The sequence below is a fragment of the Mustelus asterias genome, chromosome 26 (assembly GCF_964213995.1).
Source record: "Mustelus asterias chromosome 26, sMusAst1.hap1.1, whole genome shotgun sequence".
In the NCBI taxonomy this organism is placed as follows: Eukaryota; Metazoa; Chordata; class Chondrichthyes; order Carcharhiniformes; family Triakidae; genus Mustelus; species Mustelus asterias.
This window is the reverse complement of record NC_135826.1, coordinates 6,123,516-6,195,604: the sequence shown is the minus strand read 5'-3', so window position 1 is coordinate 6,195,604 and position 72,089 is coordinate 6,123,516. Positions and strand designations below refer to the sequence as shown.

Sequence of the window (72,089 nt, the reverse complement as noted above, 5' to 3'; positions counted from 1 at the left end):
CCACTTTTTGAATGAGTTGCAGATGGCCTTTCTTGATGAATATTTGTTTCTCATGGAATGTATGATTGTTGGACATTTTGAACTGTACATTTTATATATTTCCTACTGCTCATTTACAGCCATACCTTTCAGTCTATTTACCCAATTTTGCTTGACCAATTATTCCCTAATACCTATGTAATTGGTTTTAAGATTCTTGTTTGTGCTTTTGAAAATGTCTCTTTCAAACTTAACCTGGAAATCAAAGATATTATGATCACTATTTCCCAGTTCTCATGGTTACCTTGGAGACCACATGACCGTCTCAGCCAAGGTTTCAGCAAATCTCTGGCATCATGTGTCTCCCTGACCAATGAGATGGCAGTGCTTGCGATTTGGAGCTAGAGAGCAGGCTTTGGGGCCTGGATAGTAGGTTGCGATAGATAGCGTGCTGTTGTCTTGTTGTAAATCATTCTTGTAAATATTCTTTTCTTCTTGTACTAAATAGTTACTTCAGCTCTTTGGCGTCATGGCAAAAATCCCAAAAATGGTCAACTCTTCTGAGACATTTGATTTGATTTATTATTGTCACATGTATCAGTGTACAGTGAAAAGTATTGCTTCTTGCACACTTTACAGACAAAGCATACCGTTCATAGAGGAGGAAAGGAGAGGGTGCAGAATGTAGTGTTACAGTCATAGCTAGGGTGTAGAGAAAGATCAACTTAATGCAAGGTAGGTCCATTCAGAAGTCTGATGGCAGCAGGGAAGAAACTGTTCTTGAGTCGGTTGGTAAGTGCCCTCAGATTTTTGTATCCTTTTCCCAACAGAAGAAGGTGGAAGAGAGAATGTCCGGGATGTGTGGGGTCCTTAATTATACTGGCTGCTTTTCCGAGGCAGCGGGCAGTGTTGACAGAGTCAATGGATGAGAGGCTGGTTTGCGTGATGGAGTGGGCTTCGTTCACGACCTGTCAAAGCTGCCCCAGGAAGTTTCAAGGGATATTAGGTGAGTTGGCATGGATGGTTTAAGGGCAAAGGGTGGTGGGTGGGGAGGATGGATTGGCATGAGTTGGCACTAAGCAGGGGTATGGGGTGGGTATGTGGGAAGTAGGGATAGGTAGAGGGGCACTTAGTTTCCCTATGGGTAATGAGGGTCACGGGGGTAGAGGGACTTGGGATGGCGTAGGTAAGCACACATGGGACATAGGGAGTTTGTAGGGTTGAGGGCTGGAGGGATCTTTTTGTTTTTTTAAACTTATGCAAACAGTTCTGTAGCACAGAGGGGTCTTGCGCCCAGCCTGCCTCAACACCTGGCCGAAAATCCGATACATGGGTGAGCATTTTTAAAGGTCCGGTCGGCCGAGCTGTGTAATCTTCTGACCCGGGGGTGAAAATCTGGGACTAACCCGTGACTGTGCCGGGTTTGTGTTAACCATTTTGGTTGGATAGGCTGACAACATGCATCCAATGAGAACTGCCATTTGGGTGAGGTACCAGATGATGGCTGGTCCTTGTGAACCTACAGGAGAGATTGTGCACAGAATATTGGGTTAAATTGAGGGTGCTACTTCCTGAGTGGAACATTTCAACACCAGAAGCACCAGCAGAGGGCAGCAACTTCAGAAAATTAAGGAGAGAAAGAATAACAGACATTGCAAAGAGTTTTGCAATTGAAAACCTCTCCCTGTCAAATTCCATCTAAGAACCAACACTGTTAGCTTTATGTCTACCGGCTGCTTTTAAAGTAATGAGTCCCAGAAAAAAAAGTCGTTATGAGGAGGTCTGTACTGGGTAATAATGCTTTACAACAAGTAACCTGATGGAACATAACCTCAATTAACACTGGTGGACCCGGGATAAACAAAGTGCTTGTGGGTTTGTAGTGCTCTGTGGTTAGGACATGCGAACTGTATTCACCTGCTCCATAGTGTAACAATGTGCATGAAGCAAAATTTGTACGGTGTATTTTAGAATACACTATGCACCCTATAATGTATCAAACATTCTATAGCCTCTGCATACATATACTTGAGAGCATATTTGATAATGTACTGAATACTATAGGATATTCTATATATTCTCTAATGAATCACTTGTTCCATGTTATTGCATATGCTATATATACATTCTGCACCCTCTCCTTTCCCTTTATGAACGGTATGCTTTGTCTGTATAGCGCAAGAAACAACACTTTTCACTGTATACTAATACCCGTGACAATAAATCAAATCAAGCCATTGTATGACTTAAGAAGAACTCTTTTATAGTTTTAAGTGTTACGATCCCAGTTGATGCTATAACTGGATGGGAAGATCCCAGAATGGAATCAAAGGACCGTGGTTTTATTTTTTAAATCAAACATAGAGGAATGGAGTCACAGAACCGCTAATTAATTTTAACAACAAGAAATCTCTCTTCATATTTCTAGTTTCCTTAAGTAGCTGTCCTTTATATTTCTGACACTGGCTTTCTTAACAATTACTCTGTAGCAAAGCTGTTCCCTCTCTAACTGCCTATCACCAACTGCTGCAGCTTCGAGCTAAAAACTAAAGCTATTTTTTCTTACAATGCCCCTTACTTGTTAGGCAACAATATTTATTCTTCACATCGTAGCTCTCTCCATCACAGTTAGAAAGCAATCAACCCCCCACACCTACAAACACCTTTGTCTAGCAATAATCTAACTGGAGGTCCCTTCCAGGCACAAAAACATTAAATTAAACCCACCTAAAACTATACCTTATTTCTATTGTTTACAAATATAGATCCCTTAAGACTATCTTTGTTTTCCTAACACAAGTAATCAATAATATAACTTACAGAATAAAGAGTACGATCTGTCATGTATCAAAAAGCCCGTAAAACCCTATGCACGCTAATAATTTGCTATTTATTTACATTGTACCATGTATCTTATAGTGTGCTGCATACTCACTCTCTATTGAAGAAGGTGGGAAGGAGGAAACCAAGAAACTTAATGGCATCTGCAAACTTGAATGTAGAATTCTCAACTTCTTCACCAAGTCCAAAGATGTGCAGGTTAGGTGGATTGACCATGCTAAATTGTCCCTTAATGTCCCAAGATATGTAGGTTAGGGAGATTGATAGGGTAAATATGTGGGGTTAAGGAGATAAGGCCTGGGTGGGATGTTCTGTCAGCAAGTTGGTGCAGACTTGATGGGCCGAATGGCGTCCTTCTGCACTGTAAGGACTCTATAATTCGAAGTCATTGAATAAATATGGTGAGAGGCTGAAGTCCCAGTAGAAACCCCCAAGGACCCCACTTGTCACATCCCACTAACTGGAATACATTCGCTTTATCCCGACTGCCTTCTATGTTCCAACCGATTATAAACTCGTGTCCTAATGTTACCTCCAATTCTGTGGCCTCATTTTTGCTAATGATCTTTTGTGTGGAACATTTTCAAATGCCTTACAGAAGTCCCTTTAGATAAACATCCATAGGTGCTGTCCTGTCAGTTTAATACCTGTTGCAGGGAAGCTACTGGAATTTATCAAGTCAGATTGTATTTGTGAAGGGTAGGTCAGATCTGACCTAATCAGGCCATTAACATTACTGTTTGTGGGACCTTGTTGTGCACAAATTAAAAGTTTAAGTTTAGTTATTAGTGTCACAAGTAGGCTTACATTAACACTGCAAAGAAGTTACTGTGAAAATCCCCGACTCGCCATACTCCGGCACCTGTTTGGATACACTGAGGGAGAATTTAGCATGGCCAGTCCACCTAACAGCACGTCTTTCGGACTGTGGGAGGAAACTGGAGCACCCAGAGGAAACCCACGCAGACATGGGGAGAATGTGCAGACTCCGCACACCCAAGCCAGGTATCAAACCCAGGTTCCTAGCGCTATGAGGCAGCAGTGCTAACCACTGTGCCACCGTGCCGCCCCTGTTGTGTTTCCTACACTACAACAGTACTTCAAAAGCACTTAGTTAGCTGTAGAGTACTATGGAACGTCCTGAGGTTGTGAAAGATGCTATATAAATGCAAGTATTTATTTATTTAGTGTTTAATTTTATATCTATGTCCCCTCATTCTAGATTTGACACTGGAAAAAGTCTACTGCAATGTGCCTAACCAGCATATCTTTTGGACTGTGGGAGGAAACTGGAGCACCCAGAGGAAACCCACACAGACACAGGGAGAACGTGCAGACTCCACATAGACAGTGACCAAGCTGGGAATTGAACCCAGGTCCCTGGTGCTGTGAGGCAGCAGTGCGAATGCCGCCGTGCTGGTAGGAAAATGCAATTAAGTGTGACAGATTGACATTGCTACTTTACATTATAAATGTGGACATGGGAATTCATAATGGAAACATGAATATAAGAACAGAATGAATGGCTTTCAAATGACCTGAACTGTGTCTGCATGCAAACTTCAATATCATGTACAATTTCATCCATTTTATATTATTTTGTTTGGTTTAAATTAATATTTCAATTTTTCCAAACTTCTGAAATTGTATGAGAATCTTTTATGTAGAACCTTATGTAAATGTTCAATTAATTAAATTCTGATTTAATTACTGGAAGCAACTGAGTTACTCTTTATTATGAGATAAAACCAGGATAATACGTGCCGCCATTTCAGCTCAGCATCTTGCTCTATGCCCACACATCCGTACCAGGCCTGTTGCAACGCTCCAGTGATGCCCAATGCAAACTGGAATAATCACAGAATCCCTACAGTGCAGAAAGAGGCCATCTGGTCTATCAAGTCTGCACTGACTATCCTAAAGACTATCCACCCAAGCCCTCCCCTCTGTCCTATCCCCGTGAACCCACACATTTACCATGGCCAATCCACCTAACCTGCACATCTTTGGAGGACGCCCACGGCAGACACGGGGAGAATGGGAAAACTCCATACAGACAGTGTCCCAAGGCTGGAATTGAACCCAGGTCCCTGGCACTGTGAAGCAGCAGTCCTAATCACTGTGCCACCACGCCGCACACTCTCGAACTAAGCTCCAGTGTGTTGATGACTCCTTTAAAGCATGTGTGAAGATGGGCTTTTCACTAAACAACGCCAAAACCAAGGTCCTCTTCCTCCCAGTTCTCGCAGCAAAACTCCCATTCCAATATCTTTTAATATCACAAGCCTTCATCTTCAAAGCAAATCCTTCTCTATTCCCCCAGTCTCTTTAATTAGTTCTCTTACTTACTATTTTGGACATAATTTTCCTTCCAAGTATAACCTTTTCTGCAATTATTAAGTCCTCACATTCTCATCCATTCTTCTGTCCCCTTTTTTCCGTCAGTCAGTTTGAAATTGGAGGGAACTTTGAACAAAAATAGCCACTATTAGCTGAAGATGGGCTCCGACGCTATGGTTTAGGTAATTAAATGGCAACATTGTGCAAAGATATGTTGAGTTTCCCCAATGGCCTTAGTTGGCAACACAATTAGTAGCTGAGTATACAGGCAGACCCGAGAGGATCCATGGGTTCCCTCACGGGTTTGGGCTCAGTGGGTTAATCTCAGCTGGGTTGGGAATATGTTTAGCAGCGCTGGATTCACAGGGCAATTCTCTTAGTGTTCCTGCTCTTCTCCAGAGTGTGAGAGTTCAGGTGAGGCCAGAATCAGATTCGACTGTGCTGCCCCAGCCTCTGTTTAGATGTCCTGCTGACACTCACTGTCCACACATGGAGAATAGACACTTGGGCAAAAGCAGCCTTCACTCATGGAACTTAAACCCGGCAAGATTCTGTATCCGTGTAAATGCAGAAATGGAAAGAAAGCTTTGTTAAAACAAAGACCTTTCCAGACAATTAAACTCATCAGTGGCTCCCAGAGGGTCAATCGCTACATTTTTCCGTGCACAATTAGAGTGTGGGGATAATTTTACAAAATTACACCCACTAGGTAGTCGGAGTGGTAAATCTTGCTCAAATTCTCAATAAGACTTCTTGCCGGGAACCCTGAAATGATAAAACAAGCTCAGTAGTGCAGCGATACGGCATGTCCTAAATACTTGGAGAAGCTCCACGATGGATTATAAAATCTCACTGTCACTGATCATTAACAGGAGGGGGGCTGATGGAAAATGGTCTTTGGTCCCAGCCTGGACTCAAAGGGCTGAATGGTCTCCTTCTGTGCTGTAACTATTCTATAGTTCTATCTGGGCAAACTAACATTTCTGAAACTCACCTGGTTTTTGTCAGGTCCAATTTTCAGCCGTGGACCCCACAGACTGTAGCAATGTGCACCCTTTAATTCCAGTCACTATTAGTGACAGGTCAATTCGTCCACCTCTTCCAGTATACGCGATCACTCCGCCAATGTGGAGGGCCCAATGTACAAGTACACCAGCTGATATTGTACCAAGCCACAGGAACCAGGAGAGTCCCAGATTCACTCTCCAACTGCTCAGCACTCCTTTATTACAGTACCGAGCGAGTGCTGCATTGTCAGAGATGCCATCTTTTAGATGAGACATTAAACTGAGGCCATTTATGAAGAAGATTGGAATTTTGGAATAGAATAGCATGGAAGGAGGCCATTTGGCCCATCAAGTCTATGCCATCCACTTAGAGTCATAGATGTTTACAGCATGGAAACAGGCCCTTCGGCCCAACTTGTCCATGCCGCCCTTTTTTTATAAAAGCTCTAAGCTAATCCCAATTGCCCGCATTTGGTCCATATCCCTCTATACCCATCGTACCCATGTAACTATCTAAATGCTTTTTAAAAAATAAAATTGTACCCACTTCTACTACTACCTCTGGCAGCTTGTTCCAGACACTCACCACCCTCTGTGTGAAAAACTTGCCCCTCTGGACACTTTTGTATCTCTCCCCTCTCACCTTAAACCTATGCTCTCTAGTTTTAGATTCCCCTACCTTTGGGAAAAGACATTGACTATCTACCTTGTCTATGCCCCTCATTATTTTATAGACCTCTATAAGGTCACCCCTCAGCCTCTTACGCTCCAGAGAAAAAAGTCCCAGTCTATTCAGCCTCTCCTTATAACTCAAGTCCCGGTAGCATCCTAAATCTTTTCTGCAGTCTTTCTAGTTTAATAATATCCTTTCTATAATAGGGTGACCAGAATTGCACACAGTATTCCAAGTGTGGCCTTACCAATGTCTTGTACAACTTTAACAAGACGTCCCAACTCCTGTATTCAATGTTCTGACCGATGAAACCAAGCATGCCGAATGCCTTCTTCACCACTCTGTCCACCTGTGACTCCACTTTCAAGGAACTATGAACATGTACCCCTAGATCTCTTTGTTCTGTAACTCTCCCCAATGCCCTACTATTAACTGAGTAAGTCCTGCCCTGGTTCAATCTATCAAAATGCATCACCTCGCATTTGTCTAAATTAAACTCCATCTGCCATTCGTCAGCCCACTGGCCCAATTGATCAAGATCCCGTTGCAATTGGAGATAACTTTCTTCACTGTCCACCATGCCACCAATCTTGGTGTCATCTGCAAACTTACTAACCATGCCTCATATATTCTCATCCAAATCATTAATATAAATGACAAATAACAGTGGGCCCAGAAGTGATCCCTGAGGCACACCGCTGGTCACAGGCCTCCAGGTTGAAAAACAACTCTCTACAACTACCCTCTGGCTTCTGTCAAGAAGCCAATTTTGTATCCATTTAGATACCTCATCCTGGATCCCGTGAGATTTAACTTTGTGCAACAACCTACCATGCACTTCAAAGTGCAATCCAGTTGATCCCATTTCCCCTGCTCTTTCTCAATATCCCTGCCACTTTTTATCCTTCAAGTATCCCATTCCATTTTCAAGGTTACTATTGAACCTGCCTCCACCACCCACTCAGGTAGTGCATCTCAAATCCCGACCATTCATTGTGGAACAAAGGTCGCCTCTGGTCCTTTTGCCAATCACCTTAAACAATGCCCTCTGGTTATTGACTCTTCAGCCATTGAAAATGCTTTCTTTCTATTTACTGTATGTAAACCACTTATTATTTTATACAGCTCTATCAAATCTCCTCTTAGCCTCCTTTCTGTAAGGAGAACTGCTCCAGCCTCTCCCGTCCATCCACATATTTGTATTTCTCCATCCTTGGAACCATTTTAGTAAATCTCCTCTGTATTCACTCCAAAGGTGCCATGTCTTTACTAAAACGTGGTGCTGAACTGGGCACATTACCCCGATCGGGGCTGAAATAATGCCTGATGTATGTTTACAGTTTCCTGTCTTTTGTACCTCATGCCTTTGCCAGGGGAGGCAATGGCATAATTGTCACTGGACTAATAATCTGGGGAGCTGGGTTCAAATCCCACTATGGCAGATGTTGCAATTTGAATCCAGTAAAAATCTGGAAGGGTGATTGTGAAACCATTATCTTGTTCACTAATGTCCTTTAGGGAAGGAAATCTGGTTGTCCGGCCTACATGTGACTATAGACCCCCAGCAATGTAGTTGACTCTTAACTGCCCTCCGAAATGGCTGAGTGAGCCCCACAGTTCAAGGGCAACTAGGGATAAGTACTGGCCCAGCCAGTAATGTCCACATCCCCATTAATGAATTTTTAAAAATCATAGGCTCTGCTTTGATTTTTTTCATGATAAGCTAGCCACTTACCATTCGCCAGCCTCCTGCATGAGGAATGGCTGTTTGGGTGAGACTGGAGGGTCACCGATACCTCCTCCTGTACGGCCCACACTCCAGCATGAGTCAGGACGGGGCGGAAGGCAAGAAGAGATATTTGTTTGAACTGAACTCACCTACGGCCCACTGGGAGTTCCGTTTGACCGGCCTGCTGTTCTGATCTCTTTGAAAAGTTGGCACTGGGACTGCACCCAACCCCAAAGTGACCAGCGCAACATTCCAGAACCACAGCCCGAATCGTTGCGCCATCTCAGTCTGAAGCAGTTAACGGCTGAGCAAACAAGGAACAATTGTCTTTGCAGCGCGTCCAAGGCTCCTCCTTTTTTTTTGAGAGCATAATTTCCTTCACCCTCGTCTGAAATCAAACTCTGAGTAGCTCAGATATCACATCAATAGAATAATGGTTACAGCTGGACTTCCTGTTAAATATGTGCCCTTTCATCTAATTAACTCATTAAAAGCAACATCATCCCTTTGGCTATAACCAGCTCGTATCTACACGGTAAGGATGAAACTCACAGTGAAGTCTTTCACAGCATAAATCTTTCCTTTCTTTACAGGTTCAAAGCTCTGATTGCCGCACGCTGCCTGCGGCCAAGTTGCCCAAGTGAACAATCTGCCCCCCAGCTTTCACCAGTACCACTCAGACTGCTGAGAAAAACCCCTTACATTTATATAGCGCCATGTCACTACATCTCCCAGAAACATCTACAACACACAGAAAGGGCCCCGATACTCCCAAACAAATGCTGCATCGGCGAGGCAAATGGTCGTTTTATCAGTGGGACTTCAGACTCGAATCTCCCACACTCTGTGCACTGCAGAGGTCACAATTGTGAAGATTATTAAAAGCTCGGAGGGGCTATTCACGCCAGAGTCTGATAGTTACGGAACTCTGTGCGTGCGTACTGGCCCCGAACTGTCAGACTGCAGTTCGCAGGCCAGCTCGATTGCTGGCCAGCCCGGGACCCTCGCAGTGCTGCCTCTCCAACACCGCCCCCCACCCCCATGGCATGATCGCGGCCTGCACAACATTCCCGGGCAGTCCCGACCCCGCCTCCCCATCCCGGAGCACCACAATCTCCAGTTTCCACCCCCCACCCCCGCAGTGACGATTCTCCCCACCCCCAGAGGGCACAGGCTGGCACTACCAGGATGCCCATGCCCAGGGGGCACCACTCCCCCCGCCGCCCAACCCCCTGGGGACCCCAATTGCCCCCCCTTCATTCCGGCAGGTTGCCCCACTAGTTCCCCGCTGGAATGAAATACTCCTGGTAGGGTGAGAGATGCTATCGGGCCTGGAGAATTCCAGGCCAAGCCTGATAGTGACATTTAATTAAGATTAAAAACGGATTTAAATCACTTACCTGGTCTTCCCACCGGTTTCCAGCGCGGTCCCGACTGCGCCTGCTCTCCAGCTGTGGGAGAAGCGCATGTGTCGGGAACGCATGCGCGAATCCCGCAAAATGGCCGACAAGCGATTCTCACAACCTGATGCGCCAAATAAACGTGCGTATCGGGATGGGAGAATCAGGCTCAAAGACTTTGTATACAATGAACAATTTTTGAAGTTTAGTCACTGTTTGTTATGGAAGTTAATACGGGGTCACATTGTTAATTTGTTTTAGGATGGCAATTGTTTGGGGGAAGAAGCCCTGTTTTTCTAGTTAGAAACTTAGAAAATAGGAGCAGGAGGAGGCCATTCGGCCCTTCAAGCCTGCTCCACCATTCATTATGATCATGGCTGATCATCCAACTCAATAGCCTGATCCCGCTTTGCCCCCCCTATATCCTTTGATCCCCTTCACCCCAAGAGCGTTATCTAACTGCTTCTTGAAAACATCCAATGTTTTGGCCTCAACTATTTCCTGTGATAGTGAATTCCACAGGCTGACCGCTCTCTGGGTGAAGATCATCCACCTGCCACAGCAGATCGTCATTCGCACATGGATGCTGGTGTTTTCATGTGTGAAAATTGGCTGCCACAGAGTAACTATTACAACACTGATTACACTTGAAAAGATCCTTCATTGACTTTAAAACACCTTGTCCAAGGTCAGTAAAGGGACTATATAAACAATGCTTGTTACGAGGGGTGTAATTGCAGATGCTTTGGACTCATTATCAGACTGGGAAATGTCATTGGTGATGTTTAGGTCATGAGTCAAATAATCCAGAAATACTTACTTTTGCATTGTCACATTGGTTCTGTTGGTAGGTCTCTTCATTCAGAAGATCATGGATTTAAATTCCAGTCTATGTCTTCAACATTTTAAAAGTTTAAAGTTTATTTATTAGTGTCACAAGTAGGCTTACATTCACACTGCAATTAAGTTATTGTGAAATCCCCTAGTCGCCACATTCCGGCGCCTGTTCGGGTACACTGAGGGAGAATTTAGCATGGCCCAATGCACCTAACCAGCACGTCTTTCAGAAACTGGAGGAAACCCATGCAGACACGGGGAGAATGTGCAAACTCCACACAGATTGTGATCCAATGCCAGGAATCGAACGCGGGTCCCTGGCGCTGTGAGGCAGCAGTGCTAACCACTGTGCCACCGTGCCGTCATCAGGGTTGGCTCTTAGAGTGCAATAATGAAGGAATGCTGCCTTGTCATGCTTTCTTGCGGATGAGAGACTCTGTTTGGCTGGAGGTAAAACACTTATTAATGTGAATTTGCTCAATATTCTAGTCAACATCAGAAACCTTCGCTCCCTAACAGCACTGTGGGTGTACCCATAACACATGGACTGCAGTGGTTCAAGATGGCGGCTCACCACCACCTCCTCAAGGGCAATTAGGAATGGGCAATTAGGCCTCGCCAGCAACACCCACAGCCATCAAAGAATAATTTTTTAAAAGCCGACATCATGTGAAAGAATAAAAAAATAACTTGACGGTTGTGAAATCTCCGCAAATTCTCTCTTACGGATGTGTAAGAGCAGTAATTGTATTTCAGAAGTGATTCAGTGGTTGTGTTATATGAATGCAAGTGTTTTAATGAAGCGAAGCTGCCTTTCCTGATGGTTCATACACTCGAATAATTGTTCTTAGTCTAATGAGATCGTTGAAGAAAAACATAATCCTCTTAGCCATATAGTGATTAAACAATATTCATTTCCTCTCTTTCCCGTCTCCAGGCTATTTTACAGTGGTAAATGATACAATTACAGGAGGTGTAATTAGAGTCTAGTTTTATAATTATTCCCAGTTGATAGCTAAATGGTCAGGAAATTCTGCTCCACATGTGTCTTACAGCACTCTATAAATGTGAGGGTGGCTGATTTAATCCAGGAAAAGACTCACAATCCAACTTTTCTCCAGTAAGACCCTTCGGACTCAAATTCCTGCAATTCTTTGCAAATGTAACCCAATTATTTCACCCACCCACCCCCTCCCCTCCCTTCCCTGCATAGCTGGGATTCTCCCCCAAAAAATTAAGTGCTGGGAAAATGGGAGAATTTTCCGCCTGCTTTTTGGGTATTCTTATCAGAACAAATCTCTGACACTCTGAGCAATATAGAGTGCCTTGGAGTGATTCAGGTCAGTAAGTGGGGGGGGGCAGGGCCACAGCCCACCCGAGAGGCTGGCATTAATGCACTGAGCAGGCCAGTGCGCTAATGCCATACTCCAGTCTGTCAGTGTGGAGATTGGCGCATGCACACTGGCCTCCCGATCGCTGGCCTCCCGATCCCCCCACCAATTGCTAGCCTCCCGACCACCCCCCATCGCTGTCTCCCAGACCCCCCGACTGGGCCAACCCCAAGCCGCCCCCCAGCCCTGATCTACCCACCCCCGATGGCCAGCCCCAATCGCACCTCCCCTCACTCCTGCCCCCACCGACCCCACTTGCAAAGTGGCAGCGGGTCCCCCACACTATCAATCACCCCCCAATAGGCCTCATCCCCAGTATGTCCTGCCCCCTCTGACCTGCCCCTCCAGCACTGCCTGGTGCCCTGTGGGCAGTACCAGTCTGCAGGGCTGGCAGTGTCAGGGTGCCAGGCTGTCACTGCCCAAGGTGTACTCTTGCCCTTGACCTCCTGGGGAGTGCCTCAATGGCCCGTGTCCCCACCAGCGGGGTGAGCATCTGTTCCCCATTAGGGGGGAGCCATTGTAAACCCCTCCAATGGGAACCTCTCTCGGTGGGGAGGGGGGGAGATGCTAGAGGGCCCGGAGAATATCATCCCGGGCCGGCTAATCAGATGGAAATGTCAATTTCCATGATATTTCCATATGATAATCAGCTTCGTGCGGATTTCCGGCACAGAGCTGATTATGTCATTAAAGGAGGCCTGGGAGACTCGTGATTGGCTGGACGCTGGTCGTGAGTCCTGCTAAAGGCCCCCCACTGATGTCTCCCGGCCCATATCTTTGTTGAGGTATTTTAATAAATCATCTAATCCATGTTAATGAGGTTGCATTTGTTGAAACTCTCAAATTATGACAATGTGTGGACCACTTAGGCCAAGAGATCACTTTACTTGATCGTACAATAACTATATTGACTACAGTGACTGTGCATTAACTGTACTAAATGAACACACTGACCAGAAGCTCGCCATACAACAGACCCTGTAAACCAAGCAGCGGATGAGCCTGCACTGATGCATTTGCTTCCTGTAAGTTTACAAACCTTCAGTAACAGAGACAGAAAGGTGCAAGGGAATGGAGCACCGCAGCAAGAGGTGACAACTGCAATTAGAATCCAACCTTCCAACAATCCTGACCAGAGCCACATGCAGCCATCACACAAATTCCTCTGTATTCTTCATACTAAGCTATTGATGCTGTACATATTGTATCATAAATAATTTAACGCAAGTAAGAATGGAGTGCAACTAAAATGAATAAAAACAGAAAATGCACAAAATGTTCAGCAGATCTGGCAGCATCTGTTGTGATGGAAATCAAATGAACATTTCAGGTCAATGATGTCATGGTGATGGAGAAAAACCCCAAAGTATGGATGGACATGTCAGCTGAAACTTTCCGGCACTCATGCCAGTGGGATCTTCCAGTCCTGCATCCCCACTGCGGGTTTCCCAGTGGTGAGGGGTGCATTCAACCAGAAAACCCGTTGACAATGGTGAGATGAGAAGATTCCGCCACCTGCCAATGGCGGGCCACCTCCGCTACCACAAAGCATGCAGCGCAGTGGGTTGCATGGAAAATCCCCCCCCCCCCATTGAACTTTTAAATAAGGTTTGTGTTTTAAAAATGGTCGTACAAGCCAAAGGTCGCTGAGGGTATAAATTCTGAGGCTGTAAATTCAGTCACTGTCTGAACTGCTGCAGTGTGAGTGACACTAAGAGGGAGAGAATGGAATGTCACCTTGTCTCAGACAGACATTCAAAAGGAAGAAGCTATACAAATGTGAACTGTCATCTCCTGTGGAGATAATGGAAACTGATCATTATCTCAGCAGAAATTATATCCTGCAAGTTTGTCCTAGACCAGTTTGTGGATTTTTCCCTTCCAGGAAGATACGAGAGACGACATTACAAAAAAACAGCTGCAAAACTTGGTTAGTGTGGACTAGTGCTGATTGTGTCAGAGTGTGAGATACAGGAACAAGACAGCACAGCATTCCACAACGCCAACACCAACACACACACCAACACCAACACACACACACCAACACACACACACACCAACACACACACACCAACACACACACACACCAACACACACACACACACACGTTGCTGCAAAACCGCAGTTGGAAAGGAAGCAGGGCAACCTCTCAGTTAAATGGCTGGACCCTGGGATCTCGTAACTAACTTCTGAAGTCAGCACTACTGAAATCACAAACCTCAAATGACCACAACATTTCACCATCTACTCACGACAAGTTAAAGACCGAATTGCATTTTTCAAAACTTACTTTTGGACTCACTTCTCATTTCTAACGTGTGTGAATGTATGTCCGTGTGTTTTACTATATTCATTGCACTTAATGGGTAATAAACTCACTCACTCCACAAGTCAAGAAATCCTGGTTAAGCTGGCTTCTTTTAAGAGATAAATACATGGGGACTGGGATGGGGACTTGCGAGGGAAATTATCCATTTGAAATAATCTTGTTGCGACGAACCAAGGGTCCGAATAAAGAAAAGGCACCAGTTCACCCCTCGTCACCCAAGGATTTAACAATCTGGGGGGTATCCCTTAAAACATTTGGGGCTTGTGCCGAGATAGTTCCCACAGAGGGGATGGAGGATAACAAATTTGGGGACCTGGCCTGGGAACAGTCGTAGCAATGACCATTCACCAAAAATAAGAATCCCATGGTTCTCCCTTTTAAATTTGAGATCAATTAATGAAAAGTTCTAAGCTGCAGGGAAACTTTATTGCAAGAATACTAGACCTTCATGGATTGCTTGGCTATGGGGTGCCTACCAAGCTAAGTATTCAGTATTGTCATCCCATCAGCAAAAGGGAAGAGCATGTCAGGCATAGACTAGAATCATAGAATCTCTACAGTACAGAAGGAGGTCATTCGGTCCATCAAGCCTACACTGACAACAATCTCACCCAGGTCCTATCCCTGTAACCCCACCTATTTACCCTGCTAATCCCCCTGGCACTAAAGGACAATTTACCAATCCAGCTAACCCACACTTCTCTGGACTGTGGGAGGAAACCGGAGCACCCAGAGGAAACCCACGCAGACTCCACACAGACAGTGACCTAAGGCAGGAATCGATCCTGGGTCCCTGGTGCTGTGAGGCAGCGGTGCTAACCACTGTGCCACGCTCCAAGATGTTCCACCTCTCACACCTCGCAAAAAAACTACAGCGTTTGTAGTATTTGTGACTTCTCCCAAGGATAACGATTCTATCTCCCTCTAGTAGATGCCCATGGGGAGTTAACAGAGATTAAGAGCTCAGTGTGCATCCATGTCTGTGTTTCAGTATACCTGATGTGGAGATGCCGGCGTTGGACTGGGGTAAGCACAGTAAGAAGTCTCACTACACCAGGTTAAAGTCCAACATGTTTAAACCTGTTGGACTTTAACCTGGTGTTGTGAGACTTCTTTCAGTATACCTGCAGCTCTGTACATTGTGTATATAATTTTATATACATACATACACAGGTATCTAGATAAAGAGGGAGAGAGAGAGAGAGAGGTTTGTATGCACATACATGTCCATTGCTGGCTGTGTTTTCAGCTGCCTTGGCCTTAGGCTCTTCAATTCCCTCTCCAAATACCCCTGCTGTTTAAACTTGCTCATTTAAACTTCCTGTTTGATCATGCATTCGGTCATTTGTCCTGATTTTTCTCTTGATGGTTCTGTATCAGGAGATGTCAGAAGTGTTTTTATAACTATCACTCTTGGTAAAACATTCCAAAGAGTTTAACATGTAAAGTGGGCTATGTATATCAGTGTAAGCAGTTGTTAGTGGCATTAGGTGATTCAATAATACAGTAGGGTTCCTTTAGAACATTTAACATTATAGCATTAGAAGGTTATGGAAAATCAAAGGTGAAAAACACAAGTACTTTGTTATAGTTGTATTTTAATTATTTGGTTTTGGCAAATATCCTCTGATACACAATGATACTATGATCTGGGCGAAATGATGGCACAGTGGTTAGCACTGCTGCCTCATAGTGCCAAGGACCAAATTTAATTCCTGGCTCGGGTCACTGCCTGCGTGGAGTCTGCACATTCTCCCCGTGTCTTGGTCGGTTTCCTCCCACAGTCTGAAAGACGTGCTGGTTAGGTGTATTGGCCGTGCTAAATTCTCCCTCAGTATACCTGAACAGGCACCGGACTATGGCGAATGGGGGATTTTCACAGTAACTCCATTGCAGTGTTAATGTAAGCCTGCTTGTGACACTAATAAATAAACTTCAACTTACTAACATCTCATAATATCAGAATTAATGTACGTCATGATCAAGAGCGATGGAAAGGTTACACCGAGTAACCATCACAAAGCAATAACCTCGAACTACACCGATTTACACAAGATTATTCTTTCTACTTTTACTTCTTGGTGCAAGTGTTTTCTTCCTTCTTGTCCTAGGAGTTCCAACTTGCTGGAGTTCAGGCATTGCCCCCTTCCAGCTTACCCAGCTGACCACTCTTCGATAGGCCAGGGAGTGAGTGCAGAGCAATTGTGGGGGGATTATAGTACAGCATAGCCAACATCCACATACATATTCATTACACCTGGATCTCTTGATAACCCTCGCAAGCAGGAACTCCAACTGATGTCACTCTTTCAGAGCCCATGGAGGTAAACATCAATGCTTCAGTAATTCCCTGGCAGAGATTGTCTAACTCACTACAAACTGTGGATCATGCCTACACAATTTGACTGATCCAGTAAGCATAGTAAACAGTCGGAGCAATAGAGGGGAAATTGGCCTCCACTTTAAAACGCTTCAAAATGAAATGAAGGAAATGATTAGCCTTAAAGGTGGGAAAGGATAGAAGCAAAATCATTCTTTTCACTCTTTCTCAAAGGGGAGGTAAGTGACAGACAATGTTTCTGCTCATTGTGTTAGGGACCAGATCAGAAACTCCAGGGTATATTATGAAGATAGCCTAGACCCCACCATTTTTTTGATTTTGGCACTAGTGCAAGTATAAGGCATTTCACTCCAGGTGTGATTCTATTAACTCACTAGGAAGCTTTTATTAAAACAAACTTTATTTAACACAGTTAAAATATTTTTTTAAATTAGCATAACTTGTACCAATTGAAATACTTAAACATGACAAGGTATAATTCTTAACAGCTAGCTATCTCTATAGTTCCAATTTAAGCAATATCCCCACACAAATAAATCCTTCTTCAGAATCAGCATAAAAACAGATATGCTCACATGGGTGCTACATTCCCAGCCTTTTAACCCCACTGGACACAGATAAATAAAGACACCTGACTCCAATACAGCAGCCTCCAGAGAAAGATCTATCTTCGAACAGCAGTTCTTCAGAGAAAGAGACTTATTTTCTGGCAGATCCCAGTCTCCAAATCCATAGAGAGACAGAGACATGCAGAAGTCTACTTCTCTCTAAAGATCCCAAGCAGCAACTGAGCTTGTGTCTCTCTGTGAGCTGAGCCCTGCCCAGTCACATGATTTCTCTGTCAATCAACCTAATCAAGCCCCACTCTGAAAAACCCCAGGAGAAAACACTAAAATAACAATGCTGCAGTAGCCCAGATTAAAACAAACATTCCAGCAATTAAGATAAATTATGCTTCTGCAGAATCAACATGGGCTGTCAGTTATAGACAAAGCGGCACCGGGTGAATAGAATGGACAGCTAAAACAAATCCTGCACAAGAAACATGACACAAATACATTTCTTAAAGGCACAGTATCGTTACAATTGGTTGAAGCGCTTGCTCTGAAGTTGATTAACGGGTGAATCTGAGAGTCACGTGACGAATCCAGTCAGTGGTGTTTTGCTAAGCCAAGTCAACAAAGTTCATCCCTTTATCTTCAATAGGCCAATAATGAGGTATGAAGCTATTCCATCCTGAAGCAGGAAAAGGACAGGTAGAACTACTCCAGGTTGATTGTTGAGAAGGACTGGGTAAAACAGGAAGTGGTTAAATACTAAGTACAGAGTATACAGTATTACAAGAAAACTATTTCTTTTCCTTAGGATCTCTGAGTTCCACAATCGGTCTCCTGCCTCTCTAATTAATCTTTTGTTCAAGTTCTCCAATATTGTGCTGTTGTCCCTCCTGATGTCTCTGTCCAAACAGAATGTCCCGATCATTGCGAGGAATTCAGAGACTTAAACTGAGCGGTAATCCCCTCAATGGTCTCTTTGGCCGTTAGCCCAGTCGTAGTTCCTGCTGACCTTCGGCTCTGCTTCTGTTGCGCCTGGGTGCTGTAGAACAGATTGGTGGATTTGTTCCTGCATTGGTGTAAATCAACATAACCCTCAAGATCATTCAAACTATTGCAGGAACGTAAAGAGGTTGGTATAGGGGAATGGAGGAGGCTGGAGTCTCGGATCAGCTGCCGTGAAGGCTCACTTAAGGAACTCTGCAATGAGCCGTAAACGGAGATGTATTCGCTCTGGTGCTCCCATCCATGCAGGTTGAGTTTAGATACAAGGGGTTTTCCAACACTGACTATTTTCTTCTCCTCTATGGATTCCTCCATTTCCTTGTACTGGTACTGCAGGCAAACGGAAAAGCTCAGCTCCTTCTACATAACAGAGATAAAGCAAAGAAGATCATTAATTTATGTGATTGTAGTCCCTAATTTCCCTTCCCCTTTGCCCCATCATCTTACTGGGGGTCAGTTTCATCCTGGAGTACAATATAGACAACAACTTGCCATTCTCAGTGTGTCAGGACAGTGTCACTGAGCTAACTATCCTGATAGGGTCCATGCCAGACTCCACACGCACAGGAAGACAGGAATAAGACCAAAAGAGAAAATGCTGGAAAATCTCAGCAGGTCTGGCAGCATCTGTAAGGAGAGAAAAGAGCCGCGTTTCGACTCCAGATGACCCTTTGTCAAAGCTTTGGCAAAGGGCCATCTGGACTGGAAATGTCAGCTTTTTTCTCTCCTTACAGATGCTGTCAGACCTGCTGAGATTTTCCAGCATTTTCTCTTTTGGTTTCAGATCCCAGCATCCGCAGTAATTTGCTTTTATTTAGATAGGAACAAGAGAAGGCCATTTAGTCCTTTGAGCTTATTCCATTGTTCAATCAGATCATGGCTGGTATGCGACTTAACTTCATTTTGCCCATAACCTTCCATACGTTTAGTTAATAAAAAATCTACCAATCTTGGATTTAAAATTAATCACACTGCCATTTGCAGAACAGAGTTCCAAATTTCTACTATCTTTGCACATAGAATTGCTTATTAATTTCACTCCTCAAAGGTCTGGCACTGATCTTTAGGCTTTGTATCCTGTTCCTGAACTCCACAACCAGTGGAAATAGTTTCTCTCTCTCTACCCTATCAATTCCTCAAAATATTTTTTAAACTTTCAGCGTATCACCCCTTCACCTTGAAAATGCAGGGAACCTAATCTTGTTATAATGTAACCAATGATAACATGCTGTGAGGGTCAGCTGACCCAATAGACAATGTAACCAATGGCAAAATGATGCGGTCGTCAGCTGACCCAGTATAACTAGAAAGCAGATGGGGCTTATGTGGCCAGATTGTTGGTGTAATGAAGTTTCTTTATCAAGCCTTTTTCTTTGATTTACTTTATGAAGTTAGTTCTTTTATTGCTTGCAACTGAAGTATCCTTACTGCCAGATGAACAAGCCTGTACTTGTGCAATCTCTCCTCATAATTTAACCCATGGGATTCAGGTAACGTTCTGGTAAATCTATGCTGCAGTCCTTCCAAGAACAATATATTTTTCCCAAGGTGTGGTGAACACAGCACAGAAACGTCCTGCCATTCGTAGGGGCTATGTCCCTGCGAAATCTTGAACAGTGAACATACTTTATAATGGGGAGTGAGTCAGATAGGTCCAGACATTGCCAAATTACTCTCCACCTGTACATCTGAGCAATGCTCTTCCAGATGTGGAAACCTCTCCAGCTCTTTACCTATCTCTCCCGAGCAGTGACAACCCTCAAATTCACACCCCAAATGTGAAAAAGCGTTTCCTTGAATGCAGGTATCATAACAAAATCTCCATTACTACAACATGCAATTAGAGTCTTAACTTTACCCAGCATCTCATTATTCTACAGTGCCAGCCTGTTATTTAGCCGCTTGGCTTTGAGCTTATTCACGCTTCATAAGAATATACTTTTAACCCTTTCACCCAAACACAAATCGATATTTCTGTTTCAACAATCTGCAAAGCATTAATCTATAAAGTAGCTTACCAGCTGACTGCCCACTCACCGAAAATTGTTTTCAAATTTTAAGTTTATTTATTAGTATCACAATATGTTTACATTAACACTGCAATGAAGTTACTGTGAAAAGCCCCTAGTCGCCACACTCCGGCACCTGTTCGGGAGAATTTAACATAGCCGATGCACCTAACCAACACGCCTTTCGGACTGTGGGAGGAAACCGGAGCACCTGGAGGAAACCCACACAGACACAGGGAGAACGTGCAAACTCCACACAGACAGTCACCCAGGCCGGGAATTGAACCCGGGTCCCTGGCACTGTGAGGCAGTAGCGCTAGCCACTGTGCTGACCACTAACTATCTAGGCAGTCAAACTCTTACTTTTAGGCTCTTTCTCTCGTTTGAAATCCCTCGAAGACGATGAACAAGTATTTTAAAATCAACTTCAATGGAAATCTTACCAATTTCTGAAGGTATTTCAGGACCAATACTGTGGATGGATGGCGAATTGGAGCAGCAATGAGCGATTGGGTTTCCAAAACATGTTGCCCAGGTAAACAAATTTGTGAAAGGAGGTTGCGAATGAGAGTTTACTGTTCTCCAGGTGTGGCCTAGCCAGGGCTTTGTATGTCTGTACTATATTTCTTGTATTCTAACACTTCCAGACATAAAGTCCAACACTCCATCAGAGTTTTTGATTAGTTTCTGCACCTGCCCATGACATTTTAATAATTGAAATACATGGATATTTGCATCTTTTTGAGCCTTCACTGGTTCTCGATTTTTCACCATTTGGAAAGTATTCTGTTCTCTCATTTTTAGGTTCAAAGTGGATGCCCTCATCCTTATCTACACTGAAATTCATTTTCCAGAGTTCCGCCCAATCATTTATTTCAAATTATTCGTTCCATCAACACAGTTTACAACACTGGCTATCTTTTGCCATCAAGCACCTATCTATCCTAATCCCATTTTTCAGCACTTGGCCCGCATCCTTGTATGCTAGGGTATTTCAAGTGCTTATCTAAATGTTTCTTAAATGCTATGGGGGTCCCCGCCTCCACGACCCTTTCAGACAATGGGTTCCAGATTCCTGCCATCCTCTCAGTGAAAAGGTTTTTTTCCTCAAATTCCCTCTAAATTTTCTTGCTCCTTACCTTAAATCTATGCCTCCTGATTATTTATCCCTCCAAGGGGAAAAGTTCCTTCCTATCTACGTCTCTCATAATATTTTGCACCCCGATCATCTCCCCCCCTCAGCCTTCTCTGCTCTGAGGGAAAAACCCCAGCCTAGTCAGCCACTCTTCATAGTTGGAATGTTCTAGCCCAAGCAACTATGTGGTTCTTGATGCCATCATATATGTCATTAAAAACATACAATGAATAGTTGAGGTTCCAACATGGACCCCTGCAGAACATCACTCACCACATCCTGCCAGTTGAGTATCTATCTATTATCCCCACCCTCTGTCTCTCCTCAGCCAACTTTCTAATCAATTTGTCTAAGGACTCACAGAGACAGTGAGCAGCAACAGGAACTCTGGTTTACATTATTCCTAACCATAACTCAAGCACAATAAAGTCAATTACAACACACCAACTGAGGTCAGCTAACTCAGCATGTACCACAGAATTTGAAATGTACAACACAGAAAGAGGCCATTCAGCCCATCAAGTCTGTTCACGGTGGCACTGTGGTTAGTACTGTTGCTGCACTGGCGCCAGGGACCCGGGTTCGATTCCCAGCTTGGGCCACTGTTTGTGTGGAGTCTGAACCTTCTCCCCGTGTCTGTGTGGGTTTCCTCCGGATGCTCCAGTGTCCTCCTATAGTCCGAAAGATGTGCTGGTTAGGTACATTGGCCGTGCTAAATTCTTCCTCAGTGTACCCAAACAGGTGCCAGAGTGTTGGGACTAGGGAATTTTCACACTAACTTCATTGCAGTGTTCATGTAAGCCTACTTGTGACATTAATAAATAAATATTTTTTTAAAACTTGAAAACTGTTCCGGATCTATCCAGCCCAATCCCATTTTCCAACTCTTGGTCGGTAGCCTACTGAATCCAAGTATATTTAAGTGCCTCTCTCACACTTTCAGGCAGTGAGTTCCTGACCCCCACCACCCTCTGGGTGAAGAAGGTTCCTCTTGAACTCTCCTCTAATCCTTAGACCCCCATTACTTTAAATCTGATTATTTCAATCTCTACTGATGAAATAAGTTCTTCATATCGACTTCATTTCGTTCGCTCATAATTTTAGACACCGCAATTAAATTAACTTCTCCTCAACTCCCTCTCTCCGAAGAGAACAACACTAACCTATTTTTTTCCTGTGGCTAAAATTCTCCTGTCTGGACACTGTCTTCATAAATCTCCTCTGTATCCTCTCGAGTACAATCCCATCTGTCCTGTAATGCAGCAATCAGAACTATACACAGTACTCAAGCAATCGCCTAACTAATATTTTGTACAGTTCTTGTATTACCTCCCTGTTTTATATCCTATGCCTTAGCTAATAAATGCAACTATCCTGTTTAACCTATCCCGCTATCCTTAAGGAATCTTGGACAAGCACTTGAAGGTCCCTCTGTATTACACTTCTCAATAGTCTACCACTTATTCCCTTGCCTCACACCTTTCAAGGTTGGCTTCCCTTTGCCACTTTTCTGCCTACCTGTCCAGGCCACTTATACTTTCCTTCCTCACGCTCAATCTCGTGACCAAAACAGGCACCTTTCTGATCAATATGACACTGGTGCATTTACTTACTGAGCTATTGGGGAGTGATGAAGTTATTGGTTTTATGGTGAGCTGATGTGTCGGCTTGGTTCAGTGGATAGCGGTTTTGTGTCTGAATCAGAAGCTTATGGTATCAAGGCCTGCTCTCGGATGTAAACTACAGTATAATGCAGGCTGACATGTCAGTTCATTACTGAGGGAGTGCTTCATTGTTGTCCTTTGAATGAGATATTAAACTGGTATTCTGCCAGTGTTCCAAGTGGAAGTTAAACACCCCACAGGACAAGAACATGTCCTGGAAATCACTCCTCCCTCAACCAAAAACAGCTCAGAGGGCGGGATTTTCCAGCTGCGTTTGCTCCAAAACCAGAAAATTCTGCCCGAGGTCAAAGGACCTTTCCATGGTCCACCCCTCGCCCACCATGGTTCCTGAGGTGGGCGGAATGGGAAAATTCACCCCACTGAGTCACTCTTCTCAAACTTTCTTTAAACTATCTTCAACCACCGAAGCCAGACAGGGTTGGCCCCTAGTGCTTCCGGGCATACACCCCATCCATGGCCGTCACTGTTTTGTGCTTGGCATATTCGGTGTAGGTCACCCCAGTCCCTGATTATATTTTCCAGGGAAATCTTTAGGATCCCGAGGATCACTTCGTAGATTAGCCCCGCGATGCGCTTGAGGCCCCCACGGTGAGCCAGGCTGCGGCACCATGGATGTTACCGCAACACTTTACGGTGCCGCTTGGCTCTGGCTTTGCCCAGCTCCTGCCCATCTTTCCCTCTGCCTGACATGATCTGCACTGAACGATACACTCTTCTCATTGCTGTGTGGGAGACGTTGTTACTGACAAAGTAACTTGAATTCACCTAGATAACATACAGCACAAGGTATGTGTTCTGTGTAAAGTATTGTGAGGCATTTTGATGCTGTATAAGACCATAAGATAGAGGAGCAGAATTATGCCATTCGGCCCATCAATTCTGTTCCGCTGCCATTCAATCATGGCTGATAAGTTTCTCAGCCCCATTCTCCTGCCATTTCCCCTTGATCCCTTTATAAGTACAAGATGGTAATTAAGGAGGTGACAATGGATGCTTACCTTTAACTTCTGTAGGCCACTTAGCCTGGTGTAGAGACACTTATCTGGATAGTCAAAGTTCCTGATGGTGAACAGGATGCTGCCTGTTTCCTCAGGACACTCTTTGTTTGTGTGTTTCAGGTCTATGTCCAGGTCCTATGATTCAGAAAGTTAAAGAGGAAAGTCACTTGGAGAACCAGAATTCTGCCGTAAATGGGATCACCCACCAATATAGCACCAACACAGACACACAGCAAACACTCCAATTTGACCGTTATTGTATTTCACCCCTCTCCTGGAAAGGCGGACTCGCTTGCTGAGGTGCATTGAGCCCTCTGCCAGGATTCTTTGTGATCTCAGGTAACACATTCTAGCAGGAGTCAGCGGATAGCAATGAGGGGCAGTAACTCTTTCCTTTGCTTCACCCAGAAGCACCGAACCGACTATAATCTCAAAGTCTTCTCCAACTGAGAGCAGCGACCTCAGCCTAGACCAGGCATCAATCCTGAATGCAGTTATCTGTGTAGTATGGTGCTCATTACCAGAGCTTTAAGCTTATTTTATTAGTGTCACAAGTAAGGCTTACATTAACACTGCAATGGAGTTACTGTGAAATCCCCCAGTCGCCACACTCCGGCGCCTGTTCGGATACACTGAGGGAGAATTTAGTATGGCCAATGCACCATAACCAGCACGTCTTTCAGACTATTAGGCAACTGGGAGAATGGAGAAAGGACAAGCTCGCCAAGAATGACAAGAAGCTAGGATACGTTTTCCGACAGTCACTTGTACTGAGTCATTGGTGCGATGAGATGAACCTGGAATTTACCAAAGAATTCCTGTCCATACCTGAAGATTGGATACATGCTTCACAATTGTGAGTGCAACATTACGAGTCAGGGGATGAACCTTATCATCAGTGTTGAGGAAGGCCCATGCTTGGACAGCCAGCAACCGATATTTATCTTTGGCTTTTGTTGCCTCTTAACCCCCTCTCCAGAGCAGTTGGCCCCAGCCTTCAAAGACACCAATGTAATATAAATGGGGGTCATTGTATAACATCCCTGTGGAAATCCCATTACTGTTGTGGGGTATAGTTCAAGTCCGCAAGTTCAGTATCAGTGCAAGGCTTGGCAGCAATGTTAAAACCTGGAGCTGAACTAACTCCAAAGCAAAGTGGAATGAGTCTCCCACAACCTGAAGTCTGCCTTCCCTTCACTCGGGTGCCAGATGGGGTCCTAATGTTGGATTCGGATTGGAGTTACTTTATTACTGCCACCTCAGTGAGAAACAAACCATTTCACACCAATGTTGTGGTTGTAGCGTGGATGCATTGTTCCATACCTCTGAAAAATCAGTCAGCCTGGCTTCACATTTAGTGATGTCCTTCCGAGTTTGCTCTATCCTGGTATAAATAATCATAATGTTTGAAAACTCAGCTGCAAATCCAAGACGAACTGTGACCCCACATTCAAAATGGACGTACAGGCTCTCTGGAAGAGCTAGAAAGAGCAGACCGATTGGACAGTGAGCATTCTGATCTCATTTAGATGAATTCACATCTTTTAAACCCCCAACATTACCAGCAACTCCCCCGACGTTCATATTCATTGCAGGCACCTCAGAACTATGGAACTTCTCATCTTTCTCACAACTAAGCATCAGAGAGGACAGGTTACCAAAAGAGAAAATGCTGGAAAATCCAGCAGGTCTGGCAGCATCAGCAAGGAGAGAGAAAGGCTGACGTTTCGAGTCCAGGCGACCCCCTGTCAAAGCTGTCGAGCTTTGACAAAGGGCCATCTGGACTCGAAATGTCAACTCTTTTCTCTCCTCGCAGATGTTGCCAGACCTGCTGAGATTTTCCAGCATTTTCTCCTTTGGTTTCAGATTCCAGCATCCACAGTAATTTGCTTTCATAGAGAGTACAGGTTATTGGTGAGAACGTGACCGGTGACAGCACTATTGACAAGATCTTCCACTATTTTGTCAATGGTTGAGAGGAGGTTTGTCAGGCAGTATTTGTTTGGAGTGGATTTGTCCTACCAGGTGGGTAGGACATACCTGGACAATGGTTCCACAATGTCCAGTAGATGTCAGTGTTGCAGCTGTACTGGAACAGCTTGCTTAGCTGCGGGGCCAGTTCTGGAACACAAGTCTACTTCACGACAACCAGAATATTCTTGGGGCCCAGAGCCTTTGCTCTGTGTCATGTGTGCAGCTGTTTCCCGATATTGTGAGGAGGGATTCAAATGGTCATCTTTGATTCTGGGGGCCACGGGAGGAGGCTGAGATGGATCATCCAGTCCACAGTTCTGGCTGAAAATGTTTCAGCCTTGTCTTTTACATTCACTTGCGGGACCCAACCATCGATGAGGATGTTGATGGAACCTTCCCCGCCTCCTATTAACTGCCCATCACCATTGATGACTGGATGTGGCAGGGGTGCAGAGCTGTGATCTGATTTGTTGATTGTGTAGCTCCATACATTGCCCGCTGTTTAGCTTGCATATGTAACCCTATGTTGTAGTTTCACCAAGGTGGACAGCTCATTTTCCTACTGCCATCCTAGCATGCCCTTTAACATGGGGCAGCACGCAGAGCCAGGGACCCGGGTTCAATTCTGGCCTCAGGTCATTGTCTGTGTGGAGTTTGCACATTCTCCCTGTGTCTGCTTGGGTTTCCTCCCACAGTCCAAAGTTGTGTGGGTTAGGTTGATTGGCCATGCTAGATTAACCCTAGTGTCAGGGGGGACTAGCAGAGTAAATATAAAGGGTTATGTGAATAGGATCTGGGTGGGATTGCGGTCAGTGCAGACTCGATGGGCCAAATGGCCTCCTTCTGCACTGTAGGGATTCTATGATTCTAGCTAAAAAAAAACACTCCTCACTGAACCAGGTTGGTTCACTACCTGGTGTGACAGAACATAAGCTCGGGATGGTGATGGAGAGGTGGGGGACATTGAGTGTATGATTGGGTGAGTATGACTATAACAGGCTGTTCTATGGGATACCTCTCCAAATGTTGACACATATTAGCAGGGAAGACTTTGCAGGGTCAACTGGGCTGGGCAGAGTGCCTTGGTGCTGTCCTGTACATAGGTCAATGCCAGTTGGTGCATCTGGTTTTATTCTTTTTACACTTTTTGACAGTAATTTGCTGGGTATTTCTATTTAAGAATCAACCACATTACTGTGAGTCTGGAGTCGCATACAGACCAGAAAGAGTAAAGATAACCGATTTTATTCCCTACAGAATATTAGTGAAGTAGATGGGCTTTTGCAAAAAGAATATCTGGCAGTTTCATGGTCATGATGTGGAGATGCCGGCGTTGGACTGGGGTAAACACAGTAAGAAGTTTAACAACACCAGGTTAAAGTCCAACAGGTTTATTTGGTAGCAAAGGCCACACAAGCTTTCGGAGCTGCAAGCCCCTTCTTCAGGTGAGTGGGAATTCTGTTCACAAACAGGGCATATAAAGACACAAACTCAATTTACATGAATAATGGTTGGAATGCGAATACTTACAACTAATCAAGTCTTTAAGAAACAAAACAACGTGAGTGGAGAGAGCATCAAGACAGGCTAAAAAGATGTGTATTGTCTCCAGACAAGACAGCCAGTGAAACTCTGTGGGGGTTACAAATAGTGTGACATGAACCCAATATCCCGGTTGAGGCCGTCCTCGTGTGTGCGGAACTTGGCTATCAGTTTCTGCTCAGCGACTCTGCGCCGTCGTGTGTCGCGAAGGCCGCCTTGGAGAACGCTTACCCGAATATCAGAGGCCGAATGCCCGTGACCGCTGAAGTGCTCCCCAACAGGAAGAGAACAGTCTTGCCTGGTGATTGTCGAGCGGTGTTCATTCATCCGTTGTTGCAGCGTCTGCATAGTCTCCCCAATGTACCATGCCTCGGGACATTCTTTCTTGCAGCGTATCAGGTAGACAACGTTGGCCGAGTTACGCTGCAAGAAAGGATGTCCCGAGGCATGGTACATTGGGGAAATTATGCAGACGCTGCGACAACGGATGAATGAACACCGCTCGACAATCACCAGGCAAGACTGTTCTCTTCCTGTTGGGGAGCACTTCAAAGGTCACGGGCATTCGGCCTCTGATATTCGGGTAAGCGTTCTCCAAGGCGGCCTTCGCGACACACGACGGCGCAGAGTCGCTGAGCAGAAACTGATAGCCAAGTTCCGCACACACGAGGACGGCCTCAACCGGGATATTGGGTTCATGTCACACTATTTGTAACCCCCACAGAGTTTCACTGACTGTCTTGTCTGGAGACAATACACATCTTTTTAGCCTGTCTTGATGCTCTCTCCACTCACGTTGTTTTGTTTCTTAAAGACTTGATTAGTTGTAAGTATTCGCATTCCAACCATTATTCATGTAAATTGAGTTTGTGTCTTTATATGCTCTGTTTGTGAACAGAATTCCCACTCACCTGAAGAAGGGGCTTGCAGCTCCGAAAGCTTGTGTGGCTTTTGCTACCAAATAAACCTGTTGGACTTTAACCTGGTGTTGTTAAACATCTTACTGAGTTTCATGGTCACCATTGCCGGTCCTAGTTTTTCTTTACAAATGTGTTTAATTAACAGAAGTTAAATTCCCCAACTGCTGTGCTGGGATTTGAAACCTTGTCTCTGGAATATTAGTCCCAGCCTCTGGATCACAGTCTAGTAAAATATCCACTCTGCTGCTGTACCCATCACAGACCCCTGACCAGGCTTTTAAATCCTATTATCACCTCCCCACTACGTTTTTGCCCTTAGGGTAAAAAGGTTTCTCTGATTTTCTTTCTTGCTTGTAACCTTGTTGTCCCCTGGGTTTTGGGAGAACTTCAACGCGGTGAAAAATCTGCTCAGTCAATCCCATTTAATCCCTCCTGAACCTACGGAACATCCTTTCAAAGTTTCCCCGTTTCCCAACAAAACAACAGAATCAACTTCCTGAACCTTTCTGAAAATCCTCATTCCGAGAGTGAACATCGCCATTCCCTTGCAGAGGCCATCTCCTTTCCACGATTCCATTCCTGGATTTGCTAAACCAATGTATGCAATAAGAAAGCTACCCTGTCTAGACTGCAACAACTAATGTTTCAGGGAGTGACTTTTTAAACGGTGCCATGCCAATGTTGTACTGAGCTACACGGAACAGAAAGTTTCCAGTTCCGATTCACGCTCTGTGAAGAGTTGTCCGATTTCAGTTGGGGGGGTGGCAATCACGGCTCCAATTGTTCCAGTTCCTGGATTATAAAGGGAGAAGTCTACCAAGGTTTGGGCCTAGCATGGACAACAGGTGAGGATAGCATCGTGTGTGGCTATGATATACCGGGCGGCACGGTAGCACAGTGGTTAGCACTGCTGCTTCACAGCTCCAGGGTCCTGGGTTCGATTCCCGGCTCAGGTCACTGTCTGTGTGGAGTTTGCACATTCTCCCCGTGTCTGCGCGGGTTTCCTCCGGGTGCTCCGGTTTCCTCCCACAGTCCAAAGATGTGCGGGTTAGGTTGATTGGCCAGGTTAAAAATTGCCCCTTAGAGTCCTGAGATGCGTAGGTTAGAGGGATTAGTGGGTAAATATGCGAGGTAGGGCCTGGGTGGGATTGTGGTCGGTGCAGACTCGATGGGCCGAATGGCTTCCTTCTGCACTGTAGGGTTTCTATGATTTCTATGATTTCTATATCCTTCAATCAGGCTGCTAACACTCGCCGAATCCCACATGAACAGTAGCCACTGGAGCGTGACATGGGAGCATGCAGGCTCTTTAGGTGCTGTTCCCTTGCAAAGATATTCATCAAAATTTATGGACAGAGAAATTGATGCCAAGCTCAGGAAAGTTTGGCATCAATTCCCTCTTTAAATGCGTAGCTCTAAGAACAGAAAGACTTATGACAAGTTGAAGCAGTGAAAGGAGTGAACACTCTCGTACCATGGGCTTTGGCCCACTGCAGGTTCCTGGCTGAATACTCATCCTGATATTTGGGTGGTTTGATGTGATCTCTCAATGACCGTCTCTCTGACAGGCTGCTCCGGATTTCCAAAGCTTGTCTTCCTCTTGTGAGTTCGCACTTCCCCATATCTGAAATCACAAGGGGGAAAGTGACAGCGAAATTATTGCATTTCTTAATTCATTTATTCAGCTTGACGGCCACTTCAGCTGCATGTCTCGGGGAATTCAAACTCTTTCCCCTTCAGCTGGAATGGAGCAGGCGAACACTGAATACGGAGCCTCTCTAATTCCCGCTCAGTCCTGAAGATTCTCATTTTAATACCAGTGCTTTTTGCTGGAGCCACAAATCATGGTCACATGACATACACGGGGCTCCAATGGAGTTTTAATCTGCCCTGGAGTAATCGACTGCAGCAACAACTTGCATTAATGCAGCGCCTTTATGTTGTTAACCATCCCAAGGTATTTCACAGGAGTGTAACAAGCAAAACTGACATCGAGCCAAGCAAGGTGGATAGGTGACAAAGGGATTGATCAAAGAGATAAGTTTTGAGAAGTGTCTTGAAGGAGAAGATTAGAGGCAAGGTCACATCAGACTAACATGGTTGAACTTTATGAGAAGTGCTAGAGTATGGATCAGAAACCCCAAGGTATATTAGGAAGTCAGGCTAGACCCCAATAATTTTGCGGTCTAGCCTGAATGGGCGGCACGGTAGCACAGTGGTTAGCACTGCTGCTTCACAGATCCAGGGACCTGGGTTCGATTCCTGGCTCGGGTCACTGTCTGTGTGGAGTTTGCACATTCTCCTCGTGTCTGCATGGGTTTCCTCCGGGTGCTCCGGTTTCCTCCCACAGTCCAAAGATGTGCGGGTTAGGTTGATTGGCCAGGTTAAAAATTGCCCCTTAGAGTCCTGAGATGCGTAGGTTAGAGGGATTAGTGGGTAAATATGTGGGGGTAGGGCCTGGGTGGGATTGTGGTCGGTGCAGACTCGATGGGCCGAATGGCCTCCTTCTGCACTGTAGGGTTTCTATGATTTCTATGAATTTTCTATTTTGGCATTAATATGAGGATTATAGAATCCCTACCATACAGAAGGAGGATATGATGCTTAACTCCAGGCACGGTACTAGTGACGCATTGAGAAGCTTTTATCAAAACAAACTTTATTTAACAACACGGTTTAACTATAACAAATGAATTAGCTTGTCATTTAATAATTGAACAACAATTAAAGAAGACATGATACAATTCTTAACTGCTAACCTCTCACTATGAGTTCCAATTCAAGCAATATTCCTCTTACAGACTTAAAACCCTTTTTAAAATGCGTCAGCAAAACACACATTTACTTGCTTGTCTTAGGTTAACAGTCCTAGAGCTCTCAAAGAGGCCTTTTCAGAGAGAGATAGAGACAGAGAGCTATATCTTGCTTCCTTCAGAACCAGACAGGAACTCACTTTCAAAATGAAAGAGAAACTGTGTTTTTCCCTGCAAGCTTAGCGCCTCCCATTAGCACGAGTCTGTCTCTGTCAATCAACCTAATCAAAACCCTACGCTGAAACCCCAGGGCAAAACCCAAGTAAACACAAATGCATTAACTCTGTTTAGACAAACACACCATTAGCTAAAATCCTGTAGTCTCAGCAATGCAGCTGCATGTTTTTACAGATAAACTGACTCCTTGCGACAAAACACTGGCTCTTACAAAAAACATAATATAAATAAATTTTGTAAAGGCACAGTATCATCACAGAAGATACCAAGATAGGTTGACAAGGGTACAGAGCTTGATACTGTTAATTTTACCAAGGTTCTTAACAAGGAAACATAACAGCTCAGGGGATACAAGGGTAAAGGGGCAAGTTGGATCCAAAACTGGCTTAGTGGAAGGAAGTAAAGGATAACAGTTGCCTGACACTTTTGTGACTGGAAGGCTGTTTCCAATGAGGATCTACAGGGCTCAGAACAAGGTTATTTGCTTTTTATGGTGAATACCAACAATTTAGATTTAAATGTCGGGGCCATCATTAACAAGATACAAAAAAAGTGAACATGTGATTGAAAAGCTTTAGACTGCTGGGAGGTTTCGGTGGTCTGGTCAGTTGGACTGAAAAGTGACAAATGCAGATCAATGAAGTAATGCATTTGGGGAAGGCGAACAAGACAAGGAAACATACAAATGGCTGGAAACCGAAGAGTGTAGAGGAATGGAAGAACCTTGAAGTACATGTCCAGGGGGAGGCGATGGTCTAGTGGTATTATCGCTAGACTATTAATCCAGAAACTCAGCTAATGTTCTGGGGACCCGGGTTTGAATCCCGCCATGGTAGGTGGTGGAATTTTAATTCCATTTTTAAAAGAAATCTGGAATTAAGAATCTACTGATGACCAGAAGACCATTGTCGATTGTCAGAAAAACCCATCTGGTTCACTAATGTCCTTTAGGGAAGGAAATTTCTTATCTGTTCTGGCCTACATGTGACTCCAGAGCCATAGCAATGTGGTTGACTCTCAACTGCCCTCGGGCAACTGGGGATGGGCAATAAATGCTGGGCAGACAGTGATGATGTGGAGATGCCGGCGTTGGACTGGGGTGAACACAGTAAGAAGCCTCACAACACCAGGTTAAAGTCCAACAGGTTTATTTGGTAGCAAATACCATTGTAGAAACTTGATGTCTGTGTCGATATGCGCGATCTTCTTGGAGATCCTCTCCACTTGGAGCCGGCAGTTTGCGGTGTCGATGGTAGTCATGATGTGGAGATGCCGGCGTTGGACTGGGGTGAACACAATGGTTTTTGCTACCAAATAAACCTGTTGGACTTTAACCTGGTGTTCTGAGACTTCTTACTGCAGACAGTGATGCCCATGGCTCATGAATGAATACTTTTTTAAAAACCCTGAAAATAGCCAATACAAGGTAGTTAAAAAGTAAACTATCCCAGATGACTTCATTAGCTGAGGAATAAAATAGAGAGTTTATCCTTGAACTGTACAAAACACTGGTTAGGCCACAGCTGGACTACTCCCTGTTTTCATTGCTCTCCACCTTATTTTTTATCCACCCATCTAATCTCATCTCGAATGGTAACATATCATCACTCTCAACCACTAATCCTGGAAGTGAATTCCACAGCCTTGCGGCTTTGTGTATGGACATTTCTCCGGCTCTTTGCTTGCAGGAAGAGAAGCCATTGCTAGATTAGATTAGAGGGACGATGGTGGAGAGGGGTTGGAGGAGATTAGGATGATCAACCGTGTCAAAAGCTGCAGATAGGTTGATGTTGCTGAAAAGAGGTATTTTATCTTTATTACAGTCGCATAGGATGTCATTTGGGACATAGATAAGAACCTTTGATAAAAGCTGAGGGCAGTAATCTGTCATACACAACACCAAGTCGCTGAGGCTACTAGGCCAAGTCTACCTACACCCTTATTAATGTTTGCTGGAAGTCTCTCTATCCACACTTCAGGAACAAAGTGCGTCCGTGTGTGTCCGCGTGGGTGTCCGTGTATGTGTGTGTGTCCGTGTGTGTGTGTCCCTATGTGTGCATATGAGCTGCTATATCACATCAGACAAGGAAACCAGTCACATGAAAAGGCTGCTGAATCATTAAGGAAATGAAAACAAAAAAGAAAGAAAAAATGAGGAAATACATCTGGTTAAATTTACGGGGCAAAGGTCATTGATATTTAAAGGGCATTTTCAGAATGAATCTAAATCAAAGTTAAACTGAATCATTACCAGAGAAATTGAGGGTTGCACAAGGCGAACAAGGGGAATAGGAATTGTTTTAAGCTGGAGGGTAGAGGGGGAGGGGCTCTGTTTGTCAGGGAGCTGCAGGTTCAAAGGGAGGAGACAAAGAAGGCAGAATATATGGTTTTGGTGTTCAATGGTTAAGTTATCCTGCGTTTAATTAAAAAGACTCAGGTAACTGATTTATGCTCTCTGTGCTTGATTAAGTCTGGGTGTGGACTCAGAACAAAGTAAACGGATACCACAGAAGGTAATAGACGCTGAGCGGTAAGCATGAGCACAGACATTTTGTGGCTGCAGAAATATTTAAAAACTCTTGTAAATACACCTGTTGCACAATTAGAAACTCGTGTCCACTCTGCATTGCTCTGAAAGATATAAAAGATGTGGCTGTACCCTTTCCAAAATGGCTGACTGTGTCTGCACAGCAGTGTTAGCTTCAGGTACCATCACCTCAAAGGAAGATCAGCAGCCATGACCCTTAGCAACTGCTCCTGGTCCTGTTAAATTACAGCAAATGCCCTGGATAACAAGCTGGCAGTGGGAAGGAGATGGGTGATGATAGGGTTGCTAACTCGAGGTGAAAATATTTCAGGGAGGACTCATCTTGCATCGCCAATCAACCTTTTTCCTAATTTCTATAAACAAAAGTGTTTAAAGAAAATGAAAAAAAAAGTTGGCAGGACTTTTTGTGAAACAGAGGTGGCCTGCCGTTGGCTGGTGGCGGGATGTTCTGGTCCCGCCGTTGTCAACAGGGTTTCCCGTTGAATTCACCCCTCCCCGCCGAGAATCATAGAATCCCTACAGTGCAGAAGGAGGCCATTCAGCCCATCAAGTCAGCACGGACAACAATCCACCCAGGCCCTATTCTGGTAACCCCACATATTTACCCTGCTGCTCCCTCTAACCTAAGCATCTCTGGACACTAAGAGGCAATTTAACATGGCCAATCAACCTAACCCGCACATCTTTGGACTGTGGGAGGAAACCGGAGCACCCGGAGGAAACCCACGCAGACACGGGGAGAATGTGCAATCTCCACACAGACAGTGACCCCGGAAATTGAACCCGGGTCCCTGGCGCTGTGAGGCAGCAGGGCTAACCACTGTGCCACCGTGCCGCCCACAAAGAGAAATCCATGAGAAACCCATGACAGGGCTGTGCCATCGGCAGCACCGGGAGATCTCACCATGTGAATGGCCAGAAAATTCCAGCCCCTGGTTACCTTTCTCCTGGGTTGTGAACATTAGTGTCCAGGAGAAGACTCTTCAACATCTGGGGCCAAGGGTAAATCAGGGAGGTAAAAAAATCACGACAGGAAAATTGGAGGCAGGGCTTGTAGATGCCGGGGGGTGGGGGTGGGGGGGAGCAAGAACAACAGGCAGGGGTTAGACAGGAAATCAGCAGGATAACAGAGACATTGGGCAAAGAGAGGGGAAGACAAAAGGAGAAGGGGGAGGAAGAAAGGGAATGAGGAAAACCATTATTAAACCATAATGAAATGCTGGAATTGCTCAAGGCAGGAACGTGCATAGAATCATAAAATCCCTACAGTGCAGGAGGAGGCCATTCAGCCCATCGAGTCTGCACCGACCACAATCCCACCCAGGCCCTATTCCCATAACCCCACATATTTACCCTGCTCATCCCCCTGACAGTGGGGTTAATTTAGCATGGCCAATCCACCTAACCCGCAAATCTTTGGACTGTGGGAGGAAACCGGAGCACTCGGAGGAAACCTACGCAGACACGGGGAGAACATGCAAACTCCACACAGACAGTCACCTGAGGCTGGAATTGAACCCGGGTCCCTGGCGCTGTGAGGCAGCAGTGCTAACCACTGTGCCACCCTGCCGCAGCTTGGGATGTACTGCTTGGAGAGTGAGAGACTTCACATCTGAGGTGAAGTGAGAGAGAGAATGAGGCAGAGAGGAGGAAGAATGTGTAATAGGCAGGAAGTGACCGATGCCACTTTAAAACAGGCAGGAAGTTGAAAGTCTGAGATATAGGGATGGAGAGGATGAGGCGGGCAGCTCAGAATAAATGAAATAGTGAAGCTGTGTAAATAAAGCAACATTACCGTAGCGACAGTGGAGGATGTCACAAGCACTTCCTATTGGGACAGGAAATCCCAGTGTCCACAGGGACATACCCAAGTCACGAGTGAATCAGCTGAAACTCCTCCTTTCTGTCTGAGTGGGCCAAATCCAACCCAAAATCCTACTGGAGATCAGGCGGTAATCATGGATCCTCCCCCTGATAAATACCAATGAGTTGGGCACAAAGCCCAGTATTAGGAAGAATGGACAGGCAGCCAGACTGCCCCAGGCCAGCAGGGAGATGGGATACATCAGGCTGGATAAGTACAACGTGGCCATAAAGAACAGTAACAGGTCTGAATAGAACAGGGGGCAATGACCTCCTTCTTTAACCTGAACGTTTCCAGCTCTTTGCAGCCCAGTTCCTGAGCGAGCATTGCCTTAACCCAGTGAGGAGAGCTTTATTCTTTGTGTAAAATCAAACTCACCTTCTGCAACTTTATCCAGGAGGACTGTGATTTTCTCATCCTCCAATAAACGTTTCTTCAAGAAGCTGATGAAAATCCCATTTGCAAGCTCCCCTTGGCTAATTTCATACGCCTCTGCATCCGGGCAACTGGAAACGTTCAACAAATGACAAGTCTGTGAATCATTAACACTCTCTGAAATGAGCCACCGCGTGGTCAGGGACTGATCACTGCCCATCGTTCAGCCACCTAATCTTTAATTACATGATAGCTCGCCCTGGAGACCTTCACCTGGACTGGCACCTAACCTAGGACCATCAGCGGGCCTGGCACCTAAGAAAGGACCACCACATGAACTGGCACATGAGATGGGACCACCACCTGGTTTGGGGTCTGCAATAGGACCACCAACATGACATCAATGAAACAGGTGATCTGGATATTATCACGTTGCTGTTTATGGGAGCTTGCTGTGCACAATATGACCTACGCATTTCCTACACTTCAATGGCAATGTGTTGGCATTAAATCAGCCTGCCAGATTCGGAGTTGTGAAAAGCACAATCAAAGTTCTCTCTTTCTATGGCTGAAGTTGGAATATCTCTAAGAGGCAACACTGTAAATAATTACAAAATTAGGCTGCTAAAGTTGGAGAGGATAAAGAGCAGATGTATTACTTACGTAGCGTAACCGTAGACAATATTCGCTGTGACCCTCAGGGCTTCCATTTGTGGAATGATTTCATCGTGCATGTTCCTGAGAAGGGAAAGTTACAAAGAAGCCCTTATTATAGTCACATTTATACCTTCACTGGTCCCACTGCTACCCCATCACCATCCTTTTTGTCAGATAGTCATTTCTGCTCTCCCTTCTATCACAAACCCTTCCTCTGTACTTTCCTCTTAGCTCAACAAACACCCCCAACTCCCCTCACACACACCGGCCCCCCACCCCTCACCCCCACACACACTGACACCCCCCCCCCCCACACACACCTATCCACCCACTCGCACCCGCACACACTTACCCACCTCCCCCCCCAACTGCCCTCGCACACACCAACCCACCCATACCCCCACACACACCTACCCACCCACACCACTGTCCTCACACGCACCGATACACCCACACCACTGCTCCCACACACACTGACGCACCCCCCACACACACCTATCCACTCACTTGCACCCACACACACCTACCCACCTCATCCCCCCGACTGCCCACACACACACCAACCCACCCACACATCCACCCACAACCCCGCCACCCACATACACCACCCACCCACTGCTCTGTCCCCACACACACCTAACCAAGCCCCGCCAACCACCCCCGCATACACACCTATCCACCCACTCGCACCAAGACACCTAGCCATCTCCCCCCCCCCACACCTGCACCCACACACACACACACAACTACCCACCCACCCATTCCTCTCACACACACACACTTCTAACCAGCCCTTCCTGCACACACGCACCTACCCACCAACTCCCCTGTCCCCACACACACCTAACCGAACCCCCCCAACCCACCCCCACACACCTACCCACCTCTCCCCCAAACCTGCCCCCCGACACACGCACCTAGCCAGCCTCCCACCAAACCCCTCCCTCCCACCCACCCTGCCATCTACCCACCTAACCCTGAATTCTTTCTCTTGGCTCAGAATCTGCTCAAAAGCTTCTCCTCGCTCACTTGAGCTCTGATGAAAGATCACTGATCCGAAATGTTAACTGTCTCTCTCTGAGGGCCTTATCTGCCAAGTGTTTCCAGCATTTTCAGTTCTTATTGCCGAAGGTTGTAAGCCTGACGATGGTTTATCTTTGCTTGGGGTGGGGAAGGGGAGGGGGTGGGGTTGGGGTTGAGGCGTTTATGAAGGAAAAGGGAAATGAAAAACCTTCACCTCTCAGACAACCTCTCCACCCAATTCCTGGTGGCCATACACCTAGACTCTGACCCTGGTTTAAGAGTGAAGCAACTGCGCTGAGAGGGACCAGCAGGTGTCGGATGTGGGAACTTAAAATAATCAGACCAGAGGGCGGGACAAGAGCACCTTTGCTGTAGCTGCCCCAGGAGTGCAGAGGGAGCTCTGTTCTGTATCTAACCCAGGCCTTCCCAAAGTATGGGTTGCGACACCCAGTGGGGTCGTGAGGTGAGACTTTAGGGGCATAGGCTGATTTTTGGGCAACTGTGAAGTCTCTTTAAATATTTGGGGTTATTTTTCTATTGGTGGGTGTGGCCGAATGGACTGCTCTGTGAGGCCTGATTGCTGCTGCAAAAATAGCGTGAAAAAGCAGGTGTTCAGTAACAGACCACCCCCCCCATCGCCCCTCTCCCCACAACTCTCTGCACACCAGCTCTGAGGTCACACAGTCTGAGGCATTAAAATGGGGTCACATGGGATCAGTTTTGGGAAGTACTGATCTGACCCGTTCCACACCTGCCCTGGAAGTGTTTCCTGGACAGTATGGAGAGGGATTCACTCCACACCTAACCCATGCTGTTCCTGCTCTCAGTGCCCTGGGAGTGTTTGATGGTGTCTGTGCTACTCCCCAACACCATGAACACAGATACTGAGAAGCGAGAGTGCAAGAACGAAATTCTCCTTTTCTGCACCTTTTGCGACACATGTCAAGGAGGAAGACATTCAGCCCAGTTTGTTTTTCTTGCATCAACTGCAGAATGTTCTGGACACACAGACAGTGCTCGGATGTGTAGGAACCTGGAGCATCAATGGGTACCATGAAACTGTTCCCGTAGTTTTCATATCCATGACCAGCGTAATACAGCAAACCTGAGGAAAAATCAACAAACAGCTCCCCTCAATAAAAACAGACACCTTGGACACACAGCCATCTCTCCCAAAACACCCCGTATCTCCCCCAAAACACCCCGTATCTCCCCCAAAACACCCCGTATCTCCCCCAAAACACCCAGTATCTCCCCCAAAACACCCCGTATCTCCCCCAAAACACCCAGTATCTCCCCAAAACACCCCGTATCTCCCCCAAAACACCCAGTATCTCCCCAAAACACCCAGTATCTCCCCCAAAACACCCCATATCTCCCCCAAAACACCCCGTATCTCCCCCAAAACACCCAGTATCTCCCCAAAACACCCAGTATCTCCCCCAAAACACCCTGTATCCTCCCCCAAAACACCCTGTATCTCCCCAAAACACCCAGTATCTCCCCCAAAACACCCAGTATCTACCCCAAAACACCCACTATCTCCCCCAAAACACCCCGTATCTCCCCCAAAACACCCCGTATCTCCCCCAAACACCCAGTATCTCCCCCAAAACATCCAGTATCTCCCCCAAAACACCCAGTATCTCCCCAAAACACCCCATATCTCCCCAAAACACCCCGTATCTCCCCAAAACACCCCGTATCTCCCCAAAACACCCTGTATCTCCCCCAAAACACCCTGTATCTCCCCCAAAACACCCCATATCTCCCCCAAAACACCAAGTATCTCCCCCAAAACACCCAGTATCTCCCCCAAAACACCCAGTATCTCCCCCAAAACACCCAGTATCTCCCCCAAAACACCCAGTATCTCCCCAAAACATCCAGTATCTCCCCAAAACACTCTGTATCTCCCCCAAAACACCCATATCTCCCCCAAAACACCCATATCTCCCCCAAAACACCCATATCTTCCCCAAAACACTCTGGGAGAGATATGGGTGTTTTAGGGGAAATATGGGTGTATCTCCCCAAAACATCCCGGATCTCCCCCAAAACACCCCATATCTCCCCAAAATACCCTGTATCTCCCTGACAATAGACCCTGCGAGCGGTCTTACTGTTTTGCCCCTCCGGCCGATGGGCGGGGCAAGCCAGTAAGATGGCGCAAGAACCGACCTATCAGTTTCGTTAAGGATTTCTCGCCTCTCGCGATCTTGTCACCACCAGATATCCGGCACATTCAGCCTCCCGCCCATTTCCGGCACGAGGCTGAATAATTTATTCAAATCATATTCAAATCTGTTTTTCATTGATTTTATGCGCCCGGGCGTTATCGTCCGTGTGTGGCCTCGCCGGGGGAGATTCTCTCTGGCGAGAATCACAGCTGGTCCCCAACAACAGGGACTAGTCATGATGGCCTCGCCAGTAGAACTGAAGGACATTGAGGACCCACGAGGAGGTCGGAGGCACTGCTCACCGGGCACTAGGCATTTCCAAGATGGCAGGGCCAGAGGGGGGAGGGAGGAACAGATAGAGGGTGGCCAGTCGGTGATGTTGGGGGGGACCCGCTGTGCACTCTGCATTGCGATCAGTGGGGCACGATGGGGGCTGGCCATGTTTGGGCATGGTCGGGCAGCCGATCGTGGGGGGGGTGGGAGGAGGAGAAGGGGATTGGTTGGGCAGGTGTAGGGGGAGTTTTGCACAGGCAGTGGGTCCCCACGATAGCTGGGGGGTGGTGGTTGCTGTTTTTAAGCCATGGAGGCAAGCTGCCAGCAGCAGAGGCTGATTGACAGGTCACTGCTGCTAGAGAGACCTGCACGTGCGCAATGGTGCCCTCTGCTACTCTCAGCCAGCGTTCGGGTGACTTAAGCCCCGCCCCCTCCCTCTACATGTGAGAAACCATTTCTGTTGGTTTTTCATGCACTGAGTGCATAAGATCGCAGATATGAACTCATCTAAAAAAACAGATCTGATCCTCTCCTGTTTTCACACCTGTCCTAGACTTCGAAATGTTTTTGGTAAGTTCGCACCTCCACCTCCCCACCACCGCCCCCCCGCAATGTTACACCCAACTTTCACACCCAAAACTCCCCCAACAACTGACCCCTGTGTCACACCCAAAACTCCCCCAACAACCGACCCGTGTTCACACCCATCTCTCCCCCAACAACTGACCTGTGTCACACCCAAAACTCCCCCAACGATTGACCCCTGTGTCACACCCAAAACTCCCCCAACAACCGACCCGTGTTCACACCCATCTCTCCCCCAACAACTGACCTCTGTGTCACACCCAAAACGCCCCCAACAATTGATCCCTGTGTCACATCAAAAACTCCCCCAACGATTGACCGCTGTGTCACACCCAAAACTCCCCCAACAACTGATCCCTGTGTCACACCTAACTCTTTCCCAACAACTGGCAGCTTGGACAGGATTTTTCAGCCACGCTCGCCTCAAAGCCAGAAAATCATGCCCGAGGTCAACGGACCTTTGTGTAGCGCCCCCGCCCACTACGATTCCTGTGGCAGGCGGGACGGGAAAATCCTGCCCTTTGTGTCACCCCCAAGTCTCCCCAAACCATGACACGCTGTGTCACACTCAAACTCCCCTAAAAACACAGATTCCCAATACTCACTCCCAAAAACACAAACTCGCTGCGTCATACCCACTCCCCTCTCCAACAGGACGGACACTGTGTATAAGATCTACCTCCACCCCCACCGCATCCAACAACACCGACCGCCCTGCCTCACACCGGGCTCGGAACTTCAAACCTCAGGCTATACTAAAGTAGCACATCTCAACTCCAGCTTCAATCAATGGTTCAGCATCACTATGTTAGTGAGTGGAGGGAGGGTCAGGCTGGTTAATCATCATGGCTGCTCCTCATCACTATCCGCTAATTCTTGCTCAGAAGCGAGCAATGCAGGTGGCGGACAGGATCAGCAGAGCGACAATGCCCCGATGGTCAAATCCCCCAGCAACACTGCAGGCATGTCGAGCTGGCATCTGGAGTCCCTGGAACGGTGCCCAGCTTTGAGAGTTGTAAGGAGGGGTAACCTGTTTAAATCCGGGTTGGAAGAGTGAAGTTGTAGGTACCATACACTCCCTTGTCAAGCAGCAGCAGGAATTCATTCACGGCTCTGTGCATCTCGAGTCGGGTGAGGTCGAGAAGGGACACAACCTTGAAGTCGAGTTGGCGGAGGAGGTTGGTGAGCTCGTGCACATCCACCATTGGAGCCTTCAGCTGCTTGTGGTATAAATAATTCATGTTCCCCATCAGCAGGGCCACCTTATCTGTCGCTGAAAGAAAGAAGGAGTGAGTAGCAGCATTGCAAGTCCCCTCCGTATGGTCTGGAATCAGCAATAGAACGCATCAGGCTTTCAGTGTCAGCATCAAGCGTTTTCGCATCAGCTAGAGATGGCATAGGTCAGAGTTCAGAATGAAATTCACTTATCAATAGCATATCTCAGCCCCATGACACATGACAACACAGAATCACTGAGCAGAAACTGATAGCCAAGTTCCGCACGCATGAGAATGGCCTCAACTGAGATCTTGGGTTCATTCACACTATCTGTAACCCCCACCATACTGTCTGGGTTTGCAAAATCCTACCAACTGTCCTGGCTTGAGACGATTCACATCCTTAACCTGTGATTATCCCTCTCTGGTAGTCATGATGTGGAGATGCCGGCATTGGACTGGGGTAAACACAGTAAGAAGTTTAACAACACCAGGTTAAAGTCCAACAGGTTTATTTGGTAGCAAAAGCCACACTTTTGCTACCAAATAAACTTGTTGGACTTTAACCTGGTGGTGTTAAACTTCTTACTGTATTATCCCTCTCTCCATTCACACTGTTTGTACCTGTAAAGACTTGATTACCTGTAAAGACTCGCATTCCAAACATTCTTCACATTCCAATCTATAATTATCTTGCAATTGTGTCTTTGTCTACATATGCCGTGTTTGTGAACTAACCTCCACTCACCTGATGACGGAGCAGCGCTCCAAAAGCTCATGATTCCAAATAAACCTGTTGGACTTTAACCTGGTGTTGTGAGACTTCTTACTCAGCCCCAAGCTCAGGGAATTACCAGTGCAACTCTTCCTATCTCTCGGGCGCTTTATGCGCGTTGGGGGTCATTTCTAAAGGTGGGTCCCTGCCCACTAAATGTGAATTGATACTGGTCAAATATTTCTCACACGGGAAGGAAATCCAATCTGCTGTTGGCTTAAATTGAACCAAGGTCCCTAACGTAAAGAGTCTGCTCCGTGAGTCACCCAATCATTCATCCCCCCTGAGCCACTGAATTCAGCATTATTAAATTGAAAGATCTATTGCCTGATGTTCCTGAAGCTTATCATAAATTAAAAATGGATATAAAAGAATAAATTCTTTGTCGATCTGTTGCAGAGCACAAATATCTAGTGCTGCACTGTCAGAGGCGCTCACTGCCAGGTCAGACGGTAAATCGAGGCCTTCCTGGGTAGAAAAGAAAGATCCCACGCTGCTATTCTGCAGAAAGGCAAGTGAGTTCTCCCATGTATCCAGGGCAATTATTCATTCCTCAATCAGGATCACTACAAAACATGACTTGGACATTTTCACAGTGCTTTGGTGGAATCTTGCTGTGCACAAATTGGCTGCTGTGTTTCTAACATCACCACGGTGATAATACTTCAAAGAAAAAAGTACTTTACTGGCTTTGAGACATCCTGAGGTTGTAAACAGTATTAGATTTTTGTCTAGATTCTTGTGTTCATACCGCAGTGACGTGGAGGGAGGGGGATTGTGGAGAGGTGGGGGGTTGTAGGAGACGGGGGTATGTGGAGAGGGGGTTGTGGAGAGGGAGGAGATGTGGAGGGAGGGGAGTTGTGGAGAGGGAGGAGTTGTAGAGGAAGGGGGGATGTGGAGGGGGGGGGATGTGGAGGGGGGGGATGTGGAGAGGGGGAGATGTGGAGGGGGGGGATGTGGAGAGGGGGGGATGTGGAGAGGGGGGGATGTGGAGGGGGGGGATGTGGAGAGGGGGGGGATGTGGAGAGGGGGGGGATGTGGAGGGGGGGGGATGTGGAGAGGGGGGGGATGTGGAGAGGGGGGGGATGTGGAGAGGGGGGGGATGTGGAGAGGGGGGGATGTGGAGAGGGGGGGATGTGGAGGGGGGGGATGTGGAGGGGGGGGTGATGTGGAGAGGGGGGTGATGTGGAGAGGGGGGTGATGTGGAGAGGGGGGTGATGTGGAGGGGGGGGGATGTGGAGGGGGGGATGTGGAGAGGGGGGGGGATGTGGAGAGGGGGGGATGTGGAGAGGGGGGGATGTGGAGAGGGGGGGGATGTGGAGAGGGGGGGGGATGTGGAGAGGGGGTGATGTGGAGAGGGGGGTGATGTGGAGAGGGGGGGACGTGGAGAGGGAGGGGACGTGGAGAGGGAGGGGACGTGGAGGAAGGGGGTTGTGAAGAGGGAGGGGAGTTGTGAAGAGGGAGGGGAGTTGTGGAGAGGGAGGAGATGTGGAGGGGGGGGGATGTGGAGGGGATGTGGAGGGGGATAGGGTGATGGTATTAATCATTTTTTCTTTTTTCTGTATTATCCCATTTCTTCATCCGCCTGTTCTTAGTGTAGCCATTGCCCAGTGGCCCATTGTAGCCACCCTTCAGGAACAGCCCAGGAGCATGAATCAAACCATTATCCAGTGAACCACTGGTGAATGCCCCTCTGGACAGAGATCAGGCCCAGTGTCAACATGGTTGACACACATGGTCCAGGTTCACCCAATGATTAGTTCCCTTTGTGGAAAGAAAATACAAAGTGATTTGAAAACTGTGCAAATTTACCACAGAAATCCACAGGCGGACGGAGAGTTCTCAGCAGCGGGTCCGGACTGGAATCTATAGAAAAACACAGAACAACATCCATGAGCTTTCATTGGAGACAGAAAGTGCAATGTGGATCATCAGTTACCAAGGCTTAACCGTCTGGATTCACACCCTCACTAACCGTGATTCGCACCATTATTGCTCAGAGTTATTTCACAGAAGTAGATTCAAACAAAAATAAGCACGAAGGCCGCAAGCTGTTGGAACTGGTGATAAAAAGCAGGCCGCGGTGCTTAGTTTTAAGCTGTAGAAGGGGGTGTGAAGATTTAGGGAAAAAATTCCAGACCTTTGGGCATGGAATTCTGAAGGCACATCCATGGGCGGCACGGTGGCACAGTGGTTGGCACTGCAGCCTCACAGCACCAGGGACCTGGGTTCGATTCCCAGCTTGGGTCACCGTTTGTGTGGAGTTTGCACCTTCTCCCCATGTCTGCACGGGTTTCCTCCGGCTGCTCCAGTTTCCTCCTACAGTCTGAAAGACGTGCTGGTTAGGTGCATCGGCCGTGCTAAATTCTCCCTCAGTGTACCCAAACAGGCGCCGGAGTATGGCGTCTAGGGGATTTTCTCAGTAACTTCATTGCAGTGTTAATGTAAACCTACTTGTGACACTAATAAATAAACGTAACACAAATGTGTGGCTGTTTCCAAGAGGTAGGGCTGAAGGATTGCAGAGTCCTCAGCACTCTGCAGTGCTGGAACAGGAAACATAGATAGGGAGGTGAGAGGCTATTAATACATTTAAATTGGAGACCCTGGGAGCCAACATTGGCCAGCGATGTTTGCTGATCACCGTGTGATGTGAAATAAGATATGGGCAACAATGCGTCGGATACCATTCTGCAAACATTACCTTCATCACTGCCCACGAGGAATGCCTCATTGATGGAGGTATTGGGTCCTTGAAGGACAAAGAAGAAAAATAAATTTGTGACAGCGGTAACAATGACAACACTGAAGGTTTGTTAAGATAAAATGTCCTCAAATAGATTTTGACATTGCACTACCTGGGAGGATGGTGGAGGCGGGATGCCTCACATCCTTTAACAAAGTACCTGGATGAATACTTGGCACCCCATAACATTCAAGGCTATGGGCCAAGTGCTGGCAAGTGGGATTAGGTGGGCAGATCAGGGCCTTCCATGCATCAGTGCAGCCAAAGGGCCTCTTCTGCACTGTAGTATTCTGTGATTCAGTAATTGTGTTGTAGAACAGAAATGCACTGACTAGAACAAATCTCAACATGGATGTCTCCCATTTCACTCAGGCATTAAGTTGATGGCAAAAGAGATTCCATCTTTTCCAATCAAAGCTAAACTTTTATCAGTTCCCCGTTAAGTGCAGCAACAAATATTAAACAGAGCGATACAAAACCCAAACACGCCAGGGTCAATCGCACCAGCGGTGCTTTTTGTGACAATAGATATAATTCATTCTCAGATTGCAGTTAACACTGGCAAGGTCACTTTTACTGTGCAGGCAGCTCTGAGAAGTCACAATGATATTTGTCACTGAACTTGGGCAGTAATCAATTATAAAATGGGTGAATTGCTCTGTCACACTGGAGGGTATTCAGAGTCAACATTGTGGTGATCAGACTGGGTATGGATGCCAAGCTCATTTTTTTTGATGGGCACAGGTGAAGTAGCTGGGTTATTAAAGATCGTGAATGTAGTCCAATCCGTCACGCAAACCAGCCTCCCATCCATTGACTCTGTCTACACTTCCCGCTGCCTCGGCAAAGAAGGCAGCATAATTAAGGACTCCACGCACCCCCCCCCCCCCCCCCCCCCCCCCCGGACATTCTCTCTTCCACCTTCTTCCATCGGGAAAAGTCTGAGGTCACGTACCAACCGACTCAAGAACAGCTTCTTCCCTGCTGCCGTCAGACTTTTGAATGGACGTACGTCGCATTAAGTTGATCTTTCTCTACACCCTAGCTATAACTGTAACACTACATTCTGCACCCTCTCCTTTCCTTCTCTATGAATGGTATGCTTTGTCTGCATAGCACGCAAGAAACAATACTTTTCACTGTCTGTTAATACACGTGACAATAATAAATTAAATCAAAATCAAATTTTATGAAACAATTGTAATTGGCGGCAGCCCACAAACTATCAAAGTTTATTCTGAATTGAATTTCCCCCGCCCCCATCATGGGTCCACCCTCTTCAGACCCTGTGGCCTTCAGGCCCTGCCCCCTCCCCTTAGGCCCCAACCCCTTGGCACTGCCTGCTGTCCAGTGGACAGTGTCAGGGTGCCTGGTGGGCATTGCCAAGGTCTCAGGCTGGCAGTGCTAGGCTGGCACTGACCAAGGGGCACTGCCTGCCCCTTTCACCGACCACCTGGGAGGGGGGGGGGCTTCAATGGCCTGTGATCCCACCGGCAAGGCCATCACATCAGGGCTCCATTGGTGAGGACCATATGTGATCCTCGCTGGTGAGGACCTCCACTGGCGAGGCCAAGGCAAGTGAGCCAGGGACTCACTAATCATATTTAAATTACTCAATAGATATTTAAATCAGCCTCATGTCCTTCCTGGGTGCCAGGCTGATTACACCGGCAGAACGGGGCCAGTATCATTGAGCGAGGTGAGAAACCGGGCGCAAACCTGGTTTTTTCCCTCTTGCCTGATCTTATCGCCTCGTCACGCTGACTGAATGGCGTGGCAGGCCAGTAAGACCAGGATTTTGACCCAGCAACAAAAAGGGATTGTCGACATATTTCCAAGTCAGAATGGTGCGTGACTTGGAGTGGAACCTCTAGGCGGTGGTGTTCCCATCTATCCGCTGCTCTTGTCCATCTCGGTGGTAGCAGTCGTGGGTTTGGAGGGTGCTGTAAGTGAAGGCTGGGTGAATTGCTACAGTGCGTCTTGTAGATGGTACACACTGCTGCCACCGTACACCCGTGGAGTGGATACATAAGGTGGTGGGTGGGCTGTCAAATATACCGGCTGCTTTGTCCTTGATATAATTGAACTCCATGAGTATTATTGGAGTTACACTCATCCAGTCAAATGGAGAGTACTCCATCCACTAATCATAGCCAGATTAGCTGTAGGAATCTGGCAAATAGCCTCACCACCTCGACACTAGGGAAATGAAAAAGCAGCCAGGAGTCCTGTGTTCATCCAGTGACTCCTGCCATCTTTGTTGATGGTAGGTGAGGATAAGATGGGCCTCTAGAGGTAAGGGAATGGTCAAATAGACTGCAAGTTATTGGAGAGGTACCTGGCAGTGGATAGCAATTGACAAGTGGTGTGCAATAGGATTTGGGAGTGTTGAATGATCCTAGCCATTCTGAAACCATTGCCTTCACCAGTGCCCATGAGGAACACTTCACTGAAGGAGGCATTGGGTCATTAATGGATAAAGAAGAAACATAAACTTCCGCAATTATGAAACCGAACCATAGGGCGGCACGGTGGCACAGTGGTTAGCACTGCGGCCTCACAGCACAAAGGAGCCAGGTTCAATTCCAGCCTCAGGTGACTGTCTGTGTGGAGTTTGCTCATTCTTTCAAGTCTGCACAGGTTTCCTCCGGGTGCTCCGGTTTCCTCCCACAGTCCAAAGTTGTGCGGGTTAGGTGGATTGGCCATGCCCCTCAGTGTCAGGGGGATTAGCAGAGTAAATCTGTGGGGTTACGGGGAGAGGGCATAGGTAGGATTGTTGTCAGTGCAGACTTGATGGGCTGAATGGCCTCCTTCTGCACTGTAGGGATTCTACGATTCTATCTCAGTGTGAGTCTGTTTTTACGGAGATGAGGGGAGCAAACTGAGTAGAACAAATTTCCCAGAGGAACAAAGACCATAGATAAGTATAAGTAAACTTTTGCAGCCTTAATAAAATCCCACCAAAAACAGGGGTTGGCTTATAGACCAAGTGTCAAAGTGAACTGTTGGAGTGGGTGTGGGTGATCGCCATTTTGAAATATCATCCAGCATCCAACACAAAAAGTGGGCGTATCTTAAGCTTCCACACATCTTCACTTGTTCCCTTGTATCTATCTGGTTGGAAGGTATCAGGAAGTAAAACGTGCATTTAGGGTGAACAATTGACGCTGACTACAAGTATAACATCTTGTGGCTGAAAAGCAAGAGGGTAGGAGTAGACATACATGCCGAGTATACGATTTTTGGGGTTGGTAGAATGGGGTCGCCTTATACGCCAGGTTGATTTATGCTCTGAGATTTATGGTAATTGTGCTGAACATACCGATCTCCACAGAAACAACCTTGCTCCAGACTTCGTGATAAAGATTAAACACGTGGCAGCAATAGTCCCCACGGTCAGCAGTCGTGACTCCATTAATCTGGATGTAAAATTGATAAGAGGGAAATCAGTACACCTTCGCCTGTTTAGATGTTCACATCACCATTTGGTTATGCACTTCCAGTCAGGAAGTTGGTTGTAACGGCAGAGAACCAGCTCCTTCCCAGAGAAGGAAGAGTCTACTCACTGTCTTTTACCGTGGACTTGGTCTTACGATCCAGCTGACAATACTGTGGTACAAGACATCAAGGTCTCTAACAACAACTTGCCCTTTTCCTGGGGCCTCAGCAGCAACTGATAGGGAGGTCCCAGGTCCTTAGAAGGTCTTTGGCTCTGTGTCCGCGTTGCTGGATCTCACTCTAGTGGGGGGAGGGGGAGGAGGTAGGGTATTCCATTTGATCTCAGTCTCCTAAATCTGGGAGGTGCCAAACAGCCAGGAGTCCTGCCCTTGGTGATTCTCCAGGGGTTTCCTACTGGAATGACATGCTTGTGAGCTTCAGGTAAGGAGGGGGCAAGTCCTCCTCGTCCTTCATGGTATCCTCATCCTTTAGGGGAGGCGATGGCTTAGTGGTAAAAGCAAAATACTGCTTATGCTGGAATCTGAAACTAAAACAGAAAATGCTGGAAAATCTCAGCAGGTCTGACAGCATCTGTGGAGAGAGAATAGAGCCAATGAAGAACTGATGAAGGGTCATCCAGACTCGAAACATTGGCTCTATTCTTCCCCCATGGATGCTGTCAGACCTGCTGAGATTTTCCAGCATTTTGTTTTTGTGTTGGTCCAGTGGTATTATCGTTAGACTATTAATCCAGAAACTCAACAAATGATCTGGGGACCCAGGTTCGAATCCTGCCACAGTAGGTGGTGGAATTTGAATTCAATTTTTAAAAAAATCTGGAGTTAAGAATCGACTGATGACCGTGAAACCATCATCAATTGTTGGAAAAATCCATCTGGTTCACTAATGTCCTTTAGGGAAGGAAATCTGCCGTCCCTACCTGGTCTGGCCTACATGTGACTCCAGAGCCACAGCAATGTGGTTGACTCTCAACTGCCCTCGGGATGGGCAATGAACACTGACTAGCCAGTGATGCCTGTGACCCACGAATGAATTTTTTAAAAGTATCCTGACACTCTCAAGAATGACCACCCATAAAGTAACGGAGGACAGCCATGGCTCAGTGGGGTCTCCCTTGCCTCTGAAGATCAGGAGTTCAGTGCATCTCCAGAGAATGGAGCAGGTAATGCAAGCTGGCACAACAGTGAGGGAGTGGTGCATTGTCAGAGGTCTCTTCTTTCAAGTCTGGCATTGAAACCATTGCCACCTCTGTCCTGTCAGGTCAACATCAAAGATTCCAGGGCAAAATCAGAGAAAGAGCAGGGGAATTCTGCTATCCCAGTATTTACCCCTCAACTAAAACCTTCGTCAGACGATCTGCTCACTTACTCTGTGGGAGCTTTCTGTCTGAAAATTGGCTGTCACATTCCCGCATTTCAAATGTACTTCACTTGGTTAAGGTTTATTTATTAGTGTCACAAGGAGGCTTACAATAACACTGCGATGATGCTACTGTGAAGTATCCTGGCGTAAGGAAAGGTTTTGGATAAATGCAAGTCCTTTCTCTATTTCAAGGGTGAACAGCTAAAGCCTGCGGAATTGCACCCAACATTCAGCTTATTTGAAGCAAAGGGGAGAGATAAAGGGAAAAAAATAAAACAAATTAAATCCACCAAATTTCTTGAGCAGAAAAGTGAAAATGTTTGTCAGCTGATTGAGTGCGATAACCAGGAAATCCTAACCTGCATCTGCTGGACCTGAACTGGGAACATCTAATGTTTGCAGAGAGGACTCCCCATAAACATACAAATGAGGAGCAGGAATAGACCATTTGGCCCCTTGCGCCTATTTCCATTTGATAAGATCGTGGCTGATCTGACTGTGGCCTCTATTTTCCTGTCTACCCCCATAGGTGGAGTGGTGGCACAGTGGTTAGCATTGCTGCCTCACAGTGCCAAGGACCCGGGTTCAATTCCCAGCTTGGGTGACTGTCTGTGCTGAGTCTGCACATTCTCCCCGTGTCTGTGTGGGTTTCTTCTGGGTGCTCCGGTTTCCTCTCACAGTCCAAAAGACATGCTGGTTAGATGCCTTGGCCATGCTAAATTCTCCCTCAGTGTACCCGAACAGGTGCCAGAATGTGGTGACTAGGGGATTTTCACAGTAACTTCATTGCAATGTTAATGTAAGCCTACTTGTGACAATAATAAATAAACTTTAAACCACCCTTTGATTTACTTGAGTCAAGAATCTATTTAATTCAGCCCTAAAAATATGGCCCAGCCTACACTGCTGTCTGGGGAAGAGAATTCCACAGTGTAGTGACCATCTGAGAGAAAGAAATTCTCCTCAACTGCATCTTAAATTGGAGAGCCCTTATTTTTAAACTGAGCCCTCTAGTTCTCGCCTCTCTATAAAGGGAAACATCCTTTCAGTATCCACCCCATCAAGTCCCTTCAGGATATTATATACTTCAATAAGATCACCTCTCATTCTTTTAAACTCCAATGAATACAGACCCAATCTGTCCAACTTTTCCTCATAAGGTCTCTATTTTGAAGTACTCTATCCCTTTCATCCCACGAACTTGGCACCGCCACTCTCCACCTTCTCAAAAACAGTGGGATATTGTGATATTTATCAGAATCCAGATTTAATATCTTTTGTTCACACATCCAGGCTATGCCGGAGTACGGAACCCACAGTGGAGCCTTCCTCTGTTAGGAAACGTAAAGGCAAAATTCACCTGAATTTTGAAACCTAGGCTCTCAGTTGACTAGAAAGAAATTTGCATTTCAAGCCTGATTGAAGGCATTTAATGAAGACATTTAAAACCAAGTTCTTCAAAATCTGCACCAAACTCCCAAATACAGAGTGTGATCCCAGACGATCATAAACAGAAGAGATCACAAAGTTGAGAAAAAGGTCACTGGACTCATTGAAGTCCATTCCTATTTTACTCACACCCTCATTCCTGCCTTTGTTAGCTCCAGACGTGACTATTCCAACACCGTGCCGCCTTACAAGGGGGTTTGTGTCAAATCTTGTTTGATAACAGTCCTGTGTTGCACTTTGTGACAATTTACAACCTTCAAGGTGCTATAGAAATATAAGTTTTAATTCAACATCAGTGAATGCGTTAAATAATTGCGCAGTCCAGGCAGTGTGACAGCAGAAGGGTTTAATACTTCTAACACTTAGGAAAGACTTGGGGCTGGATTCTCCGACCTCGTTCATGGCCACCCCACTGCAAGTGAGGACAGAGAATTTGGCGTTGCAGCTAAAACTCCATCACTTTCAGGGGCACCAGAGAACTCCAGCTGCAAATGAGAGGGGGAGATTTTCGACGTTGGCCTCCAGCACAGTCAAACATTCAAAGCCTAGCCAAACATTTGGGCCAAAAATGGTCACAAACCTTCAGGTACGATTCGTTTGCCTCGGGCAGCTTCCGGCTGTTGCAAAACCACTGGTACTTTGGCGGAGGATCACCGACAGCATAACAAGGAAGCACCAAGGTGTCGCCCTCCTTCAGGGTCAGTGAGCTGGGATGCACCACAATGTGCACCCTGTTCAACGTCAGGCAAAAGCCACTCACTGCAGGGGAAACAAAACAGAAATTCCATCATGAAGGTCGATGACAGGTCAACTGTGCTCAGTCTCAGTAAAACCACACATCGGCACAGTTGGTTAGCGCTGCTGCTTCACAGCTCCAGGAACCTGGGTTCGATTCCCGGCTTGGGTCACTGTCTGTGTGGAGTTTGCACATTCTCCCCGTGCCTGCGTGGGTTTCCTCCGGGTGCTCCGGTTTCCTCCCACAGTCCAAAGATGTGCAGGTTAGGTGCATTGGCCATGCTAAATTGCCCTTTAGTGTCCCGGGATGTGTAGGTTCGAGGGATTAGCGGGGTAAATGTGTTGGGCTGTGGGGAAAGGGCCTGGGGTGGGATTGTTGTCAGTGCAGACTCGATGGGCCAAGTGGCCTCATTCTGCACTGCAGGGTTTCTATGGCATTTTGATGACAAAACAGGGCAACCCTGCTGCGATAGCAGAGAGAAGCAGCATCCATTGTGCTACTGGGATGTACATGTCAGGAGGTCCTGGGCCTGCTCAGTGCTGTATTAGATGAGTTTCTCAGGTTTGTGAGAATGGGAAGGAGCTGTGGCTCCTGCAGTTGGTCTCTGAGTGAGGTGAAGTTCATTCTGCCTGCTTGCTCCCAAGTGAATCCTGTGGCTATCAGTTGAGAAAAGTATGGGCTCTGGCACTGGATCTCTGTCAGTTCCTGCAATCTCCGATATTTCACTAAAATTAACATTCTACTGGTGTTGCAGGGTGTCCAATTAACTCCAGTCCCAGCCTCACCTGAATCTCACATTCGGGGCTCTCTGACCCATTTTGAACTCCCGAGGCGCTGAAACCAATGGTGGGGGCTAACTGAGATTAGCCAACTCAGCGATCGTCTTGTTCTTGGCACCTACTCCGAAGAACATGGCTGAAAACAGGAACTAACTGGACGATCAGCATGGTTCGATATTATGGAGCGTGCCCCTTGACTAATCCACAATCTCACTCCTCATCTTGAACAGATCAAGTCTTGTAAGATTTAGAAAGTGAGAGTCACGGACAGGCAGCGGCTAAACAAGCCTCATTTTCAGGCAGCCCGAGCTGTGTGTGCAGGAAGGAGTGGGTTTTAAGGTTGAAGCAACAGGCAGCAACTCTAATGTAAAATGACCGCACCAAGATACAGGATACGGAAAAGAGGAAGGAACCAGCAGAGCTAAGAATATCGAGCAGCTAATACAGGTGCTGCAGTCAATCTGCACTCCGCAGCTTCTTAAAGTGACAGTGACGCTTTACTCTAACTGAGATCAACTAGCACAGCAACTGGGCACCAAGCCTAGGAACCTCCATGTACCGCATCAGATACAACATTGCCCAACCATAAGGGGAGTTTTCTCTCTCTGTTTATACATCACTGGGGGTAGATTTCCACAATGTTTGTGCTTAGATTCCACTGCAATCTGGAGAGAAATAGACAAAGTGTTAAGGTTCTTGGAAATGTTAAATGTGGGCGGGTTGCATCAAAAGCTACTCACGTTCCTGTTTTCCATGATCTTTTACATCGGTTTAAGATTCAAATTTGAATGAATCAGGCCCTGTGCATGAAACTGGCCAGGCTTGACTAAAATTACAAGCCTATACCCAACAGCATTTTCCAAATGGTCGGCGCGGGGCCACAGTGGTTAGCACTGCTGCCCCACAGCGCCAAGGACACGGGTTCAATTCCCAGCTTAGGTCACTGTCTGCGCGGAGTTTGCACGTTCTCCCCATGTCTGTGTGGGTTTCCTCCGGGTGCTCCGGTTTCCTCCCACAGTCCGAAAGACGTGCTGGTTAGGGTGCATTGGCCGTGCTAAACTCTCCCTCAGTGTACCCGAACAGGTGCCGGAGTGTGGCGACTAATAGAGGTTCACAATGTTAATCAAAGCCTACTTCTTAGAATCTTAGAAATCTTAGAAACCCTACAGCACAGAAAGAGGCCATTCGGCCCATCGAGTCTGCACCGACCACAATCCCACCCAGGCCCTACCCCCATGTCCCTACATATTTACCCACTAATCCCTCTAACCTACGCATCCCAGGACACTAAGGGCAATTTTAGCATGGCCAATCAACCTAACCTGCACATCTTTGGACTGTGGGAGGAAACCGGAGCATCCGGAGGAAACCCACGCAGACACGAGGAGAATGTGCAAACTCCACACAGACAGTGACCCAAGCCAGGAATCGAACCCAGGTCCCTGGAGCTGTGAAGCAGCAGTGCTAACCATTGTGCTACCGTGCCGTCCCGACTTGTGACACTAATAAATAAACTAAACTGAACCTGTGACCTCTACCACTGAGAGGGACAAGGGAAGCAGAGACATGGCAACACCTCCGCCTGCAGGTTCCCCTCCAGACCATACACCATCCTGACTTGGAAATATATCACCATTCCTTCACTGTCGCCGAGTCAAAATCCTGGGACACTTTCCCTAACAGCATTTAGGGTGTACCTACACCACATGGACTGCAATGATTGAAAAAGGGGCCTCACCACCATCTTCTCGAGGGCAATTAAGGATGGGCAATAAAAATGCTGGCCTGGCCAGCGAAGCCCACATCCTGTGAAAGAATTAAAAAGCACCAACCGTACTAATTTGGGAAGGTTCTTAAAATTGTGTTTAATTTCTCAGGCACACAGATACTGGGAGGCACATTTTGAAAGGATTTCCTGTGAAAAGATAGTTACTTTACTATGAAACTGACCAATGCACACCAATGAAATTAATGCAAGTTTCAGTTTAGTGTGTCTAAATTCATTTTTAGTGACTTTACATCGATTACTCACAGGTGGAAAGTTAGCCCTGATGAAAATGTTTGATTTTAAAACATTTTAAAATTGTGATAAATTGCCCATATTAATAAAATCCCACCAAGTTTCCACAGTTAAACACATGAAGCCGTAGGCTAATGAAAAACTTGCCCTGGTTGATGGAAGATTTCTTTTTATTCAATCCTGGGATGTGGGCGTCGCTGGCTGGGCCAGCATTTATTGTCCATTCCGGAGGACATTTAAGAGTCAACCACATTGCTGTGGATCTGGAGTCACGTGTAGGCCAGACCAGGTAAGGATGGCAGATTTCCTTCCCTGAAGGACATTAGTGAACCAGATGGGTTTTTTACGACAATTTCCAAAGGTAGAAAAGTCAGGTACTAGGGGACATAGGTTTAAGGTGCATGGGGAAAAGCTTAGAGATGTGTGAGGCAAGTTTTTTTTACACAGAGGGTGGTGAATGTCTGGAACGCGCTGCCCGGGGAGGTGGTGAGAACAGGTACGATAGCGGCATTTAAGGGGCAACTAGACGGATATATGAATATGATGGGAATGGAAGGATACGGACTCCGTTTTAGTTTAGGCAGGCATCATGACTGGCACAGGCTTGGAGGGCCGAAGGGCCTGTTCCTGTGCTGTACCTTTCTTTGTTTTTTGTTCTAATTGACAACAGCTTCATGGTCATCATCAGAATTTTAATTCCAGATTTTTTAAAATTGAATTCAAATACAAACATAATTTCCTGTTCCCAGAGATGCGACCATGAAAGGACTTTTAACTTACTTGTTGTTGGACTGCTGGCAACTCGGAGTTGAACCCATTTGGAATAGGTATAGTGGGTTTCGCAGTGAACCCGACAGACATACCAGTCACCATCATCGAGGCCAACACACTTAAAGAGAAGCTCCGAGGAGTTACCACCCTTCACCTAGGCAAAAGAAAGTTCGTCCTGACATTGAGATGGGTGACAACGCCCTTTAACAGGCAATTAAAATGGCAGCTGAGTACATGAAGAAAATACATGAGAAACAATGATTTGCTGATTAATCCTATCTTCCTCGTAACCTACATACAATCTATCCCATCACTGACTCATTTAAACACCCTCACCGGGCCCCTCACACCATTCATGTACAATATCCTTTATCCTACCTACAGTCCACACGCATTTATTTAGCACCTTGAATGTAATAAAATGTCCCAGCATGCTTCACAGGTGCATTCTAACACGAGATGCGACACCAAGCTACATGAGGAGATATGAGAACAGAAGACCAAAAGCTGGATTGAATGGGTAGGTTTCAAGGAATGTCTTCAATACGAGAGTGAGGTAGAAAGGTGGAGAGGTGAAATAGGAGGCCTTGGTGATGTCTCAAGTGGAAGCTCAGGGTCAAGTTTGGCAAGAATCTGCTCCAATCTCAGGCCGGGGAGAGGGGTGGAGTCAGTGGAAAGTAAATTGAGTTTGTGGCAAGAACCAGAGACAATGGGTGCGATTCTCCCAGCTCGCTGTGCTGCTTTTGTAGTGCAGCGGGCCGGAGGACTCGAGCGGAGGCCATTACACGGGCTCCCCGCTGGGCACCGCGAGCCTCCGGCAGCCGGATTTCCGGCGCCACACCAGAAATCGGCGCGGAGCTGCATAATTTATTCAAATGATAATTTTAATTTATTTTGCATATTATTAGTGAGTCCGGGACTGAAACCTCTGGGCCCGATAGCGTTTCCCCCCCTCCGCCGGAGTGGTTCACTCTAGTGGGGTTTACTATAGCTCCCCACTTGCAGGGAGCTGACGGCCCGATCCTGCTGGAGCGAAGTGGGGGGGGGGAGCCATTAGGGCCCCCTAGCGGGTTGGGGGTAATAGGGTGTGCCCCCCCGGGAATTACCACCTTGGCAGTGCCCAACGAGCAAAGTGGCAATGCCCAAGGGTGCACCTTGGGACTGCTCATTAGACATCAGGCAAAGTCAAGGGGGCGGGCCTAATGGGGGTGGGGCCTAAAGGGGGAGAGGCTTCTGTGGGGGGTGATTAGTGGAGGCGGGGGGTCCCGCTGCTATTCTGCATATGGGATCGTGAGCAGAGAGATGGAGGCCAGAGATTGGGGCTGGGCATCGGGATGGGGGCTGGCCTGGCAGGGGGTTGGGACTACCAATGGGGGGAGGGGGGAGGGGGGGGCGGTCAGGGCTGTCTTTGGGAGGGGGTGGGGGATTGTGAGATTGGGGCAGCCGGGGGTGGGGGTGAGGTCGAGGCTGGGCCATACATGTTCGCGGGGCCAGCGATCAGGCCGTAGGGAGGTCGCACGGCTGGCCAGCGATCGGGAAGCTGGCAGACAGGGGCCACTGCGCATGCGCCGATCTCAGCACTGACAGATTGGCACATGCGCAGTGACCCACTCAGCGCTTGGCTGCCGGCCTCTCCAGCGGGAATAGGCCCCGACCTCTGATTTCTCACGTGATTCACGCCAGTGCACTCTGCGATGCACAGAGTGTGGGAGATTCATTTTGAAGCTTCCATTGAAAAACCAGCGGGATTTACTCCAGTTTTACGCGAATTCGACCCTTCGAATCTTCTCCCCAAATGGCTTCTGTCTTCCCAATATTTAACTGGAGGAAATTTCTATATGTGGTCAGGCAGCAGCCATAAAGGAGAGATTCAAACATGAATAATGTTGACATGATCTTTATCTCAGCTACATCACATCGGGCAAATGCCTTTCTAGGAACAAGGCCAAATGTCTCACAATAACACTCATCAGGGATACCCAAAAGTAGCCCTTTGCAAGTCCAGAATTTTGGTTGCCCACCTGTCCCATTAGAATGAGACGTACCTCTTATTATTTATTAAAGGGATTAGGTGTCTCTCACGTATTTCAGACAACATCAAAGACTTATTTTGCATAAACATCCTGTGAATGTAAGAGGATGGCTGAAGTCACCACTCTTACCTCATACTTTCGTCGAAACCACTGATAGCTGAGACCTGGGGGACCGATGGCTTGACAGCAGAGAGAGACCCTATCTCCAACCGTCGCACCTTGATCTTTGGGCTGCACAATGATCTGAATAGTCGGTGGGGTTGAGGGCAAGGCAGACATCAGCAACCCTAATGATGCAAGAAGGGAGATAACAAGAAGCTGATCTCACTGGAATCATATATGACCGACTTCAATGAGATCCCCCTTAAACACCGTGGGCAAAATCTTCAGCCCGCCCTTTGCCATCAGCGAGGTGGGGCTCAGTTCGACTTCCAGATTTTGAGCCTTGCCCTTGCGGGGGCATGAACCTTCTTTGCATGTATTCGCATACCCACCCCGCCCCCCCCAACCTATCTTGACCCCCCCCCCCCCCCCCCCCCCCCCCCCCCCCACCATATAGAACCTGTCGTGGGGGCTCAAAGGTAAGTATTGCCCTCAGGAACGAGGGACAGTGGTCAGAGTGAATGTTCGTTCCAATCGAGGGGTGGGGAGGGAACCCCTGAGGCCGCAATGGTGGGGCGGGGGGGGTGGTTTATTTTGTTCTGATCGCCGGCGCCATCTTTGAAGGGCACTGCGATCTCTGAGCAGCCCAGTGTTGCCGGCAGGTTTAACCACCCCCCCCCCCCCCCCCCCCACCTACAACAGCGTGAATCATGCCCCTTGATCATGTTTGGCACAGTGTGGTAGAATCTGGAGAGAAACAACACGGCCATTTTTTGGTAAAGATTTTGCCCTTTCTTTCCATCAAACCTCGTGCCTTTAGTACAATCTAACTGTATTCTGAATAACCCCAACATTCTGCCCCTGGTCACCGTGTTGACAGATTATTTCCAAAACGGAAATATTCAAAATTTTATCAAAACACTTTGACTAACGATCTGTATCAGATATTTTCCATTCTTGAAATGCAGGCATCACGGCAAATCTCCATTTCATCCTCATTGCTATTTGCAGAGAGGATGGTGGTGGGCTGCCTTCTAGAACCACTTCCGATAAAACTGTCTTGACACACAGGCCGGTTAAGTGTCAATCTTTGTTGTTGGCCTGGAGTTACATAAAGGCCAGACCAAGAAAGTTTTGGCAAGTGCCTTCCCTAGAGGACGTTAGTGAACTAAGGGCCCGATTTTACCATTGCGGGCGCGAAAACTTGGTAAAGTCGGGCATGAGGCAATTAGCGCGATCCGGGCCCACGTCCGCGCAGATGCCCACTGTGACCAAGGCCTGAAAATGGCCACGATCTGAAATGTGGCCCCAGGAATACGGGTGGGGCTGCACGGTGATTTATATGCATTGCATGCATTTAAATTGAATTAATGCTGCCCGCCCAACTTTACCAGCATTTCCCCCTTTACCATCACGTTCGCCCGTCCAGATTCAGCACAAAACAGACATGCTCGGCAAAAATCTGTTTCGGGCACTCCTGCTTCTGAGGAGGGAAGTGCAGAGCTTCTGACGGCTCTCTGACTCAGATCTGTGGTGGTGGGGGGGGGGGGGGGGGGGAGGGAAGTGGGCCAGATCATTCTCTAGTGAGGGGGGGAGGGAGGAGGGAGGCCAGATCATTCCCTGGTTGGGGTGCGGGGGGGGGGGGGGGGGGGGGCAAAATGGTTTTCTGGTGGGGGGGGCAGGGGGGAACTGCTGCCACTCTGAGGACAATCGATGGTGGGGAAGGGGGGGCTGCTGCCACTCTGCGGGCAATCGGTGGGGGGGCCGCTGCCACTCTGCGGGCAATCGGTGGGGGAATGGGGGAACCACTGCCACTCTGCGGGTGATTGGTGGGGGGGGGAAAGGGGGGCAGGGGGTCACGATCGGTCTGGATAGCGGAGTGGGGTGGGTGGATAAGGGGGACAGTTATGTTGTGGGGGTGGGGCGATGTCTGTGGGGGCCATCGCTCCCGCTTTTCGCTCCCAGGCCGCTTTATCCACTTTTTGCAGCCCGGGGCCGATGTGACAGGGGCGCGTTTATCAAATTTTTTTTTCACTGCGCATGCGCAGTTCAAAGCTCCAATTGGAGCTGCAGCGTTTCGGGCGCGATAAGCCCCGCCCACAGCGCAATTCAGACTCGCGATTTTTTTTAGGCTAAGTGCGTATGGGGGCGCCTGAGAACAGTTTTCCAAGTCAGATCTGAAATGCGCCCAGATTCAGCACTTGGAATCAAAATGGTAAAATGGGGCCCTAATTGTAACAATCCAACAATTTCAAACCCATCTTTACAAATATTAAACTTTTCTTTCCGCATTTTAAAAAATCTGATTCCAATTCCCAAACTGCCATTGTAAGAGTTGAACTCTTCCTTGTCTAGATTGTTAACTCAGTCCCCTATATTATTAAGTCCAGTAACATAACAGCTAGGCAAGCATAGTAACGATGCTGGAGATATGAAATAAAAATAGACAGTGCTGGATGAACTCAGCAGGTCTGTCAGCCTCTGTGAAGAGAGAAACAGAGTTAACGTATCGAGTCCAATATGACTCTTTGGCAGCTATGCTATCCTATCTGAGCTATCAAAAGAAAGGTGAAGACAAAGGTTCAGAGGATGTTCAGCAGCTCAAATGTGGGAGCGGGGCAGAGTAGCTGAGGCCAAAATTCTAGTCATTTAAGAAACAGGATAGTTCCTGTCTATCCTGTAAGGAAGACAGGATATCAGGTGGGATCAAGTGGGGTTAAAAACTTTCATTTGAATTGATCTCACACTGTGCTCCGACTACACTTCCCTGACTTACTTCATTTAATTTTGATTTGGTTTATTATTGTCACATGTATTAACATACAGTGAAAAGTATTGTTTCTTGCGCGCTATACAGACAAAACATACCGTTCATAGAGAAGGAAACGAGAGAGTGCGGAATGTAAGCATAGAACAAGAGTAAAAGATAGAATTAGAAGGGATGTTGGGCACAGTTTGCAGCCTCACTCCGGCGCCATCTTCAGCAGTTGTACAATGTATGTCCAAGAGAAAAATGTTAATTCTTATTTTCCATGGAAAAACTTACAAACTTTCTAGGAACTTTCTTGATGCTGTTTCAATTCCTCTGACTATCCTTAATTTGTATTTTTTTTATCTGTCGTATGTGTGGCATTGGGGGTGTACAAGTTCCCACCGTTTGTACACTCTGCAGTAATAACATTCTGCCTGACAGAGTAACAAGTCTGTCCAATGCTGATTGATTTGGTTCCAAATTTCCATTGCTAGTTGTGTCATCATGGGGGCACCTCAACCCCAAGGAGAAGCTGTTTGTAATATTGATCTCCTGTGGAGACACTCTCATGGTAAATATTAAGTAAGGATAGGATTGTATTCATTTGCTGATAAGGTGTCCCTTTGAGTCTCACTTTGGAACAGGAACAGGCCCTTCAGTGCCTTGAGCTATTCAATGGAACCTTAGCTGAGTTGTATCTCGACTCCATTCACTTGCCTTCACTCCATATCCTTTCATTTAGGGAAGCAAATGGAATCTCTGGTGTCAGGCAGAGCTTAATTGCTGTTTAGTCAAGCATGTGCTTGTTAATTTCAGATTGCAAGTGAAAAGCACCCAGTATTTCAAGACTACTTTGTAAATGTGTCAAAGGAGGTAATTTTAACCTCTAAAAGTGGGTGAGATGTATAACATTAAAAATAACCCAAACCCAACCCATCTCAAACTATTTTAATGGAGGCAGAACCCAGAGCGGGCAGCCAACCAACTCTTTACACATTCGTCGGAATCTCGCTGCCATTTACGTCGGCCGGACCTTATGGTCCTGCTGACAAGTGCGTCCCCGCTACAGGTTTCCCAGCGGCGAGGGGTGCGTTCAACGAGAATCCCCGTTAACAACGGTGGGACTATCAGTAAAACATGGCGTGGGAGTGGAGGAAAATCTCGCCCAATGTAAAGACGCTGTCTGCCTCAGATTTTATCTCTCTTCCAGCTTTAAGTCCAACTGGCTGCAGGAAACAAAGCAATTAATGAGGTCAATTGTGTGAAATAGGTAAATGCTTTTCCAGCGCAGCTTGTGGGCCAAGAGTCTCTGGCCTCTCTAACATGATACTTTTTTTAAGCTTATCAGTCAAATAACTTGTCGTGTTATTCAATATAAGTCAGAAGATTCATTGCTCTATAAGAGCAGGCTTGTAAATTCAATGTATTATGTCTGCGAGGAGGCTTTCCCTTTTAAGGTGCAAAGGGCCATTGTTTGACATTCTTGAAATGAATAAGATAAAAATAAACTGCAGCATCCTGACTACTGCTGTACCCTAATCACCCAGACTCTCTCCAAATTCTTCACCCTGTGTCGTCTCCATTATCTTACTCACCCACTGACATCAGGCACTTCATTGCCTCTGTGTGTCCCATCTTCTGTAGACTGCTGATTAGATGGTTCACCGAGCAGCCGCGATCTGCCATTAACTGGATAAAATATCGGCCTGGGCTTCCATCTGGCTCCAGAACTTTCAGCGAGCAAGTCTCCAACTCCTTCTCACTGTCAACAGATTTTCACACAATTTATAGGTCAGATGGTCCGTTTCTGTACTGTAACATTCTATGATCTAAATACAACCAGGGAACCTTTAGGATAGGAAAAGGCTTTTGCGCCCAACAAAACAACTCCTTTTTCTATCCACTTTCCCACCATGTTCCTCAGCCCCACATATCCACCATAATTCCTCAACGTCCTCTCTTTAGCTCCTATTCTATCTCTAGTTAGAATGTCCACTTCCTGATAAATCCTGTTATCTTTTGGATGAAAAGCCTCCCATACTTTTAACTAGCACATTTTTTTAGTCTGTGTCCTGGGATTTGATTATTTCAATATACCATATTAGGCATCTATAGCTAAAGGAATAGAATATAAAAGTAAGGAAGTGTTGTTGCAACAATACAAGGCATTGGTGAGGCCGCACCTGGAGTATTGTGCACAGTTTTGGTCGCCTTATTTAAGGAAGGATGTAGTGGCATTAGATGCAGTTCAGAAGAGGTTCATTGGATTGATTCCAGAGATGAGGGGTTTGTCGTATGAAGAGAGATTGAACAGTTTAGGCTGATACTCTCTGGAATTTAGAAGAATGAGGGAAGATCAAATTGAGGTATATAAGATGATAAAAGATATGGATAAGGTAGACGTGGAAGGATGCTTCCTCTTGTGGGACATTCTAGGATGAGAGGTCACAGTCTTAGGATAAGGGGTAGCAAATTTAAAACAGAGTTGAGGAGAAACTACTTCTCCCAAAGGGTTGTGAATCTGTGTGGTGGATGCTGGGACAGTGAGTAAATTTAAAGAGGAGTTAGACAGATTTTTAATTGGTAATGGGTTGAAGGGTTATGGGGAGAAGACAAAAAAATGTGGATGAGGAGCATATCACTCATGATCGAATGGCGGAGTGGACTCAACGGGCCAAATGGCCTAATTCTGCTCCTATATCTTATAAACCTATGAACCAATTATCTACTTCGTTGAGGGTGGGTGACACTGGTGGAGATGGGCAGAACATTCAGCTGCATCAACATATATTCCACAGCCATTTTCCTTCACACAACACTGCTGTTTTTGTGCTGTGGGATGTTAATAAGTTTATTGTTGTTGTGGAGGCAGCCAGGCATGACCATCTCCAACAAGAGACGATCTAATCATCGTCCCTTGACATGGTATTATCATCACTGAATCCCCTACAATTAACATCCTGGGAATTACCATTGACCAGAAACCGAACTGGACCAGCCATATAAATACTGTGGCTACCAGAGCAGGTAAGAGGCTAGGAATCCTGCAGCGAGTAACTCATCTCCTGACCCTCCAAAGCCTACCCGCTATCTACAAGGCACAAGTCAGGAGTGTAATGGAGTACTCGCCAATTGCCTGGATGAGTGCAACTCCCAACAGCACTCAAGAAGCTTGACACCATCCAGGACAAAGCAGCCCACAATTGCTACCCCTCCCACAAACATTCAATCCCTCCACCACCGACAAACAGTGGCAGCCATGTATACCAACAAGATGCACTTCAGGAACTCACCAAGATTCCTTAGGCAGAACCTTCCAATCCCACAACCGCTACCATCTAGAAGAACAAGAGCAGCAGACACATGGGAGCACCACCACCTGGACATTCCCCTCCAAGTCACTCACCATCCTGACTTGAAAACATATCGCCATTTCTTCAATGTCGCTGGGTCAAAATCCTGGAATTCCCACCATAACCGCACTGTGGGTGGGCCTACAACTCAGGGACTATAGCAGTTTAAGAAGGCAACTCACCACCACCTTCTGAAGGGTAAGTAGGGATGGGCAATAAATGTTGATCTAGAAAGCCATGTTGTGAATTGACCGTATGTGAGGAGCTCCCAGAGCTGAAGATACTGGTGATATGGTCAGAGCCCAACACTGCACTTGCTGATCACAAACAGGATAGGCAGGATTTCAAGCACATCAGGCTTTTCCCACTGAGATCTTTCAGTCTAACTCATCATAGAATCATAGAAGCCCTACAGTGCAGAAAGAGGCCATTTGGCCCATCGGGTCTGCACCGACCACAATCCCACCCCGGCCCTACCCCCTTATCCCTACATATTTACCCACTAATCCCTCTAACCTACGCATCTCAGGACACTAAGGGGCAATTTTAGCCTGGCCAATGAACCGAACCTGCACATCTTTGGACTGTGGGAGGAAACCAGAGCACCCGGAGGAAACCCACGCAGACACGAGGAGAATGTGCAAACTATACACAGACAGTGACCCAAGCCGGGAATCGAACCCAGGTCCCTGGAGCTGTGAAGCAGCAGTGCTAACCACTGTGCTACCATGCCGCCCATTTGTACAGCATCTATTATCAGACCCCAACATGTTCATCCGATAAAATATTCAGACAAACAGTCAATGACTTGCACAAACACTGCACACATCTTGTAAACAGGCACAAACAGCAATAAGATGTATATGAATCATACCATGGATACAGAACTGGCTCGGTCATAGAAGACAGAGCGTAACAATGGAAGGGGTGCTTTTCTGAATGGAGGGCTGTGACTAGTAGAGCTCCTCAGGGATCAGTGCTGGGACCTTTGTTGTTTGTAATATATATAAATGATTTGAAGGAAAATGTAACTGATTTAATTAGTAAGTTTGCAGACGACATAAAGGTTGGTGGATTTGGGAATAGCGATGAGGACCGTCAGAGGATACAACAGGATAGATCAGTTGGAGACTTGGGCGGAGAGATGGCAGGTGGAGTTTAATCTGGAAAAATGTGAGGTAATGCATTTTGGAAGGTCTAATACGGATGGGAAATATACAGGAAATGGCAGAACCCTTAAGAGTATTGATAGGCAGAGGGATCTGGGTGTACAGGTACACAGGCTACTGAAAGTGGCAACGCAGGTGGAGAAAGTAGTCAAGAAGGCATATGGCATGCTTGCCTTCATTGGCCGGGGCATTGAGTTTAAAAATTGGCAGGTCATGTTGCAGCTTTATGGAACCTTAGTTAGGCCGCACTTGGAATATAGTATTCAATTCTGGTCGCCACACTACCAGAAGGATGTGGAAGCTTTGGAGAGGGTACAGAAAAAAATCGACCAGGATGTTGTTTGGTATGGATGCCATTAGCTATGAGGAGAGGTTGGCGAAACTTGGTTTGTTTTCACTGGAACTATGAAGGTTGAGGAGCGACTTGATAGAAGTCTGCAAGATTATGAGGGGCATGGACAGAGTGGATAGTCAGAAGTTTTTCCCAGGGTGGAAGAGTCAATTACTAGGGGGCACAGGTTTAAGGTGCGAGGGGCAAGGTTTAAAGGAGATGTACAAGGCAGATTTTTTACACAGAGAGTAGCGGGTGCCTGGAACTCGTTGCCGGGGGCGGTAGTGGAAGCAGATACAATAGTAACTTTTAAGGGGCATCTGGACAAATGCATGAACAGGATGGGAATAGAGGGATATGGTCCCCGGAAGGGTAGGGGGTTTTAGTTCAGTTGGGCAGCATGGTCAGTGCTTGGAGGGCCGAAGGGCCTGTTGCTGTGCTGTAATTGTTCTTTGTTCTTTGCGTTAAGTAGTGTTAGTTGAAAAGGGTTGGCACATTGGGAAAACTTCAGTGACTCTTGAACAGAAGCTGTAGCCTTCATTTAACATCATATCTGAAGGATGGTATGTACCATTGAAAATACTCCCTCTGTACCACACTGAACTATCAACATAAGATATGACCAGGAGTAGGATTTGCAGCATTCTGAGACACAGTCAGAACGAAGCTGACACAGGGCAGAGAATCTTTTTGTTTACTGCCTGAATCTGTCAGACACTTTCCGTAACCACCAAGATTAGTTGAGCCTTGGGAGTGACTCCAAGAATAACACATACCTGGAAGTGAATTCTGCAGAAAGTGAGAGATATCCAAAAGTGAACTACATGAAAAAATAAAAATATTCAAGAGAGTTACCTGGAGAGTGGATCACACAGTTTGTAATGGATACCTGGAGGTGTGTTACACAGGGTGCAACAGGTGGCTGGAATGAGTTACACTAAGAGTAGGGGATAATTTAACAAGGACCTACGATTTTATGGGAAAGTAAATTGCGCAGCCATTCTTAAGGACGGCACGGTGGCACTGTGGTCAACGCTGCTGCCTCACAGTGCCAGGGACCCGGGTTCAATTCTGGCCTTGGGTCACTGTCTGTGTGGAGTTTGCACATTCTCCCCGTGTCCGGGCTCCTCCAGTTTCCTCCTACAGTCCAAAGATGTGCAGGTTAGGTGGATTGGCCATGCTACATTGACTCTTAGTGTCAGGGGGACTATCAGGGTAAATATGTGGGTTTACTGGGATAGGGCCTGTGTGAGATTGTTGTCGGTGCAGGCCAGATGGGCTGAATGGCCTTCTTCTGCGCTGTAGTGATTCTGTGAAAAGTGGCACCCTGTATGACTCCAATCTCAATCTGTACTGAGTTTCCTGGTCTTCGGATCAGGCTGGTGACAATGATGACAATTGGCCCGAAATATCTCTGGGCTAAATTAACCATGGTTTCTATTCCTGACCACTCTCCCGAGAACTTTGCTGGGAATTTCCTTTATGTTGGACAGACACAAAGATGGACTCGGTTGTGATGATTCCACGATGGTAAAACAACCTGTTAATTCATGGTCTGGTTCACACATGAAGAATGGCCACTTTAGATTATTTACAGAATTGTAAATTAAAAATGGTATCCCTTTTCCACTGAAAGACTCAGGCCTCCAGGAGCAAATGTTTGTTTGTAAAATTATACTGAAGTTGGGGATTTCATAGAAATCATAGAAACCCTACAGTACAGAAAGAGGCCATTCGGCCCATCGAGTCTGCACCGACCACAATCCCACCCAGGCCCTACCCCCATATCCCTACATATTTTACCCGCTAATCCCTCTAACCTACGCATCCCAGGACACTAAGGGGCAATTTTAGCCTGGCCAATCAACCTAACCCGCACATCTTTGGACTTGGATTTGCGTCACCATTTCTAACAGTCCTGTGGTTGGATAGTAAATGTGTACTCACCTGCACTTAAACCGTCTGTCTGTGCCAATAACTTCAGCCAGTTTCCTCCATCCCTTCTTGGTGCAGTTATCCAGAAACATGCTGAGCCTCCCCAGTGTTGCTTCCCCAAGGCTATTTAAAGGCCAACTCCCGTGCTCCATGATTCCTCCTTCAACGTTTCAAGAGAATGCTGGAAGAGCATTGCAGATGGGCAATTGCGAAAGCTGCGTCACATAGCAAGCGTTGAGGAAGAGAGACTTAAGAAACTTAGACCACAAGACCATAAGACATAGGAGCAGAATTAGGCCACTCGGCCCATCGAGTCTGCTCCGCCGTTCAATCAAAGCTGATAGTTTTCTCATCCCCATTCTCCTGACTTTTCCCCATAACTCCTAATCCCCTTATTAATCAAGAACCTAGAAATTTCAGGCTCATTCTGAGCAGGAATAATTTGTCGTATAACTGGGATCCAAATCAAACTACAAAAGAGGAAAAAACAGACAGGGAAAGATTACTTCCATTGATTGGTGAACCGACCACTATTGGTGGAATGAAGGAGGAAGTTATAGTACTTAATTTTTCTGCACATATTGGAATTAGAATCTTGCTTTTTAACAACTGGCTCTTCGGGCAAAGGCTAGGATCACTTACAAGGTGATGGAATTCCTATTTGCAAAGGAATAATATAAAAGGATGTATATAAGGGGAATGGGAGATATATAAAATTCAGCTGAAGAGTCAGCGCCAGCACAGATCTGTCAGGAAGATCTGTAATTGACTGGTTTTGTGGCTCTGACCGACTCTTCAAGTAATAACTTACAACCACTGCACAACAAAGCATACCGATAAACCATTGAAAACAAGGAAATTTCAGTCCTAAGCAATGAGAATTGTACATTGATAATTAAACAGCACTCCATTCTAATTTTAATAGGCACTATCTGAAAATAACCAACTGAAACATTTTAGATAATGTCAGAAAGACTTCAAATTTCAAAATCAAAATATGAAATGAGGCAATTACGCATCAGATCTCCATCGAAAACCTGTGTGCTTCTTTTTCCAGATCTCCTAAACTTTAACTTTTCTAACGTTAAAGGGATTTGAAAAACTTGCCTTTGATTAACTGCTCTGGAAGCTGTCGGAACAGAGGGTGTCCATGTGGGACAATGGCTGGTTCAGCTTCACATTGGTTACGAATCATTCATAACCTCCCAGCTTGTCACAGCAGTAACAGAAGTGGTTTCCTGCTGGTCTCTTCGACACAAAAAAGGGGAAGCGTTTATAGGCACATAAGCAAACACACACACACAAACCTGCGGATGTGAAACTCAGATACACATATAAAAACACTCACTTCTGCTTTTCCATTCAACGTTCCCCAACTTCACATTCTGCCCAACATTCTGCTCCCAATAAAGCAGAACATGTTAGATTTGCAAACTCTCTCCCGGCAGAATCAGAAGTTTTGAAATCACAAACCACTGGATGGCTAATTGGATAAATTTCTTTATATTCATGCATGGGACATGGGCATCGCTGGCTGGCCGGCATTTATTGCCCATCCCTAGTTGCCCGAGGGCAATTGAGAGTCAACCACATATACACAGCCTGGTGAGATTAATCCTGAGGGGGGTAAAAAAGACTTGTGTTTATGGAGTGCCTCTCACCACCTCAGATATCATCGAGCATTAACAGCCAATATAGTGACTATAGTAACGATGGAAATCTAGATGTAGATCTAAACGTAGATGCATGGTGTTACAGTGGTTATCACTGCTGCCTCATAGTGCCTGGGACCCGGGTTCGATTCCTGGCTTGGGTCACTGTCTGCGGAGCGCTCTGGAGGAGGATGACCTGAGTGGGCCTGGAGGTCTGGAGTGTATCTGCTTCAATGCGAGGAGCGTAACGGGTAAAACAGACGAACTTAGGGCCTTAATGCTTATGCGGAATTTGGATGTGGTTGCAGTGACGGAAACTTGGTTAAAAGAAGGACAGGACTGGCAGCTGAATATTCCGGGGTATAAGTGTTTTAGGTGAGACAGAGGAGGGGCTAAAAAAGGTGGGAGAGTAGCGATATTAGTTAAGGAGCATATTACCGCGGTGCAGAGGGTAGACAACTTAGAGGGGTCATGTACTGAGTCACTGTGGGTGGAACTCAGAAACAGGAAGGGTGCAGTCACTATGCTGGGGGTGTACTACAGACCACCCAACAGCCCACGGGAAGTGGAGGAAAGGATATGTCAGGAGATTCTGGATAGGTGCAGAAAAAATAGGGTTGTTGTAGTGGGGGACTTTAATTTCCCTGGCACAGACTGGAAAGTGCTTAGAGCTGGGGGTCCGGACGGGGAGGAATTTGTAAAATGCGTACTGGAAGGTTCTTTGGAACAGTATGTAGATAGCCCGACTAGAGAGGGGGCGATACTGGACCTAGTTCTGGGAAATGAGCCCGGTCAGGTTGTCAAAGTTTTGGTTGGGGAACATGTGGCAAATAGTGACCACAACTCTGTTAACTTTAGGATAGTAATGGACAAGGATGAGTGCTGTCCTACGGGCAGGGTGCTAAATTGGGGGAAGGCTAACTATAGCCGGATTAGGCAGGAATTGGTGGATGTTGACTGGGAGAGGATGTTCGAGGGTAAGTCCGCGTCTGGCATGTGGGAGTCTTTTAAGGAACTATTGATAAGGCTGCAGGATAGGCATGTGCCTGTAAAAAGGAAAGATAGGAAAGGTAGGATTCGAGAGCCGTGGATAACCAGGGAAATTGAGGATCTGATTAAAATGAAAAGGGAGGCGCACGTTAAGTCCAGGCAACTGAAAACAGATGGAGCTCTGGAGGAATACAGAGAGAGTAGGAAAGAACTCAAACGGGGAGTTAGAAGGGCAAAAAGAGGTCACGAGATGTTCTTGGCAGGCAGGATTAAGGAGAATCCTAAGGCATTCTATTCATATGTTAGGAACAAAAGAGTTGTCAGGGAGAAAATCGGACCTCTCAGGGACAAAGGAGGGGAATTATGCTGAGAACCCAAGGGAATAGGGGAGATCCTAAATGAATACTTTGCATCGGTATTCACGAAGGAGAGGGGCGTGTTAACCGGGAGTGTCTCGGAGGGAGGTGTTGACCCGTTAGAGAAAATCTCCATTACAAGAGAGGAAGTGTTAGGTTTTTTAGGGAACATTAAAACTGACAAAGCCCCAGGGCCTGATGGCATCTATCCTCGACTGCTCAGGGAGACGAGAGATGAAATTGCTGGGCCTCTGACGGAAATCTTTGTCGCTTCTTTGGACACGGGTGAGGTCCCTGAGGATTGGAGGATAGCGAATGTGGTCCCGTTGTTTAAGAAGGGTAGCAGGGATAACCCAGGAAATTATAGGCCGGTGAGTTTGACGTCCATGGTAGGGAAGTTGTTGGAGAGGATTCTTAGAGACAGGATGTATGTGCATTTAGAACGGAACAATCTCATTAGTGACAGACAGCATGGTTTTGTAAGAGGGAGGTCGTGCCTTACAAATTTGGTGGAGTTTTTTGAGGAAGTGACAAAAACGGTTGATGAAGGAAGGGCCGTGGATGTTGTCTATATGGATTTCAGTAAGGCATTTGACAAAGTCCCACATGGCAGGTTGGTTAAGAAGGTTAAGGCTCATGGGATACAAGGAGAAGTGGCTAGATGGGTGGAGAACTGGCTTGGCCATAGGAGACAGAGGGTAGTGGTCGAAGGGTCTTTTTCCGGCTGGAGGTCTGTGACCAGTGGTGTTCCGCAGGGCTCTGTACTGGGGCCTCTGCTATTTGTGATATATATAAATGATTTGGAAGAAGGTGTAACTGGTGTAATCAGCAAGTTTGCGGATGACACGAAGATGGCTGGACTTGCGGATAGCGAAAAGCATTGTCGGGCAATACAGCAGGATATAGATAGGCTGGAAA

General features: G+C 46.6%; 1 protein-coding gene across 2 annotated transcripts; it reads right to left on the bottom strand.

Moving 5' to 3' along the window:
- Nucleotides 1-17,222: 17,222 nt before the first annotated feature.
- Nucleotides 17,223-69,422, bottom strand: malt2 (MALT paracaspase 2). Of its 2 annotated transcripts, XM_078198109.1 has the most exons (18): nucleotides 69,281-69,417; nucleotides 68,186-68,388; nucleotides 62,981-63,147; nucleotides 58,661-58,818; nucleotides 56,508-56,652; nucleotides 52,773-52,951; nucleotides 49,245-49,341; nucleotides 45,881-45,928; nucleotides 44,989-45,042; nucleotides 42,254-42,457; nucleotides 39,074-39,251; nucleotides 37,130-37,204; nucleotides 36,470-36,597; nucleotides 30,164-30,313; nucleotides 25,577-25,734; nucleotides 24,254-24,388; nucleotides 22,734-22,822; nucleotides 17,229-18,786 (listed from the first exon to the last, which is right to left on the bottom strand). In XM_078198109.1, exons 2-17 carry the CDS (start codon nucleotides 68,323-68,325, stop codon nucleotides 22,751-22,753), a joined length of 2,088 nt encoding a protein of 695 aa, XP_078054235.1. In that variant the 5' UTR covers nucleotides 68,326-68,388; nucleotides 69,281-69,417; the 3' UTR covers nucleotides 17,229-18,786; nucleotides 22,734-22,750. The 2 variants fall into 2 exon arrangements, with proteins under 2 accessions (XP_078054234.1, XP_078054235.1); XM_078198108.1 differs by lacking the exon at nucleotides 22,734-22,822 and having other exon boundaries at nucleotides 17,223-18,786; nucleotides 69,281-69,422.
- Between the last annotated feature and the right edge of the window lie 2,667 nt (nucleotides 69,423-72,089).

Coding starts and splice junctions, on each gene's coding strand:
- malt2 (XM_078198108.1), bottom strand. CDS start 68,325: ATGGAGCACGGGAGTTGGCCTTTAAATAGCCTTGGGGAAGCAACACTG. Junction 49,342..52,772: donor CAAACGAATCGTACCTGAAG/GTTTGTGACCAT, acceptor TTTTACATCCAG/ATTAATGGAGTCACGACTGC. Junction 45,043..45,880: donor CCTCGTGGGCAGTGATGAAG/GTAATGTTTGCA, acceptor GTTTTTCTATAG/ATTCCAGTCCGGACCCGCTG.